The sequence below is a fragment of the Erpetoichthys calabaricus genome, chromosome 10 (genome assembly GCF_900747795.2).
Source record: "Erpetoichthys calabaricus chromosome 10, fErpCal1.3, whole genome shotgun sequence".
In the NCBI taxonomy this organism is placed as follows: domain Eukaryota; kingdom Metazoa; phylum Chordata; class Cladistia; order Polypteriformes; family Polypteridae; genus Erpetoichthys; species Erpetoichthys calabaricus.
Window position 1 is genome coordinate 103,045,643 of NC_041403.2, and position 72,089 is coordinate 103,117,731.

The 72,089-nt window shown below is 39.2% G+C and overlaps 1 protein-coding gene across 2 annotated transcripts; it reads left to right on the forward strand.

The window, feature by feature from the left end:
- The first annotated feature begins 8,736 nt into the window (after positions 1 to 8,736).
- Positions 8,737 to 40,824, forward strand: LOC114659277 (TLD domain-containing protein 2-like). Of its 2 annotated transcripts, XM_028811672.2 has the most exons (6): positions 8,737 to 8,822; positions 22,220 to 22,441; positions 22,663 to 22,815; positions 23,556 to 23,651; positions 27,637 to 27,710; positions 37,121 to 40,824. In XM_028811672.2, the coding sequence occupies exons 1-6, from the start codon at positions 8,772 to 8,774 to the stop codon at positions 37,254 to 37,256; spliced, it is 732 nt and encodes a 243-aa protein (XP_028667505.2). In that variant the 5' UTR covers positions 8,737 to 8,771; the 3' UTR covers positions 37,257 to 40,824. The 2 variants fall into 2 exon arrangements, with proteins under 2 accessions (XP_028667505.2, XP_051788832.1); XM_051932872.1 differs by lacking the exon at positions 22,663 to 22,815.
- Positions 40,825 to 72,089: the final 31,265 nt, after the last annotated feature.

Consider the following 72,089-nt stretch of genomic DNA (forward strand, 5'->3'; position numbering starts at 1 on the left):
TTACTACGCTTGGTCTTTTGCTTGTCATGGATCGGCTCAAAGAGATGGGAAGTGAGATGAAGCTGTTATCTTGGACCCCATGGGCACAATCTGGCATGAGAGGTGCTCAAGGAATAGGAGAACGAGGTCGGGTGAGTGAGACAGGAGTAGAGATGTGCTGCAGGAGCACATGAGATGGAGCAGTGGAGATGAAATGCAGACTAGCATGGAGAATCTGGTTCAGCCACCGAGTATCTAAAGTTTCTTTTTAAGCCTCACACATTTTTATTTTGTGTTTCCCTGCGGGACCACCTTATATGCTCACGTACCACACATTGTGATTTAGGATCAATCTGGGTTTCAGCATGGAAATAACCTTTACTTATTTTTAAATTTAATTTTATTGTTTGTGTAATCAGTGTCACTGGAAGCTTTTGGAAGAATCATTCCTGGTTGGTGTGGCTGAGATGTGTGGCCAGGAGAAGTCTTACATTTTATGAGTAGTTTAGGACAATTTCTCATTCTTTTAACCCTTTACACATAATTCTTGCTAAATTCCTGCACAATTAATGAAGCATTATTCCTAAACTTTAGAATTCTGCCAGCTCTATTTTCTTTACACAACTGTAATGATCACTGATGAGTGCAATGGAGGTACAAGGGATGGTGATTTTAGTCCATGACAATGCACACTCACTCACCCACACCAAAACCTCTCACTAGGCTGTATCAGCTTTTTAGTGTGCCTGTGACTCTGAGAATCAACTACTGTTGCTGGTTTTTGCTCCAACACATGTCATATTAGGTGCCAAATTAGGTGAATTGTCATAAATCTTGTTTTTAGTCTCAGAATTTCATGTTAAAAGTCAATTTTACTTCTCTGTAAATAGATACAAATTTTATTTCCCAGTATTCAATTAAATGAGGTGCAGTTTTACAAGGCTGGCACAGCTAACAAAGCACTGCAACGGCCAGCGTGCACTCATCATTAATGTTGCAGCTTGAATTAAATATTTAGTAATAAAAAAACAGAAGAAAAATTTGACATGTTTAACCCATCCCTCTTAATTTTATATTACAGTGTTTACAGAGCACACTCTCACATGGTGCTTTACAAAGCACAGAATAATACAAACACTCAATAAAAAAAACACATTGAAAGGAAACCCATCCACTTGGGATGACTTCAATGATCAGGATTAAAAAACAAACATAGCTGCATTTTTTCCAACTGTGGAAAAATGTAGCATTCTCATTAAATCTGTCTTAATATTCAGCAAACAAACTTGACGTTGTGCCAGTGTAGATGTGTAGACCCAGTGTTGGCAAATGTATTGGCACTCTGTGGGCAGCCAACAATGGCCAAACTGGGATTTGCACATCAGGGCAACTCTGGCCCAGTGCAGGCAAACAGACTGGAAGCCCAAATTTGTTCAATCTGAAAAAAATCTATTCCTTACTGGTATATCTATCCATTTTCTATACCCACTTTTCCAAGGTGGGGTTGCTAGACAGCTGGAGCCTATCCCAGCCAGCAATGGGTACAGTCAGGAGTAATCCATGGACAGGGCGCCAGACCATCACAGGGTACACACACACACACACGCACACACACACACACACACACACACGCACGCACACACACACACACACACGCACACATGCACAGTGGCCAGTTTAGCATCACCAGTCCAGTTAACCTCCATGCCCTTGGATTGTTGGAGGAAACAGGAAAGTCTTAAGAACACTGAAAAAACATCCAAACTTGGTGAACCCAGTGCCCTTATCATTAAATGTTTTTTAATGGTTACCAGTTTTTTTTATCAATTAAATTATGTCTATTTATGATCATTTGCAAAATACTTAATTTACTTTGTGACAACAGTAATAAAGGGAGAAGCAGCATGGCAGGGTGGTGATTATAGTGGCCCAGTGTTACTAAACCATCAGTGGTCTGATGAGGGATTTACTGAATTTGTACTGCACACGATGAACCCATTTTGGGCCACAAGGGAAACTTATTTAAGGGCCTCCTTGGAGCAGCCTCACATTAATTGAATTTTCATGTATTCTTTTGTACACATCAATTGTATGCATCAATTGCTATCACCTTAACTATTCTTTTGTATACTGTCTCACAATACTGGAATAGAAAAATACATGTGTTCCACTATAAATATGCTGAATTAAAAAAAATCTATTCCTTACTGGTATATCTATCCATTTTCTATACCTACTTTTCCAAACAAATATGCTGAATTAAAAAAAATTTAATTGTGGACTGTTTTACTTTTGGCCCTCAGGACATGGCACATGTAAATATTTGGCCAAATGACACACAACATCTATTATACTGAAAGGGAATCATCTATTATTTTGTATACTGTTTCACAATACTGACACTGCAATATAAAAATACACGTGCACCACTACAAATATGCTGAATCATAAGAGATTTTACTGTGGATTTTTTTATATTTGGTCCCTGGAACATGATACCTGTTAACATTTGGCCAAATATCACACCACATTCTATTATATTGCAAGGAACCTTTCTATTGTGCTGTATCCCATCTAACAATTAAAGTACTGGAATATGAAAATACCTGTGTTCCACTACAAAACTGCTGAATTACAGGAAATTTTACTGTGGGACGTTTTATTTGTGGACCCTTGAACATGGCACTTGTAAACATTTGACCAAGTGACACACAACATTTTGCTACATTGGAAGGAACTTTTCATTGAGCTGTACATTATCACACAAAATGAATTTTGAATATGAAAATACATATGCTTTACTGCACACATTCTGAATTACAAAAAATGTTTGCTCCGGATTTTTTTATTTTTTGGCTCCTTGAACATGATGGACAAATCTATTTCATTCTGCACCATCTCCAAATACTGAAATGGAGCATGATAATACATGTCCTCCACTACAAATATGCTGAATCATAAGAAATTTGACTGTATTTTTGTGAACATCTGACCAAATGACACACCACATTCTGCTATGTTGCAAGGTAAATATATATTCTTTTGTACACTATCGCACAATAATGGAACTGGAATATGAAAATACTTATCTTGCACTGTGAATGTGCTGAATTACAGGAAATTTTACTGTGGAATTTCTCATTTACGGCTCAATGAACATGGCACTTGTGAACATTTGACCAAATGACACACCACATTTTGCTGTATTGCAGGGGCATTATCTATTGTGATGTATGTTATCTCACAATAATAACACTGTAATAAGAAAATACGTATAAAGCACTACAAAAGTCCTGTATTATAGGAAATTTACTGTGGAATGTTTTATTTGTGGCCCATTGAACATGGTACTTGTTACAGTTAGACCTAATTGCAAATAACTTTATTCACTAGTGGAAGAATTTACAATGTGTGGCATTAATTTATTAAAGTTCTCCTTGAATCATTTTTAACAGTTAATGCCAACTCTGCTAGGGGATGTGAAGAAAATCATACTGGCAATTTGTTAATGGAGAATTTTTACACTTCTGATCACAGCCATTGACACAATGGTTTAGAGTACCAACTGTCCAGAGTTACAGGCAACAGCACTGTCACGAACCCTGCAGGTTCTTGGAGAAAGGTGAAACTTTTCATTCTTAAGAATGTTTAAATAGAAATTGTTGTGTGTATCATTCAACTAAATAAATTCAGCTGATAATGTTTTTGAAAGTGAATTCAATATTATAAATATAACACTGATAATATTCATAATGAATGTATTCATCCAGGTTTAACAATAGTTAAGTGTATACGTTGCAGTGCGTTATGTTTTCAAAATGAATATCCACAACACTGTCAAAACCCAACCAAAAAAAAAGAGAATGAAAAAATAATGATATATATTGAAGGCTCGGCCATCCAGCTAGATGGACTGACCATCTTCCGAGTGGACAAAGACACCTCTTTGTCCGGTAAGACCCAGGGGGTGTGGTGCGGGGGAGCTGTGTGTCTATGTGAACAGAGAGTGGTGTATGAATGCTGCTGCAGTCGCGTGACACTGTTCCCTGTTGATAGATTTTTTATCGGTAAGGTGCCGGCCTTTCTACCTGCTGAGGGAATACAGTTGTGTGCTGGTGGTTGCCATCTACCTCCCGCCTAGCGCAAATGTTAACCAGGCGCTAGCGGAACTCCATGAGACCATCAGCAAACTGCAAACGACGCACCCCAAGGCATTTTTCATTATTGCTGGAGACTTCAATCATGCCAACTTGAAGTCAGTTCTCCCAAAATTCTTCCAGAATGTGAAAATAGCTACTCAGACCATATCAGTGAGTTTATGGTTCCTGCATACAAATCCCTGCTGAAGCGCACTAAACCAGCCCGCAAGAACATCAGAGTGTGGCAGGTTGGTGCTGTTTTAGCTCTCCAAGACTGCTTTGAATTGACAGACTGGGACATTTTCAGAGAGGCTGCTATGGATGATGACTCCATCAATCTGGAGGAATACACAGACTCTGTGACTGGCTACATCTCCAAATGCATAGAGGATGTTACTGTTACCAAGGATGTTACCACGAGAGCCAACCAAAAGCCCTGGATGAAGAGAGAAGTGCACACGCTGCTCAAAATCAGAAATGCAGCCTTCAGATCTGGAGACAAGGCCTCCCTCAGGGTGGCCAGAGCCAACCTGTCTCACACTATGAGGAGAGCTAAGTGGGCCTATGCACAGAGGATTAACAAACACTTCAGCAGCATCTGAGACACACGTCGTATGTGGCAGGGCATTCAGACAATTACAAACTACAAGCCCAACCCACATAGCAGTGATGGTGATGCCTCCCTACCGGATGAGCTGAACAACTTCTTTGCACGGTTTGAGGTGCAGAACAAAGAGCCTGCAAGAAAAGAAATAACTCCCTCCACTGACCTGGTACTCTGTCTCTCCACAATTGATGCGAGGAGGACTCTATCCAGAGTCAATCCACACAAGGCTGCAAGACCTGACAACATACCTGGCCGTGTGCTCAAAGAATGCGCCAGTCAAATGGCTGGTGTCCTCACAGACATCTTCAACACATCTCTGAGTCAGTCGTCAGTCCCAGCATGTTTCAAGTCGACCACCATCATACCAGTGCCAAAGAAGTGACATGCTTGAATGAATACTGACCAGTTGCACTCACGCCAATCATCATGAAGTGCTTTGAAAGGTTAGTCATGTCACACATAAAGACGAATCTCCCTGCTTCCCTTGACCCTCTTCATTTTGCATACCGCTCAAACAGATCAACTGAGGATGCCATATGCTCTGTCCTTCACCTCTCCCTGACACATCTGGATAAAAAAGATACATATGTCAGGATACTTCAACACAATCATCCCTCAAAAGCTGGTTGTAAAACTGAGCAGGTTGGGCCTGAACACCACCCTCTGCAATTGGATCCTGGACTTCTTGACAGAGAGGCCCCAGTCAGTTCGGATGGGCTGCAACACCTCCAGCATCATCACACTGAGCACTGGAGCACAAGGTTATAGAAAATATGGCATTATCTCACTTTACTGTCCATCCACCGTGCTCACTGTCCTTGGAAACAGATGCAGCATTAGAAAAACTCAATTAATTGGAAAACATTTTTGATTGTGATGAAAAAGATGACATTGTATTTCATTGTGCCTTTGTTTTCACTGATGTCATGCAAATCTTCCTTGAAGAAACTGTGGATCGAAGGAGGTTATGTATCTACTGCATTTTATAATCCCATTGACTTCAGTTGATTTGAGGATGACAGGTTATGACCTGCATTATATTGTAGTTGAACTCAACTCCCTTCAGAGACAGATTAGGCATCTCCTAGCTAGACAATTGTATACCAAGGAACAGAAAGCTTGCTGCTAGAGGAAGCTTCCTCAGTAGCTGGCATAGAATCTGCAACATTAACTCTGTGCTGTGCCACTCATACCTCATGCTGAGTCAGCTTTACTCCTGATCCCACTCAATAATCTGACGATGATGGAATCTGAGAGTTTCAGCAACCTAACTGGGTGCTGAAGTCACCTCCAATTTGTCAACCAGCCGTCCCTACTCAAAACTGTTTTGATCCTCTCTTCCTCCCAACCATGCCTGTGGATGGTTTTGATGTACTCATTATTGGAGATTCAATTTTGCACCACCTGAGCTTTCTATTACTTAACTGCTAAATTTTTGTGTCTCATTTCCCTGATGCACATGTTCATGATGTTAAAAGAACAGCCCCAACAGTCTTCAAGAAGCACAAGAACAGGACTATTGGGGCAATAGCGTTACATGCTGACATGAACAATATTCAATATCGACAGTCGAAAGTTCTGAACACAGTTTTAGAATTTCTTGTTCAAGCCACAAAGAGTTAAAGTTAATGATACTAAGATTTGCTTTGGGTGTAACGAGGATAGATAGGATTAGAAATGAGTACATTAGAGGGTCAGCTCAAGTTGGACGGTTGGGAGTCAAAGTCAGAGAGGCGAGATTACATTGTTTTGGACATGTGCAGAGGAGAGATGCTGGGTATATTGGGAGAAGGATGCTAAGGATAGAGCTGCCAGGGAAGAGGAAAAGAGGAAGGCCCAAGAGAAGGTTTATGGATGTGGTGAGAGAGGACATGCAGGTGATGGGTGTAACAGAATAAGATGCAGAGGACAGAAAGATATGAAAGAAGATGATCCACTGTGGCAACCTCTTAACGGGAGCAGCTGAAAGAAGAAGAAGTTCAAGCCACAAAGGTGAGGACCCTTACATCTCACCAAGTGTTTTAGATTTTGAATTTGATTTTTCATTATAATCATCAAAGACTTACAAATCAATTCTGAATTAGGGGTTCTACTCATCTTATAAACTCACCTTGTACTATTACTTGTAAATCTGATTGTGTAACTGTACTGTACATTTGTTTGTTTTTCGTTGCTGTCGTTGTTGTTACATTTGGTATTTCGCATATTAATTCTGATATTGTTTATTTCTCATTTATGTTTTGCCTTGTAATTTTCTTGGACCACCTTGGAAAACATTTTCACCTACATACTCTGTCTAGGAAAAAATGTTGTTCATTAAAATTTAATTGCAATATAGCAAAATGTGGTGCGTCATTTGGTGAGATGTTTACAAGTGCCATGTTCAAGGGGCGTAAAGAAGAAACCCCACAGTAAAATCTCCTGTATTTCAGCATATTTGTACTGCAAGACAGGCATTCTCATATTCCAGTGTCAGTATTGTGAGAAGTTGTACAAAAGAAAAGTCCCTTGAAATAGAAAAGAAAGTGGTGCGTTGGTTAGTTATAGGTACACACATGCCATGTTTATGGTGAAAGATCCCACAGTAAAATTACCTGTTTTTTAGCATATTTGTAGTGCAACAAAGGTATTTTCTTTATCCCATGTCTTTATTGTGAGATGGCATACAGTACAATAAATCATTCCCATGCAAGATAGCAGAATGTGGAGTGCCATTTCGTCAAATATTTACAAGTGACATGATAAAGGCACCGCAAACAAGAAATTCTACAGTAAACTTCCATGTAAGTCAGCATCTTTGTAATGTAATACAGGTATTTTCACATTCCAGTGCCATAATTGTGAGATGGTGTACACCACAATAGAAATGTCCCTTGCAATATAGCAGAATGAGGTGGGATATTTGGCCAAATGTTAACATGTACAATGTTAAAGGGGCTGAATATATATATATATAAAAATCTACAGTAGAATTTCTTGTAATTCATAATGTGTACAGTGGAACACATGTATTTTAATATTCCAGTGTCATTATTTTGAAATGGTGTAACACACAATAGAAAGACCCTTGCAATATAGCAGAATGTGGAGAGTAATTTGATCAAATGTTTGCAAGTGCCATATTCAAGGGGCCTCAAATAAAACATTCTACAGTCAAATTTCCTGTAATTCGGCAGTTTTGTAGTGGAACACAGGTATGTTCATATTCCAGTGCCATACATGTAAGATGGTATACAACACAATAGAAAGGTTCCTTGCAATATAGTAGAATGTGGAGTGATATCTGGCCAAATGTTAACAGGTATCATGTTCAAGGGACCAAATATAAAAAAATCCACAATAAAATTATTGTGATTCAGCATATTTATGGTGGAGCACATGTATTTTTATATTACAGTGTCAGTATTGTGAGAATAATAAATGATTCTCTTGCAATATAGTAACATGTAATGTGCCATTTGGCCAAATGTTTACACGTGCCATGTTCAGAGGGCCAAAAGTAAAACAGTCCACAGTTACATTTCTTTTAATTCAGCATATTTGTAGTGGAACACATGTATTTTCATATTCTAACGTCTGTACTGTGAGACGGTATACAAAAGAATAGGTAAGGTGATAGCAATTGATGCACAAGTAACAATTTACAGATTGTAAAAACTACACATTGAAGAGTAGGTTTTTAGCGACATCTTCTGGCTAAATATGAGAAATGTAGGTGGAACGGAAAATCGGAATAAGTAGCTGACAGGCGAATAAGTTCTCAACTTTAGCTTAATAGAATTCGGGACTTTTTCCCTGCTTCAGTCACTTCTTATCGCCGGTACTTTAGCGGGATTTCGAGGTTATTTTTTGACATTTGCAGGTCTTAATGTGTTTCTTGCTCCGACCATCATGCACATTTCATCTCCGTTTTGGTCAATCACTGTTCACAAGTACCGTAAACACGCTTGTCCAAAGAGAACCAGTGCGGTGTCAACCCGACGGGAGGAGCTCCCTGCGCGAGAGCGGCTATTAAAAGCGGAGAGACAGCGCAGAGCGCAGCAGCCATGCAATCCAAGTTCCCGTGGCACAGGCGGAAAGTGCGCTACAGTCGGGTGGTAAGGGCTCTCGAACAGACGCGCATTTCTATCTATCTATCTATCTATCTATCTATCTATCTATCTATCTATCTATCTATCTATCTATCTATCTATCTATCTATCTATCTATCTATCTATCTATCACGTTTGAATTACTGAACATAAGAAATAAGTGTTTTATGCTGTGAGTAGCGGTGCAGAGAAAAGTTTAATGACCCATATCAACAGGGCTTGTTAACGGTTGGATGGATTTTTTTCCTAGGTAAAATTAATTAATTAATACGATATGCAATAATGTTTACCATATCCACTTTAATTATGATGTGGAGTTCACTTGAACAGATTTGTAATGAAAATAAATGCAAGCCCACGTGGCTCTGAGCAGACCTGGGTTTTGGCTTTGCCAGCCAGTTCATTTCAAGGCAAATTCAGTCACACAACAGGACTTTCTAGAGATGGCAATGAAAGAAAAGAAAAATCCTTGGGATCTGCGAAAAAAAACTTTTAATAGCCTACAGAGAAAACATACACACAGACACTGAGAGAAGCTGCACACTCACATAAACGATAAGAACTTGTGATTTGAACCTCAGCCCTGCTACTATTTGACAAAAGTGCTAACTTCATAAGTACCATCCATAGTTTTTCTGCAATATGAGAAAAATTCAGTATTGAGCCAGACACTGGTTATAACATATCCGCCTTAGTGTATATTCCAGTGCACATAAAAAATAACCTCAAGAAAATGGAAATTACGCTAAGTGTCTTAACAAAACACAAAGAGAAAAATGGAAGGATTTTGTAAAAGACAGTAACAAAGATTACCACAACAGTTAAAAATTAACACTAACAATTTTACATTCAGTTCTGACAGGACCAAGGTATGACGCAATGGATTTTAAGCCTTGATAGCTTTGATTTAAATTCATAGATATATGGGCATTTTTAACATTGTCAGGTACATCAGTCCAGAATTTGGAGTTTTATACAATACTAGCTGTGTAAGCCTGTGCTATAAAAAGCCCGGGATCTTAGAAACTATTGAAATTGGCAGAAAAAAAATTGAAATGTGGAGATGTCAGGTAATTGAAGGGAACTACTCTGGGCATCTCTCTCCTAGGATGATTCATTTTTGCAGACGTGCTTGCATCACTTGTGCATTAGCGGTGGAAGGAAAAGCAAAAGGGATACCGGTTTGCCAATATTAGCGGATAAGTGACTTTGTCTTTCTTCAGAGGTTTCGTTTTGCTGATGTGCTCACCTCGCTTGTGTTATTAGCGGCTAAGCGAGTTTTCTGTTTCCTCGGAGGTGGAGCCCTTACCCCGACTCCACCTCTCACTTCCAGGCTGGACAGACACACACACTTCCACACGTAGACGTTTATATATAAGATGTTGCCATGCTCCAGCACTGTGATTTCTCACTATAACAGCTTTACCTTACAAATGTTTCCTCCCTTACCTGAAAAATTTTTATCGACATCTGAATATTCAGTCTGCTTATTCGCTGAATTTTACAACCTTGTATTAAAACCAGCTTTTCACATATTTGAAAAAAGATTACACTCACTGCAAAACAATATGTGCTTCTCTGCTAATTCTAATCTAATGACTAATCTTGTAAGAATTACACAGTACTCTGTGCTCTTGACAGTAACGACCCAATAAATTTATGTAGCTAAAGACTTCTACTGTACTTGGATTTGATCTTGAAGACCTTCATGTTGTGATCACAATGTTTGCGCTGAAGTGTACGCATTAAGGATGTTAAGATACTGTATGTATAAATGTATATGTCAACAGCAGATTATTATACTATAAACTGAACTGAAAGTATATGGCTGTGATTGTAGCCCTAGTAATGATCTATGATGTCCATCCATCCATCCATTATCCAACCCACTATATCCTAACTACAGGGTCATGGGGGTCTGCTGGAGCCAATCCTAGCCAGCACAGGGTGCAAGGCAGGAAACAAACCCCAGGCACGACGCCAGCCCACCACAGGGCACACACGCACACACACACCAAGCAGACACTAGGGACAATTTAGAAACGCCAATGCACCTAACCTGCATGTTTTTGGACTGTGGGAGGAAACCCACGCAGACACAGGGAGTCCATGATGTCATATTTATTAAATAAAAAATTTGAATAGCCATTCAGTTAATGTATTATTATTATTATTATTGATGGAAGATTACACAAGTCAATTTGGCTCGGTACAAATTACTGAAATAACTTTTCAATAATTAAGAATCCATACTAGTTTTGCAAATTTCCCAAGGTACAGAAAGCTGGTGTAGTTAAAATAATGTCAAAGACAACAGCTAACAATTCAAATAGATTTACTTAAGCAAAATCTCAAAAACCATTGGAACGGAGAGTTTCTAGTATTGTCTTCCTATAGAATTACAGATTCTCACTTATCCGGTTATTCACCTCAGTAAAGCAGTTAATCTGTGACATAATTGAAGAGAAGTAGTACAGTTTTCTTAAGTAAAATAGAGTGCTGTCATTAGCAAATAAATAAAATTCATATTTTTGTGCACTATTTTATTGGTAAAAATACCATGTAAGGAGAAAATGAAACTTGGCCTAGCAATTAACCACAGGTAAACAATCCATCTGGCTGGGGATTGTAATAGAAGTGTCATATTTTGGAACCTTTGCATATTTTTTTAGACTAACCTGAGAAGGTGTTTAGTTTCCCACTTTACAGTCATATGAAAAAGTTTCGGAATCCCTCTTAATTCTTTGGATTTTTGTTTATCATTGACTGACCTTTCAAAGTAGCAACTTCCTTATAATATATGACATGCCTTATGGAAACAGTTGTATTTCAGCAGTGACATTAAGTTTATTGGATTAACAGAAAATATGCAATATGCATCATAACAAAATTAGACAGGTGCATAAATTTAGGCACCCCAACAGAGATATTACATCAATACTTAGTTGAGCCTCCTTTTGCAAATATAACAGCCTCTAGACGCCTCCTATAGCCTTTGATGAGTGTCTGGATTCTGGATGGAGGTATTTTTGACCATTCTTCCATACAAAATCTCTCCAGTTTAGTTAAATTTGATGGCTGCTGAGCATGGACAGCCTGCTTCAAATCATCCCATAGATTTTCGATGATATTCAAGTCAGGGGACTGTGACGGCCATTCCAGAACATTGTACTCCCTCAGCATGAATGCCTTTGTAGATTTTGAACTGTGTTTTGGGTCACTGTCTTGTTGGAATATCCAACACCTGCATAACTTCAATTTTGTGACTGATGCTTGAATATTATCCTGAAGAATTTGTTGATATTGGGTTGAATTCATCCAACACTTGACTTTAACAAGGGCCCCAGTCCCTGAACTAGCCACACAGCCCCACAGCGTGATGGGACCTCCACCAAATTTGACAGTAGATAGCAGGTGTTTTTCTTGGAATGCGGTGTTCTTCCGCCATGCAAATTGCTTTTTGTTATGACCAAATAACTCAATTTTTGTCTCATCAGTCTAAAGCACTTTGTTCCAAAATGAATCTGGCTTGTCTAAATGAGCATTTGCATACAACAAGCAACTCTGTTTGTGGTGTGAGTGCAGAAAGGGCTTCTTTTTCATCACCCTGCCATACAGATATTCTTTGTGCAAATTGCAGTGAATTGTAGAACGATGTACAGATACACCATCTGCAGCAAGATGTTCTTGCAGGTCTATGGAGGTGATCTGTGGGTTGTCTGTAACCATTCTCACAAACCTGCACATATGCCGCTCCTGTATTTTTCTTGGCCTGCCAGACCTGGGTTTACATTCCTTACAGTTGAAAATGACAGATTAAACCTCTGAGATAGCTTTTTGTAGCCTTCCCCTAAACCATGATACTGAACAATCTTTGTTTTCAGATCTTTTGAGAGTTGCTTTGAGGATCCCATGCTGTCACTCTTCAGAGGAGAGTCAAAGGGAGGCAGAACTTGCAATTGACCACCTTAAATACCTTTTCTCATGATTGGACACACCTGTCTATGAAGTTTAAGGCTTAATGAGCTAATCCAACCAATTTGGTGTTGCAAGTAATCAGTATTGAGCAGTTACATGCATTCAAATCAGTAAAATTACAAGGGGACCCACATTTTTGCACGGCCAGTTTTTCACATTTGATTTAATTTCATACAACTAAATACTGCTTCACTAAAAATCTTTGTTCGGAAAACACCCCAGTACTCAGATGTTCCTAGGAAATGAAAGACATACCACTGTTATCTTTCTTGTTGAAAGTAAATTATTATGCAGGCTGAGAGGGGTTCCAAAACTTTTTCATATATCTGTATTTTTCAGAAGTAAGTCAGTTCTGCTGAGAAAGAACCCATACAATTGTTGCAACTTATATTTCTTTGGATCAGACATGAAAGTGACAAATATAGATTTAACTTTTTCTTTTCTAGTTATAAAAAAAGAAAATAGTTACAAATTCTTTGGCAGCACTAGAGTTATTGCAACACTATGTGCACATAAATATAGAAGGTGTAATTTTCCCTTAGGTCACAGTCAGGATCAGCTGCTTTTAAAATTACTGAAGCATATGTATATTTTTCTGTAAGTTCAGCATTTGAATTAGTTAAATAGTTGTATGCCAAAAGATGTGTCTTGATATCTATATGCCAATGCGTGATTTAAGTATCCTTACTTGCATCCCTGGAATATGCCCCCAAATAAAATGAATTAATACTGTAGACATTTTAAAGTCAGCGAAATGACCACAAATGGAACTGGGTAGAAGTCTGATGTGTGGAAGGAGAAAATGACATCAATAGATGTACAGTTTGGAGATAGAAAGGTACCCAGGGTTGGTTGCTGCCTTATGCCAACTCGTGACCCTGAAATGAATTTAATTGGATTTGAAAGTAAATATATTATGAAACTGTAACGTTTTACATATATGAAGGGAGCACTATTAGTATAATTATAGAATGGGGAGTTTAAAGCTGGAAATTACAGCAAATGATATGGACTGGGGATTGTTTGAGGATAAATCACTGACTGCAATAAGTTAGTATGGAAAAATGTGATTTAAAAAGCTAGTAGAATTTGGGATTACATTGCTCTCAGTATTAAGTTGGTTATGTTCTAATTGTACAGCATATTTATGACACCACAACTAGGAATGGTTTGTGCAGGTTTGGTCCACAGAAGACTGACTAAGTTTATTCCAGGACTGTATGGTATGAGCTGTAAGGGAATTGTAAAGGTGTGGAATATGAGCAGCCTGAAATGACAAGGAAAACTAACAGACATGTTAAAGTAAGAATGGTGAAAGACAGTGATTGCTTTGCCCTAAAAATAACTTGGGAGCACTGATGCAAGCTAGTTAAAGTTACATTTTGCTGACTTTTTCAATAATCCAGTGTTTCTAAAGTCAAACATAAGATTTTGATTTAGTGAACATATCAGAAGCTACAGTATGTCCAACTCAATTGTCTGCTCTCATCAAATTTTTGTATCTTGTTTTCTTGAATATCGGCTGATCTATCAATTACTGTGAAATAGCTGTTACTTTGTATATGCTTTATATACTGGAAAACAATTAGTAAGATAATGCTTAGTGTGACAATAAATGTTTATTGTAATAGTTATAGATTATACTGTTGCATAATTGTTTTTCCTCTGTGATATTATCTTAGATGTATCCATTTATAAACATGCTAGGCTATTGCTGTCTGTAGGAAGCATTTTTGAGCTGATCTAAAGATGACATAATAAAATGAAGAATAAACAGATTGGTGCAGGGTAGTGAAGACACAAGTGAAAACAATCAGCCTACAGACCTGGGGGAATACTCCATCACCATATGGGATGTCTTTCACACTTACCCACCAGGATTATTCTTCTCCTGCTTATTCCATATACCCTTTCTACTTACTCCTCTCTTCTTCCCACCAGTCATGCTATTACCAGCCCTTATTATCTGGGCTCCAAGTACCCCTGAGCCATGGGGTCCCCCTGAGAATGGGCTTTTTAGCCCTGACCAGGTAGTACTTAAGGGGGAAGTCCAAAGATTAGGAATGGTCTCGTTAACTACTAAAGCTGTCCTTCTGGAGCTCTCCCATGTGCCCAGGTATCTGTGAAGTCCTGATCACCAAACTGACTTTAAAAAGCAGGCCTACACTCAAAACTTGTATAATGTGTATGTGCATGATGTGTTGGGTCCTTGGGTACCTCTCCTGCCTCATTCCCCCATCTCCCCACCCCACCACCACCCACTGGTCTGATTTGTATTGGTGTCTCAGGAGTTACAATCAGTGGAATTTCTTTTACAGTATTGAGTCATAGTGCCCTTTATTCCTAGTGTCTTGTTGTTATTAGCAACATTACTATTGCTATTGTACAGTACTTGCCACTAAGGTGCCTTATAGCTCAGCTCCTGCTCTCCATAATGGTTTGCTCTTTGTGAAAGAGGAGACAAAGACACATTTTACCTTGATTTACCCCTCTGCTCCACAGCTTTAATTTACACATCAAACAATTAAGACTTGGTGTGTGGGTGTGTGTGCCCTGCGGTGGGTTGGTGCCCTGCCCGAGGGATTTGTTCCTGCCTTGTGCCCTGTGTTGGCTGGGATTGGCTCCAGCAGACACCCGTGACCCTGTGTTAGGATATAGCGGGTTGGATAATGACTGACTGACTGACAATTCAGACTTTATTAAAGTGCACATTGCAGACTTTAATTTAAGGTTATTTGCATACATTTCGCACCGTCTGGAATAACATTAAGAAAAAAGAACACACTCGTGAGCTCAGTAGTTGCAAAGGGACTGGTAGACCAAGGAGGACCTCCACTGCTGATGACAGAACAATCTTCACTATGGTAAAGAAAAAGTCCCAAATGCCTGTCTGACAGATCAGAAACAGTCTTCAGGAGGCAGATATGGATGTGTTAAAGACTGCTATGCACAGAAGGTGTCATAAACTGAAATACAGAGGCCACACTGCAAAATGAAAACCACTGGTTAGCCATAAAAACTAGATGGCTAGATTACAGTTTGTGAAAAAGTGCTTACAAGAGACTTCAGAATTCTGAGAAAGGTCTTGTGGACAGACAAGACAAAGATGAACCTGTATCAGAGTGATGTCAAGAGCAAAGTGTCAAGATGAGAAGGAACTGCTCAAGACACAAAGCAGTCCACCTCATCTGTTAAACATGCTGATGTGGGTGTTATGGCTTGGGCAATTATGGATGCCACAAGTATTGGCACACTTATCTTCATAGATGATGGAACTGCTGACGGCAGTGACACAATGAATTCTGAGGTGTATAGTAACACCTTTATTTGCTCACATTCCATTAAATAATCTCAAACTCATTGGAGGGTGCTTCATCCTACAACATGACAGTGGTCCCAAATATACTGCTAAGGCAACACTGGAGACAGAGAGAGAGAGAGAGAGAGATAGTGGACGCCAGGGGGTGCTCCAGCTCCTCAAACACCTGACACAAAGGCTTGCACACAAGTATAAAATGAATGAAGGAGTTTTATTGTGGTAAACTCTTGTAGAAAGTGTTTCCCACACTGCAACCACGACACAAGACACAAGCAGCGCACAGCAATTCTTTGTCTTTCTCTTTCTGTCTCCCTCTCTCAATCACTGCCTCCTCCGCTCTTCACGCAAGCTTCATCCTCCTCCCTCCCAACTTTCGGTCTCGGAGCTGTGGCAGGAAGCTCCTTTTAAGTGATCCCTGGAAATACTTCCATTGTCCCAAAGGCTTGGCCCAAGAGCAGTTCCAGGTAATGCGGAGCTGTACTAAGTAGGGCTTGTTAGTCCCCGCAGCACCCCCTGGCAGCACCCATGGATCCCAACAGGGATGACCAAAGAACTCCAATTCCCATGATGCACTGTTGGAAACCCGTGCACTGCTGCAACCCAGGGGGTCTGCCATCTAGCGTTCCAGGGGAGACGCTACTCTGTGCATACTTTCTCCCCTTGTCCTTCCAAAATACACACAGACACACACACACACACAAATATATATATATATATATATATACAGTGTGGGGAACAGTCTGGACACCGACAGGTAGACAAGATGGTTTCACCACACACACATTTATTATACATTATGTACAAGGTTCAAGTGCACAATACCCAGTGCCGCAGCACCAATCACCCCTTAAGTTCTTGGCCACACAACACAATGCCTTCAGTCTCTGGTCTGCCTCCACTCCTCTCCTCTGAGCTCCGTCCTACTTCCACCCGAATCTTTCCATTGACTGGAGGGAGGCGGCCCCTTTTATACACCCCGGATGGGCTCCAGGTGCTTCCCGACACTCTTCCGCCGACACTCCCCTGTGTGGCGGAAGTGCCGGCTGCGCAACCGGAAGGACTCTGGGTGTCCCTGCTCCTCTTCCCCCCAGCACTTCCAGGTGTGGCGGAAGTGCTGAGGTCCACGGCTCCCAAGGCATTGGGGCGCCCCCTGGCGGTGGCCACGGGCCCCTACAGGGTAGAGCTTCCATGCTCTGTACCCATGGCCCCCAAAGCAACCCTCGTGTTCTGGAGGAGGCACAAGCCCTCCTCTGGTCCTCCTGGGCATCCCGGCCTGGCATGAACCCCAGCCGGGTGCCACAACAGTATATATATAGCTTTTCATGGTGTGTTACATTGATATAATTACTGGCAATTATACAGTCTATATATCTGTAGTCAGATTGTATATGAAATGTGATTCTTCTTTTCACAGTTTTTGATGGGCTGTGCCTTCTGACCTTTTTCAAGAAAGAAAAACAGTGTCTTTATTCTTTGTTTAGCAAACAGAAATCACACACCTGTCCATGTGTGTATGTAAACAGTAAATGTTGCCAAGTCATTTACCTCTCAGCGATTTCAAATATTTCATAATCACCAGAGTGCTTTAGCTTGTGAAGCAAATTAAAAATCTAACTTGTGAATATGTATAAAAATAAAATCTGTATGTAAGCTTTTCTAATGTTCAGTGCTCCAAAATGTTTAACTACAAAATGCAGGGTTGTTAGACTTTAGTATTTCAAAGCCAAAGGTCCAACTGTTTTGTTCTGTAAACTTTGCTACATTAACTTCATCATTTGAAAAACTGACATACTGTATCGTTAGTTTAATGAAAAGGCACAAGTGAAGTTTTGCAATCCAAAATTGTGAAATATTTCATTTTTTGTAATTATGTTGTCACAAGTACACCCATTTACAAGTAAATATGTGACATATAGCACAGAAAAGTAAACTATAGCATAATATGTAACATTCTCAAACCAGCTAAATCCAGTTTAGGCTTACAGGGCTAGAGTCTATCCTAGCAGCATCAGGCACAAGACAGGAACTGTGCTTGGGCATAGTGCCAGTTATTCATAGGACCCATTCAGGCACACACCCATACTCTCAGTCACACAGGACCAGTTCAGAATCACAAGTTAACTTAACCAGCACTTCTGTGGTAACTGGGAGGAAAACTGGAGTAGCAAGGAAAAACAAATATGTACTTACATGAGAAGAGTGCACAAAGTTCACACAGACAATACTGTAGAAATATGCAGGATTGGAACCTGGTATGCTGTATCAACCAGGCAGCAGCACTGACCATTGCATCAATGTTCTGCAGACAGAAAATTCTATAAAGTGAAATTTAGTTAGACTTAAACATTTCAAGCCCGTTCTTTTAAATTATAGAAAATGCAGCTGAGCAGAGTTTTTCTCCAACATCTTATGGGTGTGGTTATTAGGTTAATTAGTGACTGAAATTGGTTTGAAAGTAGCGAGTGTGAGTGTGCATTTCAGCGGGGTTTGTTATGGGCTGGTATCATGGTCACTGCTGTTTACTGCTGTACACTAAATGCTGCCAGGATAAAATCTGAATTCCCAAAACTTCAAAATGAGATAAATGGATTCTTAAAACAAACAGAGATAATGGGACAGAGGTCCATACAAATTTTGTTCCAATTTTGCCTCAGAGCTGGCTGATTTTTTATTCTTCCTTTGGCTTCATTTAGCCTAACTGGAAAACAAATAGTGTTAAGTAATTAGAAACTTTTTAAAATGCCAAAAAAGGAAAATAATTTAAATGCTACACAAATCTGAAATATTTAAAAATATATAGCAAAATAACAGGTGTTAGCAAAAACTATAACTAACTTTCTCGCAGTCTGCATCTTTTTTTTTATTAATTGCTATGCCATCTTGGCGGCCATCCCTTGGTAATACATTAGTGAAGAGAAATCACTGTAAATTCAGACTCACTGGCCTTCCTAGTAAGATATATGGCCAACAAACCAGTTTAGACTGTGCATCTATTTTCAGCTGAGAATAAAGACCCTTTTTTCATGTATTAACTAATATCAACTTGTGGTTTATTTTCACTTATGTACATATATTGTGACCAGAGGTGGGTAGAGTAGCCAAAAATTGTACTCAAGTAAGAGTAGCGTTACTTCAAAATAATATTACTCAAGTAGAAGTAAAAAGTAGTCATCCAAAAACTTACTCAAGTAAGAGTAAAAAAGTATTTGGTGAAAAGACTACTCAAGTACTGAGTAACTGTTTGATCATAATAAATGATTTATTTTTTAGAAATGTTCTAAAAAGACAGACAAAAACATAAAATAATGTGCAAATTCTGCTATTTCCAAATAATAAAATAAAAAAATGAGTAAAAATAAATATCATCTTTACAAAATAAAGATGCACAAATAACACAAAGTTCCAAATCTCAGTTTTTCACAACAAAGCTTTTAAAGCCAATACCTACAGTAGGTAACATGTATGTTTGAACACTGCAAACTACTTACAGTGACAAGATCTACTGACTGTACACTGACAGTATAACACTGCATATTCACTTGTCCTCCAAATAGCACAGTTGATAGAAAATAATTAGAACAAGGCAGCTTGTGCACGTACAAGAAGTCTCACTTTACCTTGACTGTCTGTGTCTGTGCATGTTTGGTTAAACCGTGCTTGTTCTTCACTCAGTGAAGTGATGGTTAAGCTTCAGCAGGAGTTGGCTCTCATTTTTCATGTATTCTTTCTTTCCCTGTCTGCTGTCTGTGAGGAGTTTGTGCCGCTATGCCGCCACAGTTTGTGTGTGGTCACGTGACTGCATGGCTACATCTGATTTGTGAAACGGAGCCATGTGATTATTGTTGCTACGTCTGATTGGAGAAACAGTCATGCAGTAGATCCAATGGCGGCTTCTCTCTGGCAAAAATATAGCGTATATAATGGAAAAAAAAGTAATGATCCGAGTGTTGCCCAATGTAGTGGAGTAAGAGTAGCGTTTCTTCTTCACAAATGTACTCAAGTAAAAGTAAAAAGTAAGGTGCAGTAAAACTACTCTTAGAAGTACAATTTTTTAAAAAAGTTACTCAAGTAAATGTAACGGAGTAAATGTAACTCGTTACTACCCATCTCTGATTGTGACCTATAGGGGGTGTTCAGCTCCCCAAACCCAACAAACACAGACAGATGCAGGACACAAGTTCAACCCCACACATTTTTTATTTTAATTTTCGGAAGCAGTTTTCCATCATTTCCTACCTGCCCAACATACTGCACAGTCCAAAGCACAATAAGCACAATAAAAGCACCAAGCACTTTGCTTTTGCCTTCTCTTCTCCCCCATGTCTTCCTCTTCTGCCTGCACTGTTCCCAGCAAGTGTCATACTCTCCCTCCCGACTCTGACTCTTGGAGCAGTGGCAGAGAGCTCCTTTTATGCTGCACCCGGGAGTACTTCTGGTGGCCTATTAGCATGATCCAGAAACACTTACTTATAGTGGATTCAGAAAAGTATTTAAACCACTTCACTTTCTGCACATTTTATTGTGTTAATTGTAAATTTATAAATTTGCCATTTTTTCTATCTATCTACACTCAATAACCTATTATCCATCCATTCATTATCCAACCCGCTATATCCTAACTACAGGGTTACGGGGGTCTGCTGGAGCCAATCCCAGCCAACACAGGGCACAAGGCAGGAAATAAACCCTGGGCAGGGCGCCAGCCCACCACAGGGCGTGCACACACACACTCACACACCAAGCACACACTAGGGACAATTTAGGATCGCCAATGCACCTAACCTGCACGTCTTTGGACTGTGGGAGGAAACTGGAATACCCAGAGGAAACCCACACAGACACGGGGAGAACATGTAAACTCCATGCAGGGAGGACCCAGGAAGCGAACTCGGGTCTCCTAACTGCAAGGCAGCAGCGCTACCCATTGCGCCACCGTGCCGCCCTTAACCTATTATGACAAAATAAAAACAGATTTTCAGAAAGGTTTGCAAAGTATTAAAATTCAAAAACTGAAACCTCTCATTTATATAAGTATTCAGACCCTTAATTTAGTACTTTTTAGAAGTCCCTTTATCAGCTTTGAATCTTTGCGGGTTAATCTTTGTGGACCTGTATTTGGACAGTTTATCCTACTGTTCTTGGCAGATCCTGTCAAGCTCCATTAGATTAGATGGGAAGCTTACATAAACTGCCATCTTCTGGTCTCTCCGCAAATGTTTCATGCAGTTTAAATTTGTGCTTTGGCTGGGTTTCTCAAAAACAATTATTGACTTGTCCTGAAGCTCCCCCATTTTTGTCTTGGCTGTATATTTCTGAAAGATGAACCGTCACCCCAATCTGAAGTCGCATGCACTCTGGAGCAGGTTTTCCTCAAGGACCTCTAGGTATTTGGCTGCATTTATCCTTCCTTCCTTCAGTTCTAAAAATGTCTCCTTGTTCTTGCTGCTGAGAGGAACCCCCTTAACATGATGTTGCCATCACCATGCATCACTGTTGGGATGGTATTAGGCAGGTGATGAGAAGTGCCTTGTCTTCGCCATAGTGCTTGGAGTTCTGCTCAAAAATCTCCATATTTGTCTCATCAGATCAGAGAATCTTTTTCCTTGTGTTCTCAGAGTCCTTTAAATGCCATTTAGAAAATGAGAAGAAGTCAATCATTTGCCTTTTACTTTTGAGTGGTCTCTGAGATGGTTGTCCTGATAGGTTCTCTCATCTTAGCAGACGACTTCTGAACCATTGTGTTGTAGGCCACCTCCCTGACCAATGCTTTTTTTCCTGGTTAATCAGTTTGGCTAGATCACCAGCTCTAGAAAGAGTCCTGGTGGTTCCAAGCTTCTTCCACTTTAAAATTATTGAGGCCATTGTGCTCCTAGGAGCACTCAAAGCTTTAGAAATAGTTTTATACCCTTGCCCTGATCTATGCCTCAGCACAGTTTTATTGTGGAGGTCTACAAAGAGCTTTCTGGGTACCATGGCTTGATATGCACGGGTTTGTGACTTTTTAAACTCTGTTCAATCAATTCATTTTGCCACAGGTGGACTCCGATCAAGTTGTAGACAAAGCAAGAGTCAGTGCTAAAATTATCTATTTTTATTTGCTTGCCAGGCCAGCAAACTAAATGATGAAAATGTTTCTGACGTCTGCTCAAATGACAAGGATAATCAAGAAGTGACAACTGAGAGAAGGAAGAGTTCTATGTGTTGCACAGATGCTGGGAACCTTAACTCAGTCACAGCAACCCAGTTCATCAAAGACAATACAAATGATTTTAATGAACCAATACTGACAGAAGAAAGCAAGATCCTTTCTGTAGATCAGATTAATCAGGTAACAGTTTCGGTGCTTCATTTCCTTTTCAAATTTGTAATTTTTAGTCTGATGCTAATTCTTGTGATTTATCTAATTTCAAGATAAAGTTCAATTTAGTATACTAAATCATCTCCCTATCTGTCTGTCTCTCTTATAGTTCCTTTAGTTTCTATGTCTCTGTCTATCTAGCCAACTAGCTAACAACATTATCTAATATGCATATTCTTGGCCTACTGTAGATCTTTGCAAATCTTCCACCGAGAGTAACTACAAGTTCATGGACTCTAGTCTATTGTACCAGACACCATGGATTCAGCCTCAGAAACCTCTATAGGACTTCACACCTTCTTGATTGCTCTATGTTAGCAGTAATGTGTGATTCTTATAATCAGGTAATTATCCTCCAGGGTGCTGCTTTGATATTTTTAACTAATAACATGTTGTACTTTCATTTTTTGACCTTCTGATCATAACCTTTCAAAAAAGAAAAAAGGGAACAGAAGGTCATGATATGAGGATGCCCAAGATGGTTTTATCATGGAAGGTCATGATATGAGGGTGCCCAAGATGGTTTTATCATAGGTTTAAAGCTGCCAAAGATCTGGTGGTCAGTACTGTCTTATTGCTAATTTCCTCTCCTATTATATTCTATATCAGCTGAGCTTACAATGCTTTATCATACCCTGTGAAAGTTTCTTACTATAATTAACTGCTTCATTGAGGCCATTGACTTAGAATTCACTTTTCAAGTTTCATTTAGCTGACTTTTAATGTTTTCAATAATACAGATGCATCCAATAATTATTTTTTAATTTGCTGCTCTGTAATTCCAGTTAGTGAGATGGAAAACCTAGGTCAGATCCATCACTTGGTTAAATTTATAGAGAACAAATATTACATTATTAATGAACTTGACAGATCCAACAGTTTTAAATTTCTAATTTTTTTGAGTTACTTTTACAATTTTTTGCTGTAAAATAAATATAACTTAAACTTGGAATTAGAAGTTAATATATTGAACCATACAGCAAAACAGTGTTGCTATTTTTGAAAGTTTAGTGCAAACTCAAGATCATAAACTTGTCCTCTTATACTGAATCTTATTAGTACTCACCTTTTATGAAATGTACAGGTGTTTGGAGTATTTTGTTCAACTCCACTGAGAATCAGTAGGGGTTTCTATGGATCAGGGGAAACCTTCCTCTTCTGCTTTTCACCCAATCTTAAGGTAGGCTATTCCCATTTTTTATTTTACATTTATTTTGTAAATATATTACTAAATTAAACACCTTCACTAATATGTGATATTTGTGACTGTAACAAATTCTGGCACCATTTTTACAAATTTATTGGATTAACCACAATTCCATCATGTTAAAAAAAACTAAAGTACGAAAGTAAAAAACAGCGTATGCAGACATTGCCTCATACGTATCCTATAAATCTGAATGAAATAAGATATATATTAAAATGGCTCTATATGTGAATATTGCTTCAGGTATATCGGTGATATGTATAGTGACAAGTGTTAAAAGAAAACATACATTAACCACAATAAACATACATTAACCACAATAGTTATTTTACTATGTTGCTGACATGTTGTGTTCACTGAAAATGTGGAAGACAATAAACTTCACATTCATGTATTGTACTGTATAGTTAACAGAAGTGCTGTGTTCAAAACATGAAGTCAGTTGTTTTTCCCCTTTCATAAGCCCTTATTAACAAATACATACAGTATACTGACTTAGTATTATACTATACACAAATGTGATTCTAGGGACTCTGGGGACCCTAGGCAAAAGACAATTTGGGGCCCTCCAACCCACTCTTCCCTGAGTCCAAACATGATAAAATGTATTACCATTATTTTATCATAAAGTGTAAATTAATAAGATGAACAATAATGAAAAATTCAGTAAAAAAATGCTTATATAAAACACAAAAATAAATAGATTTGTATAGAAAATAGAATACAAATCAATTTTGAAAGTCTAAATAAATTTTAAAGTAAATAAAATGTAAATAACTGTAACATAATAAAAATAGAAACTGCACATTGTAAATATAAAAAAATAAAAAAGTAGAAATGAAAATGGCTCCTAAAGGTAGTATTGTAACTTTTAAAATCTATGTGTGTGCACTTTGGCTGCAGCAAATTCATCCACTTCTAGGCCCAAAGACCTTCAAACATTGTGCTCTATTAACATTAGAGCTCGGGCTGCAAGCCTCCAACACCAAATGGTAGATCTCAGGTAAGATTTAATCAGTTTTAAATAAATTTTGACTTCTTAGACCTTGTCTCACTGTTACGTATTCACATTGGTGGTGCTGAATTTGGCAGCCTGCTGACTACAGTGGGACCTGGAGAGACTGACTGAAGCTGAATCAGAAATGGTTGAATTGTCTAAACAGAGTCAATCCAATTTTTGCTTCCTGATATATAAATCCTCTTTATGATTTATAGAAATGACTCTGATTACATTTAATGTTACTAAAAAAAGTAACAATCATCACAGACACTTTGCCAACAAAGACTGGGGGCAACCCTTAAGGGTGTTTCTGATTGTGTCATTGTAGTGTGTCGATGCTATGCTTCAAATAGGGTTGTTATTGCAATTAGTACTTGTGTAAATGGACACCCATTGGGGCTTCAGGCAATTGCATGTCCTGTCGCTATGCCTCGGACTACAGAAGTGCATTCAATGCATTAACAGAAAGAAAAAGAACTGAGTGATGTTTTCACATAATTATGACTTAGTATCTCATAATAATGAGATAAGGATCGTGTAATTATAATATAACAATTTTACAATTATGACTTACTAACTCATAATTACAAGATACAATCTCGTAATTATAACTTAATATCCCATAACTACAAGATAAGATTTTGTAATTACAGGATAACGTACATCTTATCTTGTAATTACAAGATCTTATTTCACAATTTCAAGATCTGATTTCATAATTATAAGATACTAAGTTATAACTACGAGGAAGTTCTTCAGAGTATTTTTTCTTTGGTGAATGCAATGTGCTTCCATATTTATAATGATTTTGTGATTCAAGTAAGCATTTTGATTTTCCCACAATGAGTCAATGTGCTTTTTCCACTTATTGAAATGCTGCCAGCTAAATGCAGTTTGTAGCTGAGGATTTAACAAAAAAATTAAGTATGTTACATTGTCAGACCTATTTACTATGTTTCCAATTATCATTGTCTTAATGGAGACTAATGCCCTAGCAACTGTCTAGTTATACCAAAAAAATGTAACACATTTGTCAAAAATAATAATAATGAAGAATCTGAAGGGGATAGTAAGTGTAAATATAAGACAGCAAATAAAAGTAACTGGCCTGATAGGATTTGCCCCAACTGACAGTCTGAGAATTTGATGTCACTGGACACCTTACCATTTACCTTAGCAGATCAGTTTAAATATCTAGGGGTAAACATCACAAGCAAATATAAAGATATTTTTCAACATAATTTTGCTATCTGCATGGAAAAAATGAAACAAGATGTAAATAGAAGGTCTGCTCTCCATCTCATATTATCAGGGAGAACTTGTGTCATCTCCGCAATCCCTCTTCCATTTTGGCAGCCTCTTGAACCCAACACCATCGATAGTCATGACTGGGATAAGCTGAGCAGATAAGGACAAACACACCAAGCAAGGTGATGGTGAAAAGTGCTCTAGTTCTTTTATGTACAAATGTACAGGTCCAGGTCCCTGCTGCTTCCATGGCCCCACAGTAGGGCTCCCAATCTGGACCTAGGCTTGGGTCCTTCCCTCCCACGAAACGAGGAAAGGCGCACTGTCCCAGCCTCTGTCACTGACTCCAGCTGCCTCCTCGGACTTATGCGGTGCCGCACTCCTCCTGGTCGCTCCCACTTCCTTAAAGTGTTCAGCAGAAGTGAACCATCACCACATCCCTGTGCGTCAGCTGCACACTGTCCTCCTGGGGCTGTCCTCCTTCCGGATGTCTCCCTCCTCATTCCTGCACTGGCTCTTCCCTGTTTTCTGCCTGCTCCGCACTCTCTTCTCTAACTTTTTTCTCTTCTCTTTGCTTTTTTTTTCCTCTAACATTCACACTTCCCTTTTTAAAGCAGAATGAGGTGCAGCTGCAGCAATCGCAGCTCCAATGCTAATTTGGGTTACAGACGATCTTGCACAAATGCACAAGTGCAAGAACATCCGCTTCTGCATCCTTCACTGAAGCCGCTCCTGACTCACTACCACACCCCACTGGAAGATGGGAGTGTCATTGTTATTTACGTATTTAAAATCCTGCCCTGTGCCACAGACCATTTATCACAATACTGCCAAGATGAACATCCTTCACAAGCTTCTATTACTATTTCAGAGCATCCCCATTTACATTAACAAATTGTTCCTTAGGAAATTAGATTCAATCACAACCTCATTTATTTGGAACTTCGGAACAATCACGCATCCAAAAGGAAACTCTACCATGACCTGAAGCAGAAGGTGGCATTTTTTTTATTACTGGGCGGCAAATATACAAGCTATAAAAACCTGGACATTGACACAAATTGATGAATATACACAAGCCTGGTCTGCAATAGAAATAAAATCTTGCTGTACTTTATTTTCCCTGCTTTGTGCCCAGTAAATACAAATTATTGTCAATATACTGATAATCTAATTGTCCGTCATGCACTCGGAATATGGAACCAATACAGAAAGCACTTTGTTGCACCTTTACATGATAATCACCTTTTTCTACCCTATCAAACCTACACAGTATTTAAAACAGCCGGAATTAAAACACTTAAAATAGAGAAAGTCAAATTGATTGTAATTGCTTATACCACACTATTAGCACGTAGACTTCTCTTGCTCAATCGGAAGAATCCCAGCCCACCTGTTATAAGTCAGTGGGTAACTGATGTTGTGTATTATTTGAAATTGGAAAAAAAATCTCACTTAAAGGATCTGTTCAAAACATTTTTTAAAATATGGCAAGGTCTAATTAATCAGATCTTAGAATAAGAAAATTTTCTTCTAATAATATCAATAAAATTAAACAAAAAAGAATGTGATGTTAACATTTAAAGTTTGGTTTAGGTGCATAAATGTGTATGTCATTTGTTTTTAAAGTGTATTTTAAAATGTACTTTAAAAGAAAAGCTGCAATATCTGTCTTCTTTTTCTTATTAATGCTTATGCTTCTTCTTGCAGGTATTTAAGTGGACAAGTAATAATTCATACTTCATCAAAGGGAATCTAGAATCACTTGTGTTTGGTGGTGGAAGGTATCTCTTATGTTTTGTATATGTATCCTTTTTCAGTATAAAGTGGCACAAAGTAGCAATTGAAGAAAATAGAAAAGAGTTCATGGGGCAGCTCACAGTATCCAGTGTAACACCTTAATGTGGACATACAAAGGCTAACAAATGACTGAGAAAAATGTCATCCTTCCAAAGATGGTCCCTCTGTTTTATTGTAATTAATGCAATTTTGAATTAAATATATCATTTAATGTTGGCATGGTGGTGCAGAAGCTAGCATTGCTACCTTTAAACCAAAGTCATGGTTTAAAATTCAAACACCATTTGCACATTCTGCCGTTATTCTTGCGGATTTTCTCTCAGCATTTTGATATTTTTCCCCAGTTCTCAAAAATATATATGTGAGTGTGCCTAGTGAATTTAAATTGGTGCAGTCTGAGTGAGTGCGTATGTGTGAATGTCCTACTTGATGGACTAGTTCTCCCTCCAAGGCTGGTTACCACCCTTTGTCTCGTTCTGCTACTGGAATAATTGTGTTGGAAAAATTAATGAATGCATCACTCAATGAGAAAATTATTTTTATTTGCAATTTTTGCTCCTATAGTATAAATTTCAAAATTTCAGAGCATCTTTCCCATTCACTACAGTAGATTGTTGTTCCCAAGAAGTCAGAAGTACATTTCAAGTTAAATATATCATTGGATTGCTTAAAATCTCACTGCATTAAATCAAATTAAATTAAATTAAATATACATTATGACCAGTATGGGGAGTAATGTGTTAAAAGTAACATGCGTTATGTAATCAGATTACTTTTCAAACAAGTGAGCAACGTAACACAATAGTTATTGTACTGAAGTAAAAATACATGCGTTAATAAGAAAAAAAGCTGATTAGGATTTCAATGGTAGTACTGAAGCTTATTCCGAACATTCAAAAAATTCTGTAACATCAGGCATGTGTGTGCTCTGGCCATCTGTTGACAGCTGAGGAAGAGGGAAAGCACATCCACAGCATGAGATCAAGTGAAAAGAACTGAACAATTGAACTAAAGTTCTATGTATACATTTGATCCTGCATGTGCTGAGGGGTAGTATTTATTCAGCCCACTTTAGGTTGACAGGAAGGCAGTGATTATCGTAGCACCACTGGTGTAAAGCAAGAAGCAAATGTGAACATTACGCTGGTTATATGCAGTCCAGTAACAGAAGCCTATTAAAAAGGTGTCAGCTTAGTTGTTGACCACTGCATCCTCTGCAATAGGCAGGTGCTTCTGCAACTTGTTGCAGGCAGTTTGACGTGTGAAATGGTATAATCCCTGTTCTGAAAATTTCCACAAAATGTAGCAAAGATGTGCACAGGTCTCAACATATCATGTACCAGACTAGTATTTCTCAGTTTTGAACTCAAAAACAGGAGACCCAAACTCAATAGGCAGCCTTCAAGTCCTGCACAGGCTCAAAAATGAAGCACAAATTCACATCAGGAAGAGGGAAACTATAAGAATGTGGTTTAAAAATAATGGCAAAAAAACAAATCTTACAATTAATAAAGAACAAATTTATCTTTATTAAAAAAAAAGAATGAGAAAATGTCAAGAAACATAATCAAAAACAGTTGCTCAAAAAGGCAATCGAAAACAAACAAATCCAGGCCTTCACAATTATTAAGCAAAAATATCAGAAAACCAAAATAATCAAACACAATACTCACTCCACTAACTCAATAGTGTTTGTGATGGCTCGACTTAATTAAACAGACAGAGAGTGGTCCTCCAGCTGCTCTTCATGGGGGTCCTTCCGCACAATTTTCATATTTAAGAGGACAGGGCACATAACTAAACATGAATACATTAACACAAAAAGTAAACATAATACATATATAACAAATAATTAAAAAACAACCAAAAATATTCAAAACACAACACTCAAGAAAACCAAATACATGATCAGTAGCAAAATTATATTTAATAAACAACAAAAAGAAAGCTTTACTAGAGCCAGAAACAAAATCCTTGGTAAATCACACCAGTCACCTGTCACAGAAAGTTTCATGCTGGGCCTGCTTGGTGCCATTTTCCGTTAGGATAAGGAGCAACCACAAGCTGCTGTTGTCACATGGGAGTGCTCATATATTGTCAGTATCCTTACTGGTCAGCCATGCCACTAAAACCGTCTCTGAAAGAGCATGCATTCAAAATTCAAGGACTGCAAATTCACATTTTAGGACTCCATGCTAAAGAATATAGTAGATTGTATCAGTCAGCCATTATGATTTTACTAAAGACCTCATTATGCAGCCTTGTTCTCGATCAGCAAATTGTTCTTTTGCTCTGGTTATAATGCATTTTGTTAGTTCTAGTGGTTCATATAGAGCACACTGAACTTTTCCATTTTTGCAATAACTGTTTTTTTGTTTTCAGCATTAAAAATGCAGCCTCGCTGTGATCACATTGATGATCTACTTTTCCCAAGTAGTGTTCCTGAAACAAACATTGATCTATTTTGTTCCCTAAATGGAAACAGATAACTTCCAGTTCTCTTTCTTTTTATCAGCTTTTTCATGTCTTCTTCACATTGTGTTGGAAATTGTTTTAATTGAACTTCCCCTTACAATTTTGACTGTTCCAAATATACATATTTTATTTGGAAGAGTGTGGAATAGGACTTTCACCCCCATTGAGTTTCAAGAGTGACATGTCAGAGCAGACAGTGCAACTATTTACTAACAGTACGCAATTGCAAAAACATAATGAACCACGGCCATCTCCCAGCCTTGATCTAAGGACATAAAAGGCAAGCTCTATTGTTGGCATGGAGCTGGACAGTTTAACATCTGTGGCAGAGCGAAGGGCGCTCAGCAGGCTCCTATCAATTATGGAGAATCCACTGCATCCACTTAATAGTATCATCTCCAGACAGAAGAGCAGCTTCAGCGACAGACTGCTGTCACTGTCCTGCTCCACTGACAGATTGAGGAGATCATTTCTCCCCCAAACTATGCGACTCTTTAATTCCACCCGGGGGGGTAAACGTTAACATTCAACATTATACATAGTTATTGTCTGTTTTTCACCTGCATTATTATCATTCTTTAATTTAATATTATTTATTGTATCAGTATGCTGCTGCTGAAGAATGTGAATTTCCCATTGGGATTAATAAAGTATCTATCTATCTATCTATCTATCTATCTATCTATCTATCTATCTATCTATCTATCTATCTATCTATCTATCTATCTATCTATCTATCTATCTATCTATCTATCTATCTATCTATCTATCTATCTATCTATCTATCTATCTATCTATCTATCTATCTATCTATCTATCTATCTAAAAGCAATGCTTGGTGTGAAGTTTTGAGTATTCAACAATCTTCTTGTTTGTCAGCATGCATTTGTTTCCTGTCCCTTTTCTTGCATTCTGTATTGTCACAGTGTATTTCTGTCCATGGTGCTTTTTTGCTTTCCATATCTTGGATTTTGTCTTGCATGCCTCTGATCCATTGTGTTTGTGTGCTGCTCACATATTCTATATTCAGGATTACTTGTTGCCTGTGTTGTCAATGTGGTCAAGCATCATGTCTGCTTATTTTATCTCATTCTGTGTCACTTAATTGCCTTCTGTGATGTGCCTGATGGTCAGCAGGTGTCGTTGCTCTTTTATTTTCTTTCTTATTATGATATTCTTTGTGACAAAAGCAGCCACTGCAATTTGCATGACACTGAGCAGTTGTTACTGCTATTCTTCTTCTTTCTGCCATGTCACTTGGTTGTCTGCTTGCTTTGCTTTAATAAACACATGATCACAGATAACATTGTCAAGGTGGTCAGTACCTACATTTTTTGAATTTCCAGAATGTATTGGGTCATAAGCTTTCAATTAAAACCAGTATCAAGGTTGTAGTCCCAGTAGTTTTCAAGTAATTAAATGACAGACAGAAAGACCTTAGCATTTTATCATATACAATGATTGGAAGATTGCTTTTGTAATTTTTTATTATCATAAACTATTACATTTTTTAATAGAATAGAATTTGAAACAGACTAAGAGTTTAAATTCTTTTTGCAGCTGCTGTAAATATCATTAACAATTAAGCTCTCACGCCACTGAAAATACCCAATCATACTTCTTCCATATTAATATGGAACTGCAAATCTCCTCTGCTTTCATCCTTATTTCTGTTTATGCATGCTGTATGTAAGACTTCTGCAATTTATTAATTATGAAAGGCCTTTTTACTTTTTGATGTAAACTTTCATTTTTCTTTTATAGTTTTATAGTTTTTTTTTTGCCTTTAAATTGTCTGGTTGCTGCTGCAATGTACAGCATGCCTGTCAAGCTGCAGAGCTGAATTACAATAGTCTGAAAGAGAAATGATGTTACTGTCTGAAATGTCATGGAGTGAAACCTGCTTTGAAGACATGGGGAACTAGACATCAAACTATAGACCTACATAGCCTGAGAAAGTTTATTTGAAGAGAACTCTGACTGAAGCCTCAAGAGTCAGAGGATGAAATTTAAAATGATATTTGAAGAGGCTGTACATTCAGACAATGTATTTTGAAGTTGAAATCTATATAATAAAACCCCCAACCCAATTTCAGCTTTACATTTTTTTTTACTTCACTATAGTGCCATAACATGAAAATTTTAATTGTTGGCATCACAGAAGTGTGCAGCCAAGTAAAACAATGGCCACTGCTGCTGCTTCTCTTGCCCAGTAACTGGGGCACAAATTCTGGCCTGTGCACCTAATGTGTAGTGTTTGAATATTATTTCTGTGCTTGAAAGGGGTCTCTCCAGAGATTCTGGCTTCCTCCTGTGTCATATAAATGTACGGATTACGGTATATGGTGTGTGTGTAAACTGATCCTGTACAAGGAGCAGTGGGGATGTGTATGATTATGTCATGTGCTGAATTAAGAACAAGTCATGCTTTGTGTTCAATGTTGTCATGACATGCTGCCTACTGCCCTTTATAACAACAGAGTGGCAATCAGATAGAGTTGAGAGTCCAGTGATGATTCACCATTTAAATCATTGGTACTTTTAGATGAAAGAGTTATCGATAAAGGGATTGTCTGGTCCATCCAGTGGCTATTCTAACCCACAGAAGAAGACCATGAATATGAGGAAATATCTCTTTCAATCATTAGTCAATAAATAAACATCGACCTCCAGTCCGATTGCTTCTCTTATATCCACTGATGTGAAAAGTTATTTACAAATTCACAGGAAAAGTGACGTGAGGGGTCCACCTGGCCTTCCCCTTTCACTCCGGGTTTAAAGAAGTGACTGTGTCTCTTCCTTCCTATTTCAAACCCGTGCAGAGTCTGTAAAACATTCCATTAGCATGCATGTCTGACACCTTCAATGAGAAAAGCAGCTTTAAAAATGAAGGTAGGTATGGTGATAGTCTGGGATTTTTAAACAAGGATGCAGATGTAACTTCTGCTGCTGAGACCATTTGACTTTGTGTGTTATAATCTCCATGTTTCTTCAGTTTTTTGCCTTATCTTGAATGGATCTTGGTGATTAATGGGTCTTTTCAGGGTTTTTCATACTCAGAGATCCTGATTTTGAAGCTAAAATTAAGGTTTAATACAAAATGTGTGAGGGTTGTCCAGGATATGTATGAGGGAGAGAGGACTTGAGTTAAAAGCAGTGTTGGGGTAAGAGACAAGATCCCAGTTAGATTAGATCTGTACCAGGGATCTTATTTATGTCCTTACATGTTTGATCTGGTTATGGATGTGTTGAGTCATGGGATGGAAAAGCAATCCCCCGGGTGTAGGCTTTTTGCTGATGACATTGTGTTGTGTAGCACCAGAAAAAAGGAAATGGAGAGGAATTTGGAAGAATGGAGAAGGACTTTGGAAGATAGAAGATTGAACATAAATAGGAAGAAGACAAAATATATGAGGTTTAATGATGTTCAGGATTGAGAAGTTAGCCTGCAGGGAGAGCTATTGAAAAGAGTTGATAAATGTAAATATCTTGGTCCAGTGGTAGTCCAAATTAGAGAATTAGTTGCAGAGATATCCCATAAAGTGCTGTGTGGATAGAACAATTTTAAGAAGGCATCAGGAGTATTGTGCGATTGAAGAATTAACGTGAAGGTCAACGGTAAGGTTTTAAGACAGTGGTAGAGGCACAACAAAAGTGAGAGAGATATCTAAGAAAATATAGTAAAGTAGGTTGAACTAGTATAGATATGTGATGAGCAGAGACAATGAATGTGTGGGAAAAAAAGTGATGGGAATGGACGTATAGGGGAAGAGAAAGCGAGGGAGGTGGATGGATAAAATAGAAGAAGATATGATGGAAAAAGTGACTGGTGAAGACCAAGCTGTTCGGAGAAGGTTGATCAAGAACATTGACCCCACATAGAAGTAGGAAAAGATGAAGAAGAAGAACACGCTTTTGAGGAGCTTCTCATTTATTATTACTTTTCCATTATACTTTTTGTTGTTTGGACTCCACCATGTTGTGAGCCCTGTCCTTATGCTGTAACTCTCGGTTGCCAGGGATGTGGCCTTAGGGGTCATGGTTTCGAGGGGGTAATTGCTGAAAGGTTAAAAGGTTGTCTCAATAGCCAGTTTGTATCCAAGTTTGCAGAAAAATAACAAAATAATAGAGTGTGTTATTTTAGTTAATACTTTTCATATTGACTTCTGTTCTATGTAGTGTTGAACTATGAGTATGAGATTTTGATTTTGATTTGGTTTTGACTTCACAGTTACAATTCTTTGCTTGTTTTTCTGACTCTCATCTCTTCTTCTTGTCATTTATTTAAACGTTCTCTCTTTATCTTCAGTACTTGATATTAAAAAACAAATAAGGAACAAAGCAGAATTAGTACAAAACACATACAGGCATGAATGAAGTCCTCTTTCTTTTTATTGGCTTGATGAAAAAAAGAACCACCAAAGACAAGAGGTTGTGACAGTTAAGCAATGGGCTTCCAATTAATGTACTTGTATTTCCTATCTTTTGGTAATATTTTTGTAAGTTTTTCTCTTTTATGGGCTACCCAGTATTTAAAATTTAATAAAATTTACTTTCAATAATAGGACCTGTAATTTTACAGGTCCTTTATATTTGCATGGGTTTGCTAAACTTGTTAAAGAATAAGTGTGGTACTCTTCAAGTTAAAGCTATTTCTTCACAGTCATGGTATATAGTAGCTTTCCAAACTGTGTTCTAAAGTGAATCATATTTTATAAAATTTAAATAAATAAACAAACAAAATTAAACACAGCCAGCCCGCTCTTGCATTTTATAATTAAGCCAATGGATACCAGAGTCCCTTTGTAAAAAAAGGCTTAACACTTACAGAATACATCCACTTTGAAGTAGCAAAGGTTTTATTTAAGAAAGCATACAGTATCTTCTGCATTTCTGAGGCATGCCTGTGACAACAAAAGTAAACTGTACAAAAACACATTTTATCAGAAATTTTTGAACAGATATGCTTCTTGCTTGTTTGTCTGCTTGTAGTGACCATCGTGGTTGAAGTTATGAAAACACAATGCTGACCACACACCTGCTTCCCATGGCAATCACATTCTGAATTTTATTACACAAAGCCTACCCAGCAAGATGCATATAGCATGGTACACAGAAGTGCATTAAGAGTTTTATTGTTCTTTGTGCACATAACAATAAATCTGAACTGAACTGATTACACCGCATGGTATTTTCACTAAATGATATGTTTTTGAAAGAGCCAGTCTACCTTTTCCGTGGTGTGTCTTGCACATGCACGATAGAAAAAAGGCACAGTGTGTGACAGAAAAGATTGAAGTGCCACAAACCAATTTATCATTTTTTTAATGCATAATGATTCACACTTGCTAAGGATATTGCAATAAAAGATCTGAGCACAATGTTTTTCTGTGAGTAAATTCACTGACACTGATGCCACTCAATCTGTAAATACAAAGGGAGCACATGCAGACTCCAAGTAGAATCTGGTGCTGTGAGGTAGGAATGACAGCTCTGCGTTACCCCTCTCCCTATGTTAAAACATGTGTACTAAAATTACTAAACTTCAACCCTATTAAAAATAGGTAAAATGGCATTGCTGAATTGGCCCTAGTGTTGTTCCTGCCTTGAGTCTGATGCTTGCTGGAAGAGTCATCAGCTGCCTTGTGACCCTGCCCTACATAAGTGTGTTAGAAAGATGTATGTATGTACGCTATGTATGTCTATAGTGTCTCTTTAGTTCTTGTCACTTGATTGCCTGCGATGGGCATGCTCAATATTTTCCTTTACTGAAGCACATGCATGTTTTATTAATCTAGCAGCAGCAGGCAGTATCTTTGTATAATTAAAAAATAAGCTTGCACATAGTGAAAGAATATAAGCAATTTCAAGTGTGTCTTTTTATTGTCTAGTTGTCTACAGAACAAAGACAGCAATTCACATTTTTTGTATCAGTATTCAATATGGTCAATAATGATGCTTGGCGATGACTTTCTAAGGTGAATCAACACTACTGGGGCATTAGTTGTTGCTCTTTTTTCAAAATAGCTGAATCTCAGAACAATGGTTTGCTTTTTGCTTTTTACCTTCTTAAAACAATATGGACACACTGTTTTGTAATAAGTATGTAATCTCAAGACGTGGATCAATACTTGGTAACATTTATTTGCTTTTACAAAGTATATATTAACATGATTTATATATGACACGTGTGTTCTATATTAGTTTAACTTTTTACTTTCTCGTATACATAGTATAGGGAAAGTATTGTAATCGTCCAAAAGTTCGATCTCAAGATTTTGATGAATCTCGACATTTTAGACCTCCCTGAGTCCAATTTACTTTCTCATAGGGAAAGTTTTATAATCATCCAAAAATGTGATTTCGACATTTTGATGAATTTTTGGAATTATGTCTGTTTGCCTCTATGTGTGTTTGTGTGTGTGTGTGTGTGGAGGTAAACACAATAACCTGAGTACGCTTTCAGTTAGGTCAACCAAATTTTGCACACAAATATTAGGTACAAAACAGATTTCTATCCATTTTTGAGCTATTTCTGGAAGTGGTACTTTTTTATTTATGCTGCTTCAGAGTCCTATTTATTTATCTTTACTTTTATAACAATTGTTCAAAATAGTATTAATTTGATTTGATTCGTGGTTGATGGTTCTTTAATGTACATAATATGAAAATATAATCATTGTCTTGTTGTTTACTCCTCAAAAATCCATCCCCATATCTGAGTATACGAGAAAGCCTAGGGGAGACCACTCCTGATGTTTGTATTTATTATTATTATTTTAAAATTATTTATATTGTGCAAAATATGTTGTTTTAAACTACTTTTAAAATAAAGAATACTGTATTATAGGAGGGGCAGCTTTTTAATTGCTACTGCAAATATTTTATAACTGTTTAATAGATTTCTCTTTCATTTCAGTGGTCATTTTGGACTCTGGCTGGATGAAGACCTTTGTCATGGAGGAAGCAACACTTGTGAGACGTTTAACAATGAAATTTTGTCTAAGACGCAAGATTTTATCTTAAAAGATCTTGAACTATGGGCTTTTCTTTGACAGAGCAATGCCTTAAAGCTGAGATCAATGGATCAACAAAAATAAATGCTCACTGGCCACTTTAAGAGATACACCTTGCTACTGCTGGATTGGACCCCCTTTTACTTTTAGAACTTTTGTAATTCTTTGTGCCATAGATTTAGCAAGGTGCTGGAAACATTTCTCAGGGATTTTAGTCCATATTGACATGATAACATCACGCAGTTGCTGCAGATTTGCCAGATGCACATCCATGATGTGAATCTCCCATTCCACCACATCCCAATGGTGCTCTGTTGGATTGAGATCTGGTAACTGTGGAGGCCATTTAAGTACAGTGAACTCATTGTCATGTTCAAGACACCAGTTTGAGATGATTTGAGCTTTGTGACATGGCACATTATTCTGATGGAAGTAGCCATCAGAAGCAGTCACTGACACTGCGGTCATAAAGGGATGGACATGGTCAGCAACAATACTCAGGTAGGCTGCGGCATTTAAATGATGCTGAATTGATACTAAGAGGCCCAAAGTGTGCAAAGAAAATATTCCCCACACCAACCTGAATTGTTGATGCAAGGCAGGATGGATCCATGCTTTCATGTTGTTGATGTCTAATTTTGACCCTGCCATCTGAATATCACAGCAGAAATCGAGACTCATCAGACCAGGCAATGATTTTCCAATCTTCTACTGTCCAGTTTTGGTGAGCCTGTGCAAATTATAGCCTCAGTTGCCTGTTCTTAGCTGACAGGAGTGGCACAAGGTGTGGTCTCCTGCTGCTGTAGCCCATCTGCTTCTAGGTTCTACATGTTGCACATTTAGAGATGCTCTTCTCCCTACCTCATTTATAGCAAGTGGTTATTTGAGTTACTGTTGTCATTTAATCAGTCTGGCCATTCTCCTCTAACATCAACAAGGCATTTTCGCCCAGAGATCAGCTGCTCGATGGATATTTTCACCAGATCACCAGTTTCTGAAATACTCGGACCAGCCACATTCAAAGTCAATTAAATCACCTTCCTTTACCATTTTGATGCTCAGTTTCACCTTCAGCCAGTCATCTTCACAATGTCTAAGTGCCTAAAAGCATTGAGTTGCCGCCATGTGATTGGCTGATTAGATAATTGTGTTAACAAGCAGTTGAACAGGTGTACCTAATAAAGTGGGCAGTGAGTGTAAAATCTGAATCAAAGACTATCAAAATAATTGAAAACCATTCATTTATTGAACTACATTTTCTTTTCATTTGAATATTTTAGAATAAGAAGAAAGCAGATATAATGAAGCTGTGCTTTGCCTATTTTATAGTCTGTCTGTTATAAACCATTAAAGTGTTTGTAATGTGTGAGCAGACATGTGAAAATTTAGAATATTTAAAATACTATATGTGGTATCCCAAAAACTAATTTAATGTGGGTCTCTGAGGTTGGTGTCACAACAGTTTGCTCAATTGGCCATGAATTAAACAGAATTTATCTGACTTATGTTTCAGTTGAATGCTAGTAAAGACTGTTGTGCTGTATTCTGTTGTGTTGGAAATTCAAATGGACAAGTCTTACCTGCCATCATCAATATCATTTCCCAAAGCCATCAAATTTTCTTACATATTTTCCATTATAAAATTTGACACAATTGGGGTGATAGGAAAGCCTGCTCAACACCTTGCGATGTTTTCAAAACAATCATAAAAATTCAGAAGTACCCCTCCCTTCATATGTCAGCTGTATTTAGACATCTAACACAGGTGACGTTTTCAGAAACAGCCAACCTGAAGATTGCCACCAGTTTCCTACTTATAGTATATTTGACTTGTAGTAGTTAATTAGCTTGGGATATCCCACAGATCTGTGGTGTTATGTTGTTTAAAGTCTGTTTGAATCCACTCTGCAATGCCTTTTGTGAGATGTATGCTTAATTTCACCACTTCTGAATGGGTTTGTCTTCTGACTTCAGTTTGCTGCTTCAAACTGCGAAATTTTAAAATCCCTAGCATAAGAGTGTATGGGTGTGTGTTTTTTGCCTTCTATGGAACCGACTTTCTTTTCAAAATGTGATCTTGCTTTGCGACTGTTGGCTATCAGAAAAGGTGCTGGTGCCTCTGCAGTTCCAAATGGTAATAAGTGAGCAACAAATACTGCTGGATGCATCTTGTCATTTTGTTGTTATTGATAAAAGTGTATAAATTGTTCATTTCAATGGTATTCAGTTCATCCTTGTATACTCTAGTTATTAAATTAGAATGCAGACTCAGAGCACATATACACGTATAAAACAGTTTCATAAATTTCTAAAAACGAATGCACATACAGCCCCCTTTGATGTCAATAAATGTTTAAAAATTAAGTGTAAAGTACTTGCACATTTCCTATTTAATGTTTCCATAAATTAAAAATATGTAAACGCAAGCAAACAGAAGATGCAACAAGATATTTTAAGTTGACATAAAGGAGACCAAATCAGAAACCCTAACTGAGAAAATTCATAAAGAAAGTAAATGATAGGGTACCGTACTCAATGCTTAAAGTGGAACCAAATTACTGGTGGTTTTCTTTTTATGGTGATACAGTGACACTTGAACGCCGGGATATGTCAACACTCGCTCTAAGAGTCGGGGAGGGGTCCCCTTCAATATTCTCAAAGAGGTTCCAGTGAAAAGTAATTAGCGACAAGGTGGTGAAAGTCAATCGAATAGTGGGGAGTGAAACTTTGCACTTTTGGGATACGTCAACACTCAGCTGAAGATTTAGGGGGAATGGGGTTGTCCCCCATGAGTATTTGCAAAAAGCTGCCAGTACTCACCAGTACACTAAGGAAAAGTGCCGGTACTCTGTGATGAAACTAAAAGAGGCGGTGAGCAAACCGGCCCACTTCAAGCACTGACTGTACTTTGGAATTGTCATGGTCTGTTTTAGAATTTAAGAATTTTTTTTTAGGTTGTTGTTCTTTTTTTTGTTTTATATTATTTTTTATATGTCTCATTTGTGTTAATTATTCTGCAATTTCTAGTTTTCTTCCATGTTGTGTCTTTTGTTTGTTTAATTGTATCCTCTGTGTCTTCTGCTAATTATGTCATCAAGTGTTGTAGTGTGTTTGACAGTGGAAGGGCATGAACCCTAATTACATTACAAGCTCCAGATACTGTTATCAGAATCATGACAGCAGACATAGGGACTATTTAAGGTTCTTTCTGCCACTACAGTTTGTCAGTGGCTATGTTCTTTACAGTTTTGTTTTCTTTCTTATCCTCTCATTTTGGATTAATTTGTTTTTTTCACCTTTATTTTTATTTCCAACTTTGCTTCATGGATTTTTTGTATTTCAATTGTAGTATTTTTTTTAAACTTTTCAAAAGGTAAATTTGTATTTCACTTTCCCTCTTGCTTTTTGACTTTAGAATATTTGTTTTATAGTTTTTACTTTTGGTCCTTTTTCTGATAATTAATATTTTGAGGTGGATTTTGGAATTTACTTTTGTAATATTGGATATATTTTTGGATTTCTTTTGAATTAAGAATCATGAGCATTTCAGATCTTTCCATTATGTTTGTCTTACCTTTTGTAATAAAATGATCTTTAGTTAAGTTTTTTTGTGTGGCTTGTGATGGTTTATTTTCCCTTTTGGCATTTGTTTTGGATCAAGTCATAACAGAAGTAATGTAAATTGGTCAATCTCATGTCTTCAGATTTTGACCTTGGAATTAAATTTAAGTTGTCCTCCTACAAAAGAACACCATATCCTTTAATATATAGTTTAGAAATTTAAGGCTTGAAAGATTGTGCACCTTTTTCCATGAATTACAACTGTTTAAAATGTTTGCATTGCAGTCTCTACTTTATAATGTTAGCCAGAGGCTAACTTTAAAGCTTATTGGCCAACTGTCCCAGAATTACTGTTTTGGTGTACTTCCAAGAGCAACAGAAACTCATCAGATAGAGGTCCACTAACTTGGTCAAAGCTGAGCTGACTTGGACCACCTGGTCATTCAGCCCCTTTATGGATATTTTATAATACATGGTCATGCATACTAGTCCAAATCATTTTGGTAAAATTGTAAGATGATGTAACACTGCATTTGTTTCAATGAATATTTTTTCTTCAAGTCTGATGCCTTGTTTAATTGGCCAGAAATATTAGATACGATGAGGTGTCACAAAACAGGATTGTTTAGTGGACAAAAGGGGGTCCCACAGATGGCAGAAGCATACATTTAATGCTGGGTATTGACTCTAGCTTCTTATAAATAAACCTTAATGTATAAAGAAGAAACACAACATGCTAATGTTGACGCCTTGAGTCATCTGCCACAAATGGAGAGAGTTAATGAAGTCATCAGGCTGTTGGATCACATGGACAGGACACTGGTTAGGTGAGTCAGATAAAGACATGGACACAACAAGACCCTATATTGTCACTGATGCATCAATGGATTCTACAAGGGAACTGGCCAGGTAAGCCAGTGGAGTCATCTTCTCAACCATATGTTCACAGCAAAGCGTAGCTGAGTGTGGTGGATGTCTGCATACTATGGCAGAGTCGAGTTGTAATATCCCCACAGGATAAGAAGACATTAATAAATGAACTAAATGAAGCACACCCAGGCATCATCGTATTAAAGCACAGGCTTGCAGTTACATCTGGTGGTCAAAAATGCATAAAGGAATATAGCTAGCAGCCCATGAACACGTTGATGTCAAGAAACTCAGGCTCCACCTGCTTCATACAATGTCATGTGGCTAAATGACACCAAGATCGTATCTGCCCCTGCTATGACCATCCCAGTGGACAGTGGGCAGTAAAACGAGATGACTTTTTGGTCCCTTTGGCTGCTGAAGGTCAGAGAATAGACTGTACAGAAGAGGGCCCAGCCATTAATCTCTTTTCAATGACAGAATCTTCAGAAGGGTCCAGTAGCCCAGTAGTTGGCGAACACAAACAGGGCAGAGGCAGTTCAAACTGTTCAACAGTGGAAAACACCAGGGGCCTCATGCATAACGCAGTGCGTAGAATTCACACTATAACATGGTGTACGGACAAAAGGGGAAATGTTCGTACGCACCAAAAAATCCAGATGCGTAAATCTGTGCGATCGCCAACTTCCACATTCTTCCACTACATAAATCCCAGTCAGCATGAAAAGTAACGCATGTGCGTGCGCCTGCTGCCCCGCCCCAATTCCTCCCAGAATTATGCCTCTTTGAATATGCAAATCAATATAAATAGCCCTTAAGCTCAGCCTTCTATGAAAAGACAATGGCAAAAGCACGGGGGAAAATAGAAGAATTTCAGCAAATACCAAGTGAAGGCAAGGAAAAACTTACTATTTGTTGGTTTAAACAGTGATATAATCAACAAAAGGAAGTTGATCGAGTGACAGAGTGTCGGAGAAACTCGAAAGTTCAAGTTCATAAAGTCACACAGTACCCGAAATAAAAAAGAAGCAGTCAGATATCAAAGTCACCGTGAAAAGGTGAGTCGTAGCCCACAGCCTGAGTGTCATATGAAAGCTTATTAGGGTACTGAGAAAAGAAAAAAAAAATAGGGACACAGTGAGAAAAAAGTTCGAAATGCCAAGTTTAATCTTGAAATTTCCACTTCGATCACACAGTTTATTTTGTCATTAAAGTAGAACATTATAAACTTCATCTTTAAAACATTTAATTTACTAGTTTCTCAAATACCATCGTAACTAAAGTAGCACGTTAAATGCTTTGTTTTGTATGTGTTCTTCTATGTGCTCTATGTGTGTGAATCACTACGTGCTTCTTAAGCAGGCTTTCTCTTCCTCCGACAGGGCACAGAATCCATTACATTTGTGATATTACAGCTCTCTGAATAATTAAAATACTGAGATGTATACTTTATATCATTTTCATGATGATAGGAGTTAAAACATGTTATTAAACATGGTGGCGCAGTGATAGTGATGAGAAGGCGCCTCGTTCACAAATTGTTCCTGCCTCCCGCAAGTTGCTTGCTGTGTCGTGCGCAACCTTCGATGAAATAATTTATTGCAGCAGTACTGTCTCTTTCAAAAGTACTAACCCCCAATTCCCGTCCTTCCTTTTCTTTCTCCAAGTAGCCAATCGCCACACAATCAGCTTTGTAATAGACGTTAAGCCATCTGTTAGCTTAGAACAGCTCATATGTAAATACGCGCTTTATAAAGTGGCGCAGGTTGTGCAATATTATAACTGTATGGCAAGTTTACAGTGAGGTAATTGTACTAATAAGTACAAACAGTTCTACAAGGAGCACTTGATGGATTGATTGAGTGCATTTATAGTTCTTGGTATGAAAATCTTTCTGAACCACGAGGTCTGTACGGGAAAGGCTCTGAAGTGTTTGTCGGATGAGAGCAGTTCAAATAGGCAGTATGGCTGAGGCAGTGTGTGCTTGATGCTGTATACTGATAATTCTCCTTCCGATCAGCTGCTCCGAGTGGTGCAGTGAGAGTAATATGGAAAAAGATGATCCGCTGTGGCATACCCCTAACGGGAGCAGCTGAAAGTAGAAGAAGGTGCAGTGAGAGTAACAACGCTAAAGCAGCTATGGTATTTGGAATAGTTTGGCCATTCCATGGACCATTATATTGTTACAGGTTAATTTCAATCAGATGCCTTAAACTAATGAGCAATATGCGATTAATTTCAGTGTATATGATTAAGACGCGTCAGGGATGTGGATCTAAAAAGAAAGGGAAATCACACTGGAGCAAAAGCACTGTTTTGATGCTGGGTGCCACAAGTTTGCAAAACCGAGCGAACAACTTGCATACACCAGGGTTTGAGCTACCGTGAAAATGTGTGTGGCTTTATGCCAAGTTTAGGTTTTATACATCACGATTTGAGCGTGGAAACGGAAGTATGCAAGATTTTTGAGCGTATGCACCGTTTATACATGAGGCTCCAGGTTATTTGAAAGACTACTTCTGAACATGGACAGGATTATTTTATTGCTATAGGAAGTTAGCAAAGGCAGCGCACTCATTAAAATGTTATTTTTTTCTATTTTTGGTATTCTTGTGTGCCTTTTTTTTTCTTCCTTTCAACATTATGGTATTACTGGGACAGTAATGTCATCTTAACAGGGGCGGTTTTGGATTATTAATCAGGCAGCTGCGGAGGCAAACTAGACAGCAGGGGTCCTAGGGGTGAGGGGCACCAAGAAGGTCCAGTCAATTCAGGGTTTGTGGTGTAATTATGTGTAGCACTTGTGCTTCCAATAAATTTATAACCTGGGAATTGCTCTGATGGGTCATTGGAACGTTGCATTTTGGAAAAGACATTCACCAGTAACTGTCAGAATATCTGAAAGGTCTTTCTGAATGGTAATACACTGATTTAACATCTGGTATGTGTTCATCGTTCTGTAGTTCAGTCCTCAACAAATTACCACTAAGATCCCTGAATTACCTTTATCTTACATTTTCATAATCCTAAGCCATTCTAACATTAAATATTAATTTATATTTGCATGTGTTTTCTTTCTCCCTCTCTTTACGTTTTCTTAGATTTTGTCTGCATTGAACTTTGACCTTTTTGTGCACATTGTACCAATCAATACTTGTAGAATCACTTAACTCTTTATAAATGAGTCAGCTTTTATTTTATGATGAGCTTCGTATTTCTCCCTGTTTGAAATGAATTTTAGCCGGTGCACATTTTGAATATTTGCATATATTTCTAAACAAGCCTGCTAAGAAATTTACATCCTAAAAATGGTCCTTTTAATTGTATTTCGTTTGTAAGAATATATTGTATTGTTGTCACTATTATTGTTTACTTTTTTTCCTTATGTATTACTTGACTTCTGCGGTGGGTTGGCACCCTGCCCAGGATTGGTTCCCTGCCTTGTGCCCTGTGTTGGCTGGGATTGGCTCCAGCAGACCCCCGTGACCCTGTGTTTGGATTCAGCGGGTTGGAAAATGGATGGATGGATGGATTACTTGACTTTACTTTGTATTATATGATGATTACCTTTCTATTCTGCATACAGTAAATGTCAAAATTGTACATTTTGAAACATATGTATTTATATATAATATTGATATATTTCGATAATTACAAATATTTGCCAAGGCCAAATGAAAACTGTATGTTTTTTTATTTTAGGTACTTAAGGCATTAATATCATTAACAAACACAGTTAATAATAAAGAGAGTACAGAATGACGTGTCCCACCCACCCTGGTTACTAACTGTGTAAAAAGTATACATTTTCTCTGTGCCTATGTACTGTAGTTGTTTCTCAATGTTTGGCCAGGGTTGCTAGCTTAATTAATGACTTTCAGTTGTCCTGTTGTGAGTGTGATTGTGTGCCTACCTGGACGGAAATGCCATCCAGGCTGATGCCCAAGACTTTGGATTCCAGAGCCTTAAATTACGTTAAGTGGCACACAAAATGAGTAGATAGCTTACAATGGCAGCCCACTAGATATTAACTAAACTAGGACCTGTTTGTGTTGCGCATTTCATAATAACTGACAATATGATTGTGGATGTTATTAAGAGTTTATAAAATAATATGACAAGTGTGTTGCTCGTTACTTTTAGGCGCAGATCCTCTAGTTTTAAGTATTTGCTAAAAGTGCTTCTATTGCAAGTTTGGAATTACAGTATTTCATCTGTTTAGTGTGCAGGATTCAGTTGGCTGTAACTTATCCAATGCTATTACGCAAATGGACTGCACAGTCGACTTAACAGGTTTGAGTTCAAACATCTTGCAAGATTTTCAAATGGTTTTCTTATATTGATGATAAATATACAATTAAAGATACAATTTCATTGTATTTTCATAAACTGTTACTGCATGGAATGGTATTTTATTACAAATAGAATTGTTAGTGAGATAGAAGACTGGCAATTCTAAAAAAAATATTAGAACTAGTACTTACTGTATATTTATTTTGTCATCATGGTGTCTGTTTACCTTTTTTGTTTCTTTTTTGTTTTGTTTTCTTCTTCTTTATGGTTGCAACAGAAAACCAGTTAGACTGGTGTCACGGTACTTTCAGAACTACATGCTGCCAGTGCAATCTGGAGTGGCCATGACATGCCAACATTTTTGCAAGCAGGATTGTCACAACATAATATGAAGTAATGCAGTTGGTTATTTTGGGAATGTTCTGGCAGCTTAACAAAAGTTAGTTTTTATGGAAGCCTTTCATGAAGACTTTTTTTCATGTATAATAATTATATTTTAAAAACAATTAATTGAATTTTAACTGATGTAAAAAAACTGATGTGTATTTTAACACTTTCCAACCCTGGAATCACAGAGCCAAGAGAGGCACTGGGTTAATTAACCTTAGCTGGTCTACTCTTCACACTCTCAGGTAATCTAGCAGTGCCAGCTCACACATCACTGAGTCTTACAGTAAATAAAATATATGTAATTGTGGGTAGAAAATGTATATTTCCACAGAAGTCATGGTGCCATACTGAATTTGGAATCAAAATCAAATTATTTGCAGTGCTTGCAGTTCACACACTATTCCACCCTCTGTGATTTCCTTTATAGTGAGTAAAGACAAGACTCTTATATGCTGACTCCATAGTTTACAACACATTTTTATTTTTTATAAATGTATTCTTAAATAAATTGCATTTATTCCTGTAAGTTGTTTCACAGTACTGAATTAAATAATGTTTAAATTGAACAGAAATGATTCACAAAGAACGTTAGGTGTGAACTTTAAAAAGAAGTAATACATGATGACAGCTGAAGTTTAATACACAAACCACCACCTAGTAAAGTGCCGCGATTAGAATTCAGAGTGACCACAAGAGGGCGATCCGATTCTTACAAAGAGTCCTAATTGTACAACAGCTCGCTCTTATTTTGAAAATCATCCAATCAGGTCTAATTTTAAATAAATTCTTAATGGTTTACTCAATCAAAGCTTATCTTGCATAAAATCTATAATTCACTTAACTTTACATTTTGAGTCTGAGCACAGCAATGCTCAGAAACAATCTTACTGGCCTGAATATTGCAACAGTTCAGGTTAAAACCATCTGCTCAGCAAAAACATGTTACACGGACAAAATGATTTTGCCTATAAGTAGATGTTTAGAGGAGACTGAAGAAAAAAAATCTTTAGTTTGTCACACACTGATGCAGAAAATGTCCCATTTGCACAGTTTTGATTTATAATCATTACATAGAAGCATCGAGTATATATTTTACTAAAGCATTTCCAAGTATAATGCTGCATATTCCCTACTCACAAATCCCTTCCTGTGCAGTATTTGAGAAGTGTGTGTATAACCTGTCATACTGTCAAATCAAAGTAATGCAAAAAGTACATCCGTGCACATTCCAAATCCAGATTTTCCATTTTACAGTCACAGCAAGGCAGTCATCTGCCCTGGTGGGGACACAAGTTAATAATAATAATACATTTTATGCATTCATAGGTGCCTTTCTAAAGACTCAAGGACACCAAACAATAGATAAAACACACATTATAAACAAAACAAAAATACAAAATTTAAAATCAGACAGCAATTGTAGTCAAAGAGAAAAAACAGTCTTAAATAAATGAGTTTAGATATGAAAGGTTGATTCCAAGTGTGGCTCAGGTGGAAATCTAGAGCAGGGATGTCAAACTCCAGGCCTGGAGGGCTGCAGTGGCTGCAGGTTTTCATTCTAACCATGTGCTTAATTAGGGATGCACCGATACCACTTTTTTGGAAAACGAGTACGAGTACGAGTACTTGCATTTCAGTACTCGCCGATACCGAGTACTTAATAAAAACATGATTTAAATTTACAGGTAACAGCTTTAGTCATATAATTTAACAAAAAAAACAAGGGACTAGTTTGGAATTAAGAACATTTATTTAAAATGAAAAGCATGTTGTATGCAACATATTACAGAATAAATAATTATAAAAAAAAATTTAAACAGTGACAGTGCAACTGAAGTATTTTTTTCAGTTTGTTGTAAACTCTGCCGCTTTGGACAACATGGTCCTCAAACACATGCGCTATAGCCTGGCTGGTGTGCGAGCCGCGGAATTGTTTTGCATGTAATATGGCTTGTTGCGGCGTGAAACTCTCGTCTATCCACTGGGAGGTTAGGCTAATTAGCGACACGGGGCTAACACTGCTTGTCCAAATATCTGTGGTGAAACTAAACGCAGAGGAGGCTTGCAGTAGGCTGTGGATATGTTTTTTCACGGAGTCGTGTAGTTTAGGCAGCTCTGTGTCAGTCATGTAGCGGCGGCTTGGGACATCATATCTGGGCTCCAGAACATGGAGGAGACGCAGGAATCCCACATTTTCTACCTCCAAGAGTGGCTGGTCACTCAATGCAATGTACTCGATAATTGCCTGTGTTATTTTCACAGCACGTGGATTGTCTCTGGACATTTTCTCTCGTCTTGCAAGAGTTTGCTGCAGCGTGGGTTGTGTTGGTTTAGAAGCGTGGGTAAACTCTTTGTACTCGTTGTCGTGTTGGGATTTTAGGTGCTTGATTAAATTACTTGTGTTAAATGCGCTACCTTTTGAGCCTCCTCTGGACAATTTCGCTGAGCACAACTTGCAGTCCGCCTTTGTTTTGTCGTCTTCATTCACTTTGAAATAGTTCCACACGGCTGACATGTCTCGCCTCGCCTTCTCCCCGCTCTGAGCTGCAGCCGGGGCCTGGGGGTGGGCACTCGGTGCCTGTGATTAACCCCTTACACACCGCTCAAACATAGACATTTCTCAGACTGTGGTATCGGTCCCCGGTATCGGGGGACTTTTAACGAGTACGAGTACTTTAGAAAATGTGGTATCGAGGCCGATACCAGATACCCGTTTCGGTATCGGTGCATCCCTATTCTTAATTAGTGACCAGTTTTTGCTGCTAATTAACTTCTTTTGCCTTAATTTTAATTAACTTGATTCAGGTCCCTTACCTGTAGTTGTCTCTTTTTCCTTAATTAGCAGCCAAACAATAATGAGACACAAAATGAGCCGCCACATGACCAACTCACCTGTGCTCATCATACAATATCTGAAAATAAAGGTGAAGGTCTCAGTAATGTTGATCTCACAGGTGACCAAAACATTTTGACAGTGTTCTTAGAAAAAACAGACAATCAACAGTTTTGGAAATGTCTGTTCTGGCAGAATGAAAGCAGCAACACGCCATGGAATTAAATAACAAGTTTAATTAACGGAAAGAATACTCTTCTCATTAAGAAACTGGTTGGAGTGAAATTGGTTGGAGTTTGAAGCCCTAATTTACAGTGCATCCGGAAAGTATTCACAGCGCATCACTTTTTCCACATTTTGTTATGTTACAGCCTTATTCCAAAATGGATTAAATTCATTTTTTTCCTCGGAAATTCTACACACAACACCCCATAATTACAATGTGAAAAAAGTTTACTTGAGATTTTTGCAAATTTATTAAAAATAAAAAAATTGAGAAAATACATGTACATAAGTATTCACAGCCTTTGCCATGAAGCTCAAAATTGAGCTCAGGTGCATCCTGTTTCTCCTGATCATCCTTGAGATGTTTCTGCAGCTTAATTGGAGTCCACCTGTGGTAAATTCAGTTGACTGGACATGATTTGGAAAGGCACACACTTGTCTATATAAGGTCGCACAGTTGACAGTTCATGTCAGAGCACAAACCAAGCATGAAGTCAAAGGAATTGTCTCGAGGCACAAATCTGGGAAAGGTTACAAAAAAATTTCTGCTGCTTTGAAGGTCCTAATGAGCACAGTGGCCTCCATCATCCGTAAGTGGAAGAAGTTCGAAACCACCAGGACTCTTCCTAGAGCTGTTTGGCCATCTAAACTGAGCGATCGGGGGAGAAGGGCCTTAGTCAGGGAGGTGACCAAGAACCCGATGGTCACTCTGTCAGAGCTCCAGAGGTCATCTGTGGAGAGAGGAGAACCTTCCAGAAGGACAACCATCTCTACAGCAATCCACCAATCAGGCCTGTATGGTAGAGTGGCCAGACGGAAGCCACTCCTTAGTAAAAGACACATGGCAGCCCGCCTGGAGTTTGCCAAAAGGCACCTGAAGGACTCTCAGACCATGAGAAAGAAAATTCTCTGGTCTGATGAGACAAAGATTGAACACTTTGGTGTGAATGCCAGGCGTCACGTTTGAAGGAAACCAGGCACCGCTCATCACCAGGCCAGTACCATCCCTACAGTGAAGCATGGTGGTGGCAGCATCATGCGGTGGGGATGTTTTTCAGCGGCAAGGACTGGGAGACTAGTCAGGATAAAGGGAAAGATGACTGCAGCAATGTACAGAGACATCCTGGATGAAAACCTGCTCCAGAGCACTCTTGACCTCAGACTGGGGCGACAGTTCATCTTTCAGTAGGACAACAACCCTAAGCACACAGCCAAGATATCAAAGGAGTGGCTTCAGGACAACTCTGTGAATGTCCTTGAGTGGCCCAGCCAGAACCCAGACTTGAATTTGACTGAACATCTCTGAAGAGATCTTAAAATGGCTGTGCACCGACGCTTCCCATCCAACCTGATGGAGCTTGAGAAGTGCTGCAAAGAGGAAAGGGCGAAACTGGCCAAGGATAGGTGTGCCAAGCTTGTGGCATCATATTCAAAAAGACTTGAGGCTGTAATTGCTGCCAAAGGTGCATCGACAAAGTATTGAGCAAAGGCTGTGAATACTTACGTACATGGGACTTCTCAGTTTTTTTATTTTTAATAAATTTGCAAAAGCCTCAAGTAAACCTTTTTCACGTTGTCATTATGGGGTGTTGTGTGTAGAATTCTGAGGAAAAAAATGAATTTAATCCATTTTGGAATAAGGCTGTAACATAACAAAATGTGGAAAAAGTGATGCGCTGTGAATACTTTCTGGATGCACTGTAGCTGGTGATCTGTTGGCTCATTTCATGTCTTGCTTTTGTTTGGCTCTCACTTAATGAAGAGAGGAATCAATTCAGAGGACTGAATCCTTAAAAACAGGGCTATTAAAATGAAGGAAAAAAAAGTTAATTAGCAGTGAAAGCTGGTCACTGATTTGGAAAAGGATTAGAATGAAAACCTGTGGCCACTAAGGCCCTCCAGGCCTGGAGATTGACACCCCTGTACTAGATTTTGGCAATAAAAATGGGTTTTCAGGAAATAGATTGCCAGATCACTAACAAACATGGAACAATGAGCTCAAGGAAGTGACTTTGAGAAGTACCAGTATTGAATGGGACATGACACTCTTAGCAAGTCCCCTGACCCCGAACTACAAACAGGCGAAACCCAAGTTTGTTAATCTCTAAGATTTAAATGACAAACAAGAGGTACACACAGAAGAATCTAAAGGAAATTGACGACAGGGTAACACAATGGTAAATATGTAGACTTAAACCCAATGTTGGCCTGTGTGAACAATAGCATCCTAACTGAGATGTGCATCAAGACACCTCAGCTCCACATTCTGTTCTTCTCTGTATCTTGGCATAACTTTAAATCCTTCTCTTGCACTCCCTCAGATCTTCCCTACCCTTGTGCCAGGTGAACTCTTGTGTCCACTCTCAGCTCCAGGCACTCTCTGCTCAGGTTATGGCTATCAACCAAAAGCAATTCAGTGCCACCAAAATCAAACTGTAAATAACTTCTGGTTAGCACATTGTCAGTTCTGGAAACTTGCTAAATATCATAGAGCAGCTACTCAGATGCCTAGAGAATTGATACTCTCTTACTTAATAGTCCCTGTCTTCTTTAATTTTTTGGGCAGGATAAGGAACATCTTATGACATGTACAGCAGATTGTATATTTCTTATTTATCATTTTTCTAAATCTGCTTATTCCAATCAAGGGATGCAGGCAACCTGTCCTGGAAGCACTGGTAGCAGGGCATGAACCAAGCCCAGATGAGATGTCAGTCAATAGAAGGATGTACTCACACACACATTCAGATCCATCCATCCATCCATTGTCTCCCGCTTATCCGAGGTCGGGTCGCGGGGGCAGCAGCTTGAGCAGAGATGCCCAGACTTCCCTCTCCCCGACCACTTCTTCTAGCTCTTCCGGGAGAATCCCAAGGCGTTCCCAGGCCAGTTGAGAGACATAGTCCCTCCAACGTGTCCTGGGTCTTCCCCCGGGGCCTCCTCCTGGTTAGACGTGCCCGGAACACCTCACCAGGGAGGCGTCCAGGAGGCATCCTGATCAGATGCCCGAGCCACCTCATCTGACTCCTCTCGATGCGGAGGAGCAGCGGCTCTACTCTGAGCCCCTCTATCTTTAAGGGAAAGCCCAGACACCCTGTGGAGGAAACTCATTTCAGCCGCTTGTATTCGCGATCTCGTTCTTTCGGTTACTACCCATAGTTCATGACCATAGGTGAGGGTAGGAACATAGATCGACTGGTAAATTGAGAGCTTCGCCTTGCGGCTCAGCTCCTTTTTCACTACGACAGACCGATGCAGCGCCTGCATTACTGCGGATGCCGCACCGATCCGCCTGTCAATCTCACGCTCCATTCTTCCCTCACTCGTGAACAAGACCCCGAGATACTTGAACTCCTCCACTTGGGGACGGATCTCGCTACCAACCCTGAGAGGGCACTCCACCCTTTTCCGGCTGAGGACCATGGTCTCGGATTTGGAGGTGCTGATTCTCATCCCAGCCGCTTCACACTCGGCTGCGAACCGATCCAGAGAGAGCTGAAGATCACGGCCTGATGAAGCAAACAGGACAACATCATCTGCAAAAAGCAGTGACCCAATCCTGAGCCCACCAAACCGGACCCCCTCAACACCCTGGCTGCGCCTAGAAATTCTGTCCATAAAAGTTATGAACAGAATCGGTGACAAAGGGCAGCCCTGGCGGAGTCCAACTCTCACTGGAAACGGGTTCGACTTACTGCCAGCAATGCGGACCAGGCTCTGGCACCGATCGTACAGGGACCGAACAGCCCTTATCAGGGGGGCCGGTACCCCATACTCTCGGAGCACCCCCCACAGGATTCCCCGAGGGACACGGTCGAATGCCTTTTCCAAGTCCACAAAACACAGGTAGACTGGTTGGGCAAACTCCCATGCACCCTCCAGGACCCTGCTAAGGGTATAGAGCTGGTCCACTGTTCCACGACCAGGACGAAAACCACACTGTTCCTCCTGAATCCGAGGCTCGACTATCCGACGGACCCTCCTCTCCAGGACCCCTGAATAGACTTTTCCAGGGAGGCTGAGGAGTGTGATCCCTCTATAGCTGGAACACACCCTCCGATCCCCCTTCTTAAAGAGGGGGACCACCACCCCGGTCTGCCAATCCAGAGGCACTGTCCCTGATGTCCATGCGATGTTGCAGAGGCGTGTCAACCAAGACAGTCCTACAACATCCAGAGCCTTGAGGAACTCCGGGCGTATCTCATCCACCCCCGGGGCCCTGCCACCAAGGAGTTTTTTGACCACCTCGGTGACCTCAGTCCCAGAGATGGGGGAGCCCACCTCCGAGTCCCCAGGCTCTGCTTCCTCATTGGAAGGCATGTTAATGGGATTGAGGTGGTCTTCGAAGTACTCCCCCCACCGACCCACAACGTCCCGAGTCGAGGTCAGCAGCGCACCATCCCCACCATATACAGTGTTGACACTGCACTGCTTCCCCTTCCTGAAACGCCGGACGGTGGACCAGAATCTCCTCGAAGCCGTCCGAATGTCGATCTCCATGGCCTCCCCAAACTCCTCCCACGCCCGAGTTTTTGCCTCAGCAACCACCAAAGCCGCATTCCGCTTGGCCTGCCAGTACCTATCAGCTGCCTCCAGGGTCCCACAGGACAAAAGGGTTCTGTAGGACTCCTTCTTCAGCTTGACGGCATCCTTCACCGCCGGTGTCCACCAACGGGTTCGGGGATTGCCGCCATGACAGGCACCGACCACCTTACGGCCACAGCTCCGGTCAGCTGCCTCAACAATAGAGGCATGGAACATGGCCCATTCGGACTCAATGTCCCCCACCTCCCTCGGGATGTGGTCGAAGTTCTGCCGGAGGTGGGAGTTGAAGCTACTTCTGACAGGGGGCTCTGCCAGACGTTCCCAGCAGACCCTCACAACACGTTTGGGCCTACCACGCCTGACCGGCATCCTCCCCCACCATCGAAGCCAACTCACCACCAGGTGGTGATCAGTTGACAGCTCCGCCCCTCTCTTCACCCGAGTGTCCAAGACATGTGGCCGCAAGTCCGACGACACGACCACAAAGTCGATCATCGAACTGAGGCCTAGGGTGTCCTGGTGCCAAGTGCACATATGAACACCCCTATGCTTGAACATGGTGTTCGTTATGGACAATCCGTGACGAGCACAGAAGTCCAATAACAAAACACCGCTCGGGTTCAGATCGGGGGGGCCATTCCTCCCAATCACGCCCTTCCAGGTCTCACTGTCATTGCCCACGTGAGCATTGAAGTCTCCCAGCAGAACGAGGGAGCCCCCAGAAGGTATGCCCTCTAGCACCCCCTCCAGGGACTCCAAAAAGGGTGGGTACTCTGAACTGCTGTTCGGTGCATATGCACAAACAACAGTTAGGACCCGTCCCCCCACCCGAAGGCGAAGGGAGGCTACCCTCTCGTCCACCGGGGTAAACCCCAATGTACAGGCTCCAAGTCAGGGGGCAATAAGTATACCCACAACCGCCTCTCACCGGGGGCAACTCCAGAGTGGTACAGAGTCCAGCCCCTCTCAAGGAGATTGGTTCCAGAGTCCAAGCTGTGCGTCGAGGTGAGTCCGACTGTATCTAGCCGGAACCTCTCAACCTCGCGCACTAGCTCAGGCCCCTTCCCCTTCAGAGAGGTGACATTCCACGTCCCAAGAGCCAGCTTCTGTAGCCGAGGATCGGACCGCCAAGGTCCCCGCCTTCGGCCACCACCCAACTGACACTGCACCCGACCTCCTTGACCCCTCCCATAGGTGGTGAGCCCATGGGAAGGGGGACCCACGTTGCCTCTTCGGGCTGTGCCCGGCCGAGCCCCATGGGTGCAGGCCCGGCCACCAGGCGCTCGCCATCGAGCCCCACCTCCAGGCCTGGCTCCAGAGTGGGGCCCCGATGACCCGCGTCCGGGCAAGGGAAAACGCCGTCCAAAATTGTTTTTCATCATAGGAGGTTTTGTTTAACCGCTCTTTGTCTCATCCCTCACCTAGGACCAGTTTGCCTTGGGTGGCCCTACCAGGGGCATAAAGCCCTGGACAACAGAGCTCCTAGGATCATTGGGACACGCAAACCCCTCCACCACGATAAGGTGGCGTTTAAAGGAGGGGACACATTCAGATGCCAGTCCAATTTAGATTCACAAGCCAAGATATCACGTGCATCTTTTGGATGTTGGGAGGAAATCAGAGTACCAAGGCAAGAGCATATTCACTCCACAGACTGTGAACAGACTGAGATCTGTTAGGTAGCAGTCCTGTCCAATGTTCAACCATGCCACCTAGAGCAGAAAGGTGAAGTATTAAATTATGAAGTCTGTTTATACTCTAGACCTCGTAATGACTCAAAGACTGCTTCCAATTAAGTGAATGCATTCAAATTTGTAACATTCTGTGATTTTTTTTGTACTGAACCACATCTTGGCTCTCTGGCCTGATGTGATTTAATTCAGCACCTTGGAAACATCTGTTTATAGAAAAGAATAAGCTAAAAGAGGACATGCTGGCCTTTATGATAAAAAAAACAGAATCCAGGCTACAGAGAACATGAGATAAGTAGTGCTGAACAGTCAGATTCATAAAGGGCCAAGCAAAAAAGGAGATAAAATGAAATTATTCATTTATAGTATTTTATAGTCATATAAATTTAGATAACTCAAGCAACAATAACTTTTTAAAAGAAATCAGAAGTTTGTATCATAAAGAAATGATGGTGATTATGAGCAATTTCATTTCTTCTCAGCACCCGCTGAGGAAAAATAGAACAGAAGTAGAAGTGCAAATGGTTGTCACAGCCGTTATTTCTTCTTTTCTCACTTGTCTAATTTCAAAAAGGAGGCATGTCCCAATAGACGTCATTATTAACACCAGTACTTAAAAAAAAAAGAAACGATCAAACCACAAAGTAGTCAGAAAACAGTAACCAATATGGTAGATTTTGAAAATTCAGGAAAGCACTGCAGAACAAAATTACAAAATGTATATAAAGCCTAACTCTTTAACATTAGGTTGTGCTATTGAAGGTGCATTGTACATCACAAACAAACACCTAAGAACAAAAACTTAACATGAAAGAAATATGTGAATGAATAAAGTAATTCTGAAAACATAACAATAATGATATCACTCTACAGTTTAGGTCTTGATCCTGGACAACCACAATGACTGATGATTTACATTTTCAGCCAATAGAATGGTCAGAAAGCAAACTGCACTTGTCAACACACCAGCTTAATTAAATTTCACGTTCAGTCTAACAGAAATTACCAGAGGTGTTTCTTGATTCCCACAACCCTCAGTTGGAATACATGGGTTTGATATCATTGGTCTTTTTTCTCCATCTCACTTTGGTAAAGCACACAACATAATAGTTAGCACAACGTTTTCATAAATCCAGCATCCTAAGTTTGAATCCTATGCCTAGCTGATGTCTATATGTAGTTTGGATGTTCCTCCTGTGTTTGTGTAGTTTTTGTTTCCTCCCACATCCCCAAAGTCATGCGTGTTAGATTGTTGGGGGATTCCAAATTGGCTCCAGCCCTAGTGTGAAAAATACCCTGTGTTAATCAGAGTCTAATTAGTACCAATGTTTCAGTGTTGGCTGAACACTGAAATCTTACAATCTGATGAGATTAGCTTTAGAGAATGCTATGACTTAATCAGACAAATCACACTGTAGACACATACACAACACCTACACACTTTGACACTGTCTGCACACTGCTAAAATACCTATGTAATCATGATGATGCCATGAAGCAGTTCACCACCCTGCCTTAGATGAGTGTACTGTCTCCCTAGTTATTTAAGATAATGGAAGGCAGCTTTGTGCCATCTTGAGGGGAATGTATTGTTTCTCTGTAACATGAACATTGTCATTTTCATGGGATCAACAATCTCTTTCACTTCCTAAATCTACCATCTCACTCTTACTGCAAGTATCTCTGTGTCAGAGCTTTGTTGGGCTTCATCCCTGGTGTTAACTTTATTTACTTTGCCTATTTCCTATTAATTGTGTTGTTGTGCTTCTTTGTAAAATGATTTATATCAACTGCCTTTTTAATATTCCTTTGTTCTGTTAATAATTTTGTAATTCAGTTTATTTGGTTTTAAAACCGTTCTTTGTTACTTTGCTTTTCTCTTTTGCTCTCTTATTGTTGAGCCCAGGGGGTTGGGGCCACCCAGCACTGCAGGTCCTGAGCAGCTTAGCAGGCCTCTGGCTCAACATTGGTGAATTGAGATTTTTTTTCCAGTGTTTCTGGCTCTCTCAGTCTTTTAGGTTAGTATTGCTTTTTGTTTACAATAATCCCTCGCTACTTCGCGGTTCACTTTTCGCGGATTCACGACTTGGTGGATTTTATATGTAAGCATATCTAAATTCATAACGCGGATTTTTCGCTGCTTCGCGGGTTTCTGCGGACAATGGGTCTTTTTACTTGCTTCCTCAGTTGGTTTGCCCAGTTGATTTCATACAAGAGATGCTATTGGCGGATGGCTGAGAAGCTACCCAATCAGAGCACGCAGTTAAGTTCCTGTGTGCTGCTGATTGGCTCAGCGATGGAGTGTTGCATTAACCAGGAAGTCTCATCTCACTCATTCATCATTAACGTGCTAATGCTTCAGGGGCCGTGTCCAAGCACCAACAGAAGATGCAAATGATTGCAGAAAAGGTAAAAGTTTTGGAAATGTTGAAGGAAGGGAACAGCTACACCGCTGCAGGACATCGATTCTTTTTATTTAAAAAGGAGGAAAAGCATATAAGATCTACGGCCGCAGTGTCCTTTAACCAGGGTGCAAAACGAGTTGCAAGTGGACGTGATAAGGCAGTAGTCTGGATGGAATCTGCTTTAGGAATCTTTGCAACAAGGTCGATGACGTCATGACCGCCTACAAGCTGCTACGTGTACTTCGCTATACAGTAAGTGTAAACTTATCTACCGATTTCATATTGCTTAGCAGTTGTCCCTGTTTTTAATAGAGTAAATGGTGGGTTGTAAACAATACAGGGAGGGTTTAAAAACGTCCAAATACACGTTAAATAATTAAATAAATATAGTGTCCCTACTTCGCGGAAATTCAGTTATCGCGGTCGGCCTTGGAACCTATCTCCCGCGATAAGTGAGGGATTACTGTACATTTTTATCTTTATTTTATAAACTACTAGGGGGCTTCGCCCCCTGCTCGCTTTGCTCACCAACCCACCAGCCTACACTATGTGCCAGCCCCTTTGCGTCTCTGCCATTCGAGTATATGGATTTTAATTTCACCAAACAACAAATGTTTTAATTCTTGCAGATAGGCCTCTTCATTGGGAAAAAACACTACTTTTCCCTGATGGCAACTTGAATTAGACGATCTACAAGTCTCGGACTTAAACTTTAAAGTAAACAATATCTACATACTTCTGTCATATCACCTATGTCCATATATTCGATCTCTTTTCGCTGTTCTGTTATTTCACCAAGTAATAATTTCCATTTGTTAGCGCTAATGCGATCTTTACTATCAGTTTTTTGGGACTTGCGAATTTTAGTATTTTCATAATCTCTAACCTGCTCTGCATGTGTATCGCACCAATATTTTTGAACCTCTTTACGACATTCTACTTTGTCTTTTATTCTTTGCCTTTTATTTCCAACCCCACTTGGAGCTGAGAGCGCAGGAACTATATCTGACAATAGCATTCACACGAATGAGAAGTGATTGGACCGTGGGCATGGTTGTCTCGTGAGACCTGAATTTACCTCTGGCAGGAGTTGAAATTATCTCTGAGAAAGTCTTGTCCCAGGATTTCCTTTTATAATAGAGAGATTTTCTGCCTGACTGTTTTAAATTTTCTCGTGGTTTAAGGAATTTCACACCATGACCGGTCCCCTGTCCAGGGTTATGGCCTTCTTCAATGCTCACTGTTGCCACGATAGGATCTAGCCCTCCAGGTTGGGTTTTACACTTTAATTCAATGCATTTTTCTCCTCTATGGGTGCTACAGCGCAGAAAATGTCAAATGTACAGACATTCCTAGTAATAATTCCATTCAGAATCAATAATTCAGAAGTAACTATGCACTTACCAAAGAAATACAGCCAAACTTATTAGAAGCCACATCAAAAAATAAACAGTTTCCAGTACTATCTCAAAAACAATTTAGAGCCTTCTTGATAGATGAAAAACAAATGTGGAGTAAAATTAAGAAAGAGATTTAATCACAAGTTGAAAATAATGAATTGCTGGGATGAAAATCTGCCTCAACCAAGACCCTTTAGGACCGAATTTTTCCACAACTGATTTACAGAATAACATCATAATAATAACATACTAAAGATTTAAAATGAAGAGAAAAAAAGGCCAAGGAGAAACAGAAAATTATGAAATAAGAGTGGGCAGACACTTTGTGATTAGAACCATTTGCTTGGGGAGCCTATCCTAATGACTGTTTAGGCAAGAACAAATAATGGACGCTCACTTGCTGCAGATGTTTACAGTGTGTGAAAGATGATCAGCTCATGATCAATGATCTGTTTGATCTATCACTTTGGTCAATTTTCAAAATTTCTTCTGAAAATGTAAAACTAGCCAAAAATTGTTACAAGCTCATTTAAACCTCTCACTGTGGGAGCTGTGGCTTTCAACCAATTTTCATTAAAATCACTCCAGATGCTGTAGATCAGACTAAATTTCAATGAAATGTATCCCTGACTTTGTCTCTGAGAAATACCAAACAGAATATTCCCATAGATTTAAGTCAAGCTCTATATAGCATAGATAAATTGGATGGGTACTATATGTCCATGCCTAGTGTCTCGAAGATAAATGAAGCCCTTAGAACACATTTAGAATGACATTACTTCACAAAAAAGAATAATAGTCAAATAGGAGAACTATGTATCTATCCATCCATTATCCAACCCGCTGAATCCGAACACAGGGTCATGGGGGTCTGCTGGAGCCAATCCCAGCCAACACAGGGCACAAGGCAGGAACCAATCCTGGGCAGGGTGCCAACCCACCACAGGACACACACAAACACACCAAGCACACACTAGAGCCAATTTAGAATCCACCTAACCTGCATGTCTTTGGACTGTGGGAGGAAACCGGAGCGCCCGGAGGAAACCCACGCAGACACGGGGAGAACATGCAAACTGCACACAGGGAGGACCCGGGAAGTGAACCCAGGTCTCCTAAATGCGAGGCAGCAGCGCTACCATTGCGCCACCGTCTATGTATCTAGGTTGTGATATGTCTCAAGAATGAAACAGCAAATGTTAGGATGAGGAGAAAACCTAACCTAAACAGAAATTATTAGTGTAGCTCATCCATCCAGCCATCCATTTTCCAACCCGTTATATCCTAACACAGGGTCACAGGGGTCTGCTGGAGCCAATCCCAGCCAACATAAGGCACAAGGCAGGAACAAATCCCGGGCAGGGCGCCAGCCCACCGCAGTATTAGTGTAGTCCCTCAGGTTAATTTGGATACACCATACTACAGGAACTGTGATCAAAGATGGCAAATAAGAAAATGTTCAACCTGGTTTGAGGTCCAGTGATACATCCCTCAGGGATTACATACAGTATGTATACAAGAGTATATATTGAGGAAAACAGCAGTCATTTTGACAGTTCTCATTCTGACTCAAGACTGAAAGTGTGGGAAACTGCAGAAAATGAAATGACAATAAACAACATACAGTAAGTTATCTGGAACATGACAGACATTTCCAGTTGAAAACTCCTCAGTGTCACCCAAGAAATGTAACCATTCATTAACAGGTCAGCATGACTTTTGCTCTATTGTTAAAAGACATTTGAAGCCACAGAGACCACCAGATTTTTGTTAAAGCTGAAGATATTATGTTATAAGTATGTGGGAGATGTTAAAGTAAGAACTTAGTCAGTCAGTCAGTCATTGTCCAAGCCGCTATATCCTAACACAGGGTCATGGGGGTCTGCTGGAGCCAACTTAATTGTCAGTTATTTATTTGACAATTGTGGACACTTGAGCTTGAACACAAATATGTATGCATATTTTGTGAAGAATAAGGGGTGTTAGCTCCCCACAGGTTCACCCCAAGCCTAAAACGATGTTAAGACTACTAAGTCATAGAAATACAGCCATATATTAAAGAAACAAACACAAGGGATTGATGAGCAAAAGGAAAAAAAAACCAAAATAAACAAATGTAAAGCAAGCCCTTCTACCTCTCTTGCCCTTCATAATAGGCTTAGAGCTCTTCCTACCTAGGGTAAGGCTAGTTCACCAGAGTATGTCACCTTCAACTCCCACTTCTCTCTTTCTCTACTTCTGTGTCCTCTCTTCAGACTGCCAACTGAGTGTTTGCCCACCATAACTCTAATGAATTTTAAAAACTGTTTTTAGCTTGATGCAAAATTCCTGTCAGAGATATGTACAGAAACTAAAAAGAAGTTCTGCTTTCTCTACAGTTAGTAATTCTGATGTATTCTGGTCACCAAAGTAAAAAAATGTACAGATGAAGTGGAAACTGTTTAACAATGAAAGAAAGCAGGGATCTTCAACCTCTTCCGCTCTATTTATCCCTTGGCAATTTTTTGAAAGTAAATTTACCCCAGCCCCGTTTTGTCCAGCAACTTGAGATTAATCTTTTACCATAGTAAAGTGATTGATAAAGGGGAAATTTTAAGATACTGTTTTCAGAATTCTTATTTTAAGTTTAAATAATATAATTAATAGCACATAATAATGCTATTTCACAAAATAGTCCTACTTTAAATTTTCTTTAAGATTTTAGATTTTTTGAGAAAATTTACCCCATAGCTGGTAAAATTTCCCAATTGGGGTAAATTTACCCCCGGTTGGGAATTCCTGAAATAAAGCATTGAGGGCATGACTAACTATTGAGCTAAGTAAAATGTTCTGGACATGATGTAATCCAGGCAGTAAGTGCTAAAATAGTCATTTATAAAGTCAAATTTTAAAAGTAGTAAGAAATGAAACAGAAGTCAGCAGTCGAGAAATAAGGAGCTAAAAAAGAGGTTACAAATGAGAAAAATTGCTCTATAAGGCATATAAAACTAAAAAGTCAACCACTACCAGTAGGGCATATGACAGCAAAGATTACAAAGGATTTCAGGAATGCTATAATGCATTTGGAGAGAAATATTACAGGAACAGTAAAGGATGACCAAAAGAGATTCCTTCAAAATTTTATTGTAGGAAGAAGAGCATTAAGAATGGTGAAGATCAGCTAAAATATAAAGATAGTGAAATACCAAATGCTTTGAACTTGCATTTTATTGAATTTTATACATGTGAAGAAGTCAAAAACTTCCCAAAAGTAACAGGGACTACTAAGTTGTGTTACAGACGGCACATATGGGCTGGTATTACGGCCTGGAATACTCAGCTGGGAGGCCAGTGTGATGCAAGAACAGCTGGTAAAGTCTGTAAATGATTCCAAACTAGGATGTTTAACATATAATCTAAAATCTGTTGAATCATCATAATTAGACTTGGACAGCATATAGTCTTGGGAAGATTCATGGCAGATGAAATTTAATGTAAGTAAATATAAAGTATTACTTATTTGTAGTAAAAAATGTTAGCTCTGAATAAGAGGTCTGAAATGTAAAATAATATAATAAATGGGTTATGAGAAGGATTTGAGAGTCATAGTAGACTCATCACTATCAATATCTAGACAGTATACAGAAGTGATCAAGAAGGCTAATGGGATGTTAGGTTATGAGCTAGAAGGAGAGACTGAGGGAGTTGAACCTTCTCAGTTTAAGGAAACAGAGGTAAAGAGGGGACATGAAAGTGTTAAAATTATGACAAGAATTACAGTAGATCCCAGCTGTTAATTTAAAATAAATTATTTAACAACAACCTGGGGACAAGGTTGGAAACTTGTTAAGGGCAGGTTTCGTACAAATGTTAGAAAGTTTTTGTTCACACAAAGAACCATAGGCTCATGGAATAAATGACCAAGTAGTGTGGCAGACACTAGCATGTTAGGGATCTTCAAATCTCGACTGACTATTGTATATTGGAGAATCTGGCAGAATAAGATGAATGAGTTTGTTGGGCTCAATGTCCTATTCTCATCAAAACTGTTGTACTATTCTAAGGTTCTAAAGGTACAACAACATGGAAACAACCGATTTCATGAGAACACTGTGCAGCCAAGCCATTTGCAAGGTCTATTATTCTGATCATTACTGTATTTTGTATATAAGCATCTAAACCAAATCAAGCATAAACACCATAAACTGACAATAATTACACAATTGGGTCTATTTTTAATGATTACACAACACAATTAAACATTTTAAGCACTCTCAATTATTACTGTCTTTTGCAAACATAAAAAGAATCAAAAAGACTTTACCATTCTCCATTACTAACAAGCTAAAAATCTATTTTAAATGTCTGTCTTATTATAAATGTAATAATTGTGTCTGCTTCTTCATTTACTAAACTGATGGTTAATGCAGATTGACAGTTTCAATTGTTAGAAAATGTAATGAATTTAAAGTACAGCACATGCAGTAGGAGAAACTAATGGATGTGTCATTAAGTATTAATTGCAGTTAGACTGGACCATAAATGAAAATTATTACTGAAATGAGCCCCCATTACAAACCTGTTAGAATATTGGTACTTGCCAAGTCATGTGTAATTATGAAGATTTAAATTTATATTAATATACTGTATCAGCACTTGATTACCCAATTAAATCTGACATATTTGAAAAGAGATATTTGGTTTCATTTTGAACTTTATCATGAAGAGGCTGTGTATTCCCTTTTTGTAATACAGAATGAAATAATTAATTTGACAAAAACCTGACCACTGGAAAAAATGTATCTCATTTCTTTAGATCATGCTTCTATCATTTGTACCTTTTTTCATCTAATTTTCTGTATCTACATTTTACACATACAGTGTATATTTTTATTTAGATTTGTTTGGTACCAGCTTTATGTTATAACTTATGTAGAATATCATTTAACTTCATGATTATCTTAGACATAATTTGACATTTACCAGGTCTCACTGCCCTGCACTTCCCTGCAGATAATGTGCGGACGAGCTGAGGAGGCTACACCCTGGTCTGGATGGTGCATGTCCCAGACTGCTTAAGGAGTGTACAGATCAACTTGCTGGGCCTCTACAGATATTGTTCAACCTAAGTCTTCAAGGTGGGAGCATCCCAGCTCTGTGGAAAACATCATGTCTTGTGCCGGTTCCCAAAGTTGGATGACTGACTGAGATAAATAACTACAGACCAGTGGCCCTCACATCATACATCATAAAGACACTGAAGTATATTCAACAGCATCCAACCATTCTTAAAGATAAACTGGAGAGAATGGGGACAGATTACACCTTCATGCTCTGGATTCATAACTATCTAACTGGACGACTGCAATTTGTCAAACTGGGGGACTCTGTCTCCAGGATATTAGTGAGCAATGGTGGGGCCCCACAAGGGACTGTTCTGGCCTCATTCCTGTTCACATTATACACAGCAGACTTTAAATATAAGTTTGACTTTTGTCACATTCAGAAGTACTCTGAAAATACAGCTATTGTGATGTGTATAAGGAATGAGCAGGAGGGGGAATATGGGGATCTGATTGGAGCTTTCAGTGACTGGAGCAGTAAGAACTGCTGGGTCTGAACACAACAAAGACCATGGAGATAATTACAGATTGCTGCAGGTCTAAACTCCCCCTTCAGCCCATTAACAGCCAAGAAGAGGACATTGAGGTTGTGAAGATTTACAAATATCTGTCCATCTTGATGACAAACTGGACCCCTCTGTGAATGCAGATGTCATCTACAGGAATGAGCAGAGCAAGTTGTTTTTCCTCACAAGACTTACAGTAGATCATTCAGCATAGGTAGTGAAATGTTGTGTTTGTTCTATAAGACAGTTGTTGCCAGTGTCCTCTTCTTACCATATGTTGGGGAGGCAGTATGACAGATAAGAACATAAAGAGGCTGGACAAACTGGTGAAGAAGGCTGCCCTCAGTGCTGGACAGGACTGTGGACTTACTGGGAATTATGGTGGAAAGGTGTATGGGGAAGAAGGTACAGGCCATCCTTGACAGTAACTGTCACCCTCTCTTGGTGGGTTAGAGAAATAAATATAGCAGTTGTCTGTAAAACAGAATGCTTTAGAAGATTATTCGTTCCTACTGCCATGAGACTTTATAATGTTGTTGTCAATACAAGTGATTCATGACCTGGTCGCCACTCTACCTTCCAACACTGTAACAATTGACCCATTTGTACTTTTTTACAGTTTATTTATTTATGTTCACCTTGTTTTTATAATAATTGTTAACACTGTAAAGGATGAAAAATGTATCTATCTATCTATCTATCTATCTATCTATCTATCTATCTATCTATCTATCTATCTATCTATCTATCTATCTATCTATCTATCTATCTATCTATCTATCTATCTATCTATCTATCTATCTATCTATCTGTCTAGACATTCCCATTCATCCATCCTTCCATCCATCCATTTTCTACTGTTTATCAGGGTCCAGCATTCTCCTCAAAGATGTCCAGACATGTATTTTCCTCACCACCTACTCTAACTTCTCCAGGGACATACCGAGGGAGTCCCTGGCCAACAGAGTTATAATCTTTCCAGTGTGTCCCAGGTCTGCCCTGAGTTCTCCTGGTTGATACATGTTCGAAATACCTCTCCAGGGAGGCATTCAAGGGGCATTTTAATTATCTGCCCAAACCGGTCTACTTTCAGCTCCTTGTGAACGTTTGCACTCCTCAGTCTATCTCTAAGGTGGGACCAGACATCCTGCAAATGAAGCTCATTTCTGCTTCTTGTATCCTCAATCTGTTTCTTTTGGTCACTTCCCAAAGCTTGTGTCCATGGATGAGGGAAGGAATATAGATCAACTGGTAAATTTTAGAGTTTTACATTTTGGTTCAGCTCTCTGTCCACCATGACTGACCAGCACAATGTCTGCATGATTGTGGGTACTGCTCTGATCTGTTTGTCAATGTCCCGCTCCCTTCTCCCCTCACTCATGAACAAGACCCTGCAGATATTTAAACTCCTCCACTTGAGGCAGCACATCATTTCCAACCTGGAGAGGGTACTCCATCCTTTTCTGTCATTGAACCATGACTTCAGACTTCGAGGTGCTGATCCTCTTCCCAGCCACTTCATACTTAGTTATAACCTGCCCTATATGTACGTCTAAGATCACAGCCTTTTGAAGCAAGCAGGACCACATCATTGAATAAAGCAGAGAAGCAATCCTAAGGACACTGAACTGGACACCCTCTACTCCCTCAATACAAATTATGAATAGAATCAGTGACAGAAGGCAGCCCTGGTGGAGACCTACACACACTGAAAATGAGTCTGACTTACTGTGGGTGTACGAGCTAAGCTTTTACTCTGATTGCACAGTAAATGAATAGCCCAAAACAGCAGGCCCGTATCCCATGCTCCCAAAGCATTCCCCACAGGACACCACAATGGACACGGTCATATGCCTTCTCCAAATCCATCAAATGGATGTAAACTGGCAGGGAATACACTCATGAACTCCCCAGTATCCTTAAAGAGTTAAAAAAAATGGTCCAATGTTCTAAAACCTTCATCTTGTCTAATTTTCATCTTACCTTGCATGTGGTGCTATTGGGGTTGCTTCCTGCATCTCATACACAGAGAGTAACTAATCTGGTCTTCCACTCTTCTGAGCCTTCATATTCATTATAAGGTGACAGAGAACCAAAATCCATTCCTGGTATAAGGCAGGCACAGGTCCTGGACTGAACACCTGTTGAACCTATTTGAGACTCATATAATTCTCACACACTTACACAAGGCAGATTTAGAGTCACTATTCAATGTGTCCTACATATGTTTGGCGGATGATGGGGTGTGTGTAGGGGAGTCTGGTGGTGTTACAATCATACATAACAGTCAAAAGGTGACATGCGAAACCACACATATAATTACTGGTCCATAATCTGCATCTTGGCCTCTCAAACTGTGATGTGGCGCCACTAACCTGAACAATTTTTGGTGGCTATTTTATATAGCTCCAAGCTGCACACAAATATAATTTCAGACAGACTATGTACAAATTTGGAGGAACATGCCATTAACATTTATTGAATTTAGAGTGTTTAATCAATTAATGATGCTAACACAGTGCATTAGTTCATGTCATATACATATGCCACACGCCAGGGCCAATTTACCATTGCCAATTCACCTAACATTTATGGCTTTGAACAGTTGGTGGAAATCAGAGTACCCAAAAGAAAACCACACAAACATGGGGAGAGCAAATGCCCTAGACACAAACCTGGGTCTCCTTACTAAGAGGCAGCAACCCTACCACTGTGCCACCATGCCACCCGGCATTAAGCCAAAATGTTTTGCTGCTGATTTTTTTTGTACTCGGCATCTGATATTTCTCATTTCAGAGTCCAAAAATCACCAGCCATCACTGATTGATTCCACTTGCCAACTTAATGCCACTTTTCCATCTTTGCCATGTCTTAGTGAAACCTTTCACCCCGATATTCACTGACTGCACCAAGATTAGTAGGGAAGAAGTCCAAATATGTCCAGTTGTAGGTGTATTTTAGATGTTGTTAGAGACGGCTGGGATCATTACACAGCTGGGATGCTTCCTTAATGGAAGGACAGAGGGAGATGGCTCATGAAGGGCACTATCTGATCCTAGCTGCTATTTGGCAGCCCCCCTGGGGTGCAACGTCACCTCGGATTCCCACAGGGCTATTTGGGAATTGCTATATACTTTCCCTAGGCACTGTATATAATACTAGGAATTATACAGAACAACAAATACTATTTTCCTTTTGCCATTACGTAGGATGCCTAGGAAATGTGTGAAATTTTAATTGTTTCATACTTTGATGTCCCATTTTTGGCATTCTATAGATTTCCCTAGCATTATACACAATGCCTAATTTCACACATTGATGGTAACATATAATAATAATAATAATATGTTTTATTTATATAGCTCCTTTCCCATGTATGTGTGTGTTTTGATAAATATAGAACTTTCTTAAATTTCACTTGCACAGCGTGCCAGATTCAACTCCAGCAACCAAAGACAAAAGATTACAACAAGAGAGCCTGAGCCGCCCTACTGCATCACCATTCAGAATAATTGCATGTCTTTGGACAGCTCCTACGGACAGGCATGTCACACAGGCAGACTTTACACAGAACCCTCCTTCTCCCCGAATCACATTTTAAGCTCACAATAGCATGATGCTACTATAAAGTAACAATCCACTGTAATTGAAAATACTGCAATTTGTGTTTTAATTAATTGCTTGAATAATACATCTTTTTTCGTGACATACCATGGCAAATGAGGAAGACATATTTAGAATTAAGGTGCTTCAGTCTTTCCAAATAATAAAGTATGGTGCTAATAGAACTATAAGAAACATGTCACTTATGTATTAATAAATAAGGAGGTATTAAGTTAACTGAACAAATGTAATTTAATACAGACAATAAGCTGTAAGAGTGTATTCCTGTATGACTAATGTACTAAACTAACTTTTAAGATATAACTTTTGATATTGTATAACCAATTATGTGGGATGATCATTATGTGCGAAATGTAAGCTATAATAAGATTCTTAAATTGTAACTACCACATAGCCGTTGAAGTATTGTAACCCTGATGGTACAGAAAGAATGAGGAAGTGAGTATTGTCTAAATCTGCTTAGGTTGCACTCATCCTGTGACAGTTAGCTGGGAGATCGCTGCAGTTGCTCTGGGGTGGAGTGGTGGCTCTGAGGCTAAGGATCTGCGCTGGTATCCCGAAGGTTGCCGGTTCGAATCCCCGTCAGTGCCAAAAGAGATCCTACTCTGCTGGGCCCTTGAGCAAGGCCCTTAACCTGTAATTGCTCCAGGGGGCACTGTACAATGGCTGACCCTGCGCTCTGACCCCAAGGGGTATGCGAAAAAAAAAAACTAACAAACACTGTTGTAAGTCGCTCTGGATAAGAGCGTCTGCTAAATGATGTAAAATGTAAATGTGTGTTGATGCTCACAACGGCTATTGCTTAAGACTGTGAATGTGCTAATAACTCTTTTAACTGTTAGAAACACTGTGTGTGCTCCTGTATGTTCAAATCCAGGGTGTGACCACAAGCTATAACGATCTGCTTGAACTCAAATTGAACTGCCATACTTCCTTTTTTTGTTTAGTAAACAAACTACTATAAAACTGAGCTAACTCCCATCCTTGGTTAGGCTATCTGATCTAACTGTCAGTGGAACTGGCTGACAGGGGCTGCAAGCCTCCTCTCACCAAGAATAAAGAAATTGCTTTTTTACTTTTTTATTGGTGTCTTCCTACTGTTGTCTCGACTTTCGTCCACACAAAGTAAAATGTATTGAAAATAAATGATGAAGCAAATAAAGTGAAGGAAATTTTGTAATTATTTACTGACAAAAATAAACCATGCTAAACAGGCAAGTAATATACAATTATAAGCAGTAGGCTATCCTTTCTATTGTTAGGTCAATCCAAGACATTTTCTGAAATATTAAAACTTCAAACAAAGTCAATCCCACGTCCTTCATTTCTTTTTGTTCCATTAGTTAAGTTTTTACATGCAATATTTACCTTAAACACTGATTTGTCACTTCCATGTATTACTTTTCATACCTCATTTAAAATGCTTTTAAAGTTAATGAGAAAACATATGGTTACCAAAAAAACACCTGGGAAAAAAAAACTCACAATATTAAGGATTAACATATTGGATTACATGTCTGCCTTGAGGTTGTCCTCGAAGTTTATCTGGTCCATTTTGGCTAATTGTGCTAACTGTTGAGCTTATAGATGTCCAGTGAAATTTCATTATTAAAAACAGAAATGCTGAAGGGAGATCACATGAGAAGCTTCTCTAGAAAGCTGAAATGCGCTGTCAGATGATATTAGATCCCTGTAAAATGACTGCCCAAAAGAGCAAGTTAAGAAGCAGTAACAAACATGCTGTAGATTGCTTCCATATTGAGACAGAGCTACGTGGGCTGTGAATAGCAGGAGTGAAGTGGTGATGCAGAAACAAAAATGAAATGTAAAACACAAAACCAAGTAGAACTGGTAAATCAAGGACAAGCCACAGTTCTGTGCGATAGCTGCTGTGCTTATGGTTACTTCCCGATGAGACTTTGTTAGAGTGCCTTGTTAGCTAAAGGTATCTGAATCCGCTTCAGGTGTTAATGCCTTGTTAAATAAGTAGTATCATTATTTTGTTTTTTCTTTTTCTCCAATGAAGATAAATCTCAGATAATAAGCCAGACAAATTCTCCAATTAAACATATACTTAAGGTAATATCACTCTGTCTTAAAGCTGACCTTCAAGTATGTTGGTTTACTACACATGAATTATCATTTCTTATATTAAACTATTTTCATAGTTGGGCAGCACAGCAGTGTAAAGGTTAGTGCTGCTGCCTCACAGCTCCAGGGGCCTGAGTTAAAATCCTGCCTCAGGTCACTGTGGGGGGTTGGCATGTCCCCCCATGTCTTTAAGAGTTTCTCTCAAGGTACTCGGTGTTCCTCATGTTCTATAGGCCTATGTGTGTTATAATATTAGTCGATACCAGTTATGAGTGAGTGTTTCAGAGTATTCTTTGCAAACAGCTGGTATCCCATCTGTTTATATAATACACTACCGTGGCTGTCCGTTTGTCTGTCCAGGATTTTAAATCACCTGTAGCTCTCAAACCGTTTGACCTATTGACCTGAAATTTGGTACACGTATACTACATGTCAATTAATATCCGCTTTCGGGGTGATGCTTGACTACCAAGGTTATTCCTCTTTTTATTTTTATTTTATTTTACTGTAGAATCAACTCTCAGCAGCGGCCAGCAGGGTGCGCCGTTCTCATCCCTACCACCTTCGCCGTCACTTCCATATCTTAAATTATTCTTGAGGTAGATTGAAGTGCCAGCTTAAGTGAAAAATGAAAGAAAACGTACTAAGTAATTGCAACACAAACACTGACTTAATCACTTTTAATGCGAAAAGATGCCAAAGAAAGAAGAGAAGAAGCGAGCTGCTAGGGTAGAGAAAAGTAGAGCTGCTCAGGAAGCAGCAAGCGCATCAACCTCTGAGCAAATGAATGCTAAATGTACAGAGTATGAAGAGTATGAAAACTATGAATGCTCAAGTTAAAGTGTAATCCGTGCAGTGCTACGTTACTGGTTCAGAGATTATTCCTGCCTTATGATCAGTGCTGGCAACAACAACAACATTTATTTATATAGCATGTTTTCATACAAATGATGTAGCTTAAAGTGCTTTACAAGATGCAGAAAGAAAAAAAATATAAAAATAAAATTAGCCAATGCTAATTAACAAAGAATAACGTAAGGTCCAATGGCCAGGATAGGTTCCCTGCCACAGTCTAATGAATAAAATTGGCTAAAAAATGAATGGATATTTCACAATGAACACAACCCCAAATCACCAAACACAAAAATGCTTTCTTTACAGTAATACAGGCGTGCTCATGGTATTCAATGAGCAAGCAATCAGACTGCAACCTTTATCCTTGAGATTTCAATTAAAAATCCCAAACCACTACATTTTTCAATATTTTCAAGTCTATTTTTTATGCAGTGGCTAGCCTAAGAGGCCAGGATGCGGCCTTTCATCTGCATAAGGTCTG

What these genes read in the sequence shown, in the direction of transcription:
- LOC114659277 (XM_028811672.2), top strand. Translation starts at nt 8,772, where the DNA reads ATGCAATCCAAGTTCCCGTGGCACAGGCGGAAAGTGCGCTACAGTCGG. An exon ending in AAGTGCGCTACAGTCGGGTG is followed by an intron (nt 8,823 to 22,219) that starts GTAAGGGCTCTC and finishes TTTGCTTGCCAG; the next exon opens with GCCAGCAAACTAAATGATGA. An exon ending in CTTGTGTTTGGTGGTGGAAG is followed by an intron (nt 27,711 to 37,120) that starts GTATCTCTTATG and finishes CTTTCATTTCAG; the next exon opens with TGGTCATTTTGGACTCTGGC.